The sequence below is a fragment of the Perca flavescens genome, chromosome 19, assembly GCF_004354835.1.
Source record: "Perca flavescens isolate YP-PL-M2 chromosome 19, PFLA_1.0, whole genome shotgun sequence".
NCBI classification, from domain to species: Eukaryota; Metazoa; Chordata; class Actinopteri; order Perciformes; family Percidae; genus Perca; species Perca flavescens.
Window position 1 is genome coordinate 16,545,873 of NC_041349.1, and position 71,929 is coordinate 16,617,801.

Below are 71,929 nucleotides of genomic sequence, written 5' to 3' on the forward strand. Positions count from 1 at the left end.
CTCTGTAGGCGAAGTACAGGGGTTCCAAGAGTGGTTCTGTGAGAGATTTGAGGTGAGACAGAACAAGGTGCTCAAAAGACTTCATAACCACAGAGGTCAGGGCGACAGGTCTGTAGTCATTCAGTCCTGTGATCCTTGCTTTCTTGGGGACAGGGATGATGAATGACTTGAAGCAGGCTGGTACATGGCATGTTTCCAGTGAGGTGTTAAAGATATCTGTGAACACTGGAGACAGCTGATCAGTGCCTTTGTTTTTGGAACAGCCTGTTAACTTGTCTCTCCTGGGTGGAGAGGGTTGTTGATGTGGAGGGGGGAGGGGGAGCTCTGGGGTGGCCAGCGATGAACAGGCCCTGGCTGGCCCCTGCTGAGGTGGGGCAGGAGGGCTGGAGCTGGTGAATGGAATCACGGGGGATGGTGTCAGGACTGCATGGTCTTTCAAAACGACAGTAGAAGTTGTTGAGGTTGTTTGCCAGGCGCAGCTCGTTGTTGGGGTTGGGGGGCTTTTGGTTTGTAGTTTGCGATCTGCATATAGAAAAATCTGTCCTATAGATGTAGAAAAAGATGTTCTATATCTGTGGTGATCTGTCTGAGGCCCTGCCAGACAGAAACAGTCATTAACTGAGAATTGTTGTTGGAGTTTCTCAGAGTAGTACAGAATAAAATGGTACTTTGGTAATCTACAGCACTTGATTAAATGTTCTCAGTTATACTTTTCACTACTAATTTAGACCATCAGAAGAAAACAGAACTACACAGTTAAATGATTAGTGAGTTTTTTCGTGTCTAGTCACACATATTCTTAAATGTTATATAATATAGTATTTCTTAAAATAACCCTGTTCTGTTTGTAGTGTTTTTTTCTTTTTTTTATTTACATGCAAAAAAAGAATGTCACGCTATAGTTATAAGCCTTATTAACCAAGGCTTAAGAACATGCGCGTTAGTGTCAGGTCTGCATGTTGAAAACATAAGTAGTAGGTCTCTGATACAGAGCCTGTTTATGCAGTGAGGTCAGTTCAGGTCTGTATGAAGTTAATTTTCTAGCTGCGAATTTACTGTTACATTGTTAAGTAATAAATGACTGACTGTGAATGACTTTGCATAATAGAGCTATTTAAACAACCACACACTTTTAATCCATAGTTTCAACTTCACCTCGGAGGCCGATTTAGGTCATTGTCAAGCTCTCCAGAATCATTTATATATTGGTCCATATCCGGTCATCATTTTCAAAATAAAAAACATATTTCAGTCTTTTTTTTTTTAAAGATTTAGGTCTTTACTTGTGACAGGACAGCTCAGACTTGAAAGGGGAGAGATAAGGGGAAAGACACGCAGCAAAGGGTCGCAGGCCAGAACCGAACTCGTGGCCGCCGCGTCGAGAACCGTGCCTCTGCACATGGGCGCGCGCTCCACCAGGCGAGCCACCCAGGCGACCATATTTCATAGTCTTTTTAAAGCATACAATTTTAGATTTAGTTTGAAGGTTTATTGTGGACCATGGAAATAGTAGGCTAGTATAACCAATAAATAAATAAACAAATAAATAATTGAAAATCTTAATTGAAGGCCTATACTTACTAGGGTTTTTCCGGGATCGTTCAAGCAATCTCATGGTCTTCATTAGCAGATCATCTCCATGACAAATTAACAAGTTCCATCCACTGATAGAGATTGTGAAATGTGCTTGAAAGCCCTGGAAAAAACAAAAACTACTATGTGGACGTTGAGTTAAGTTTTTTTTTTTTTAGCTCCAGTTTTTGTAAAAGTTCACTGTAAAATAGTGAAAATCCAAGTCCTTTTTTTCTTAATAATATAGAAAACAAATCAGCATTACAATCAATATGATATAGCTACAAAACAAAGTCAACTTAAATGTAAAATAGTAATACATACAAATGATACAATATGCAGGGACAAACAAATTTTTCGTTTTCCAAAAATGTTATAGATTGTATTTGAGATAAAGGTTTACTAACAATAAATACGTATAGGCGTTAAGCTTTATACGAAAAAAAGATGGCAAAACAACAATTTCCGGTTCTAGCCTCACTAACCTGTGCTAACTTGATATAGCAGGTATACTTTCAGCCGCTGTTTGCTAGGAGGACGTGTTCCGTGTTGACTGACAATCATCTTGCTAGAAGGAGTCGTCGTACTGGGCAACGGAATCGCCGTGACCACGGCCGAACTACCGCTGACCCTCCGTCCTCTCCCCGCGGTGGAAACATGGCACCACTGAGCCTTCTGGAAAAGGCTCAGGTATGGCTCTTCAAGGCGGTATTTGGAGTCCTCTTTGCGCTGTTTCGGCTCTTGTCCCCTCAGAGACCCGTTATGTCCGGGAAGAAGCTCCCGCCCATCAGCAACCCTCTGCTGTTCGTGTCAGCGACGCAGCTCGCCAAGAAGATCCGGAGAAAAGAGGTGTGTACACGGTCAAACCCCAAGACAATCGCTGCCTGAAAAAAACAGATTCAGCGTGACTTCACAGTTATAAATAGTAACTTCTTACTTACAAATGTAATCTGAAAATGTTTTTTGTTTAGACTCACAAAAGTTAAATTAGCAGTCAGCTATCTCAACATCTGGTTATCAGTAGATTATTCTCTTACATCCCAATAGCTTGTTTTTTAATAGGCTAAATAAAAAACCCAATTAAAGCCAAAGCCAGCTGCACCTCTGCTCCACTCTTTAAGAATCTTTCCCCAACGGTTTTATTTTCTTTCCAAGCCTAAAAGTCTTTATAATGAGAGAGTAGCACCTTTGCTTCTTATCATTATACACAATATAGAGTGGACGCAATAGAAGCAACTGTTCTGTATTGTCCCTGCAGCCTTTTATAATAATAACAACAACAACAACAACAACAACAACAACAACAACATTTATTTATATAGCTCCTTTCATGAAACCCAAGTATACTTAAATTAAATTAATTTTAAATTAAATTAAAATATATGAGGCATCTTAATTTATTGTGACAGTATCAGACAGGTATGGACTGGATTTTTTATTTGTCTGTTTGTGTGTTTGTCATTACATTGTAAGGCATCCACACTATACTGTAGAGGCACATTGAAACACCGTAATATCAATCCTACAACTTCGCAAATCTTGTATTCATTGTAAGGCTAGATTGCAGTATAGTGTGCAGGTTGTTTTTATGTATAGCTGAAACAATTGGTCAACTATTTTGATAATAGATTATTACCCCAATTCACCTTTGTTTCTTCAATATTATAAACTGAATGCTTAATAGGTGAATTGAGAAAACAACCAGCTTAGTAATGTATAATGAAAAATAACTGCAGCCCTACTGTATGTCCACGCCCATTATTATGTTAGAAGAGGAACATAAAAACTAAGAATGTTCATCTCCCTGTCCCCATTTATAGGACAAACCGGTTTCATATTTCAACTGGAAGAATACACTGCAATCATTTAATCTAAGTCTGGCAGTGTGACGTGTTTTTCTGTTCTGTGACTTACATGCACCTAACTAAAGTGTTTCTGCAGGTGTCAAGTGTAGAGGTGGTGAGGGCTTACATTGACAGGATCCAAGAAGTCAACCCTTTTGTGAACGCAGTTACAAAAGACAGGTAAGAAAGAATCCTTATCTGATACTTTTACCTTTTTATGTTCATTGTGCTTTAGACGCAACCCTTGTGGGTGTTTGGAGCTAAATTGTTAATTATTTATAATGCTGCCATTTTCTTGTTTTAACTTTACTCCAGTACAAAATGAACCAATGCTATCATCTGTCAAAATTGATTTCATCTTTTGACAAGCTGAAACTGAAAATCTGAAATATGTTACTGAAAAGTATATACTATAATGGTATACAGTTTCCACTATGATGTACATACGTTTAAAATCAAGACTTTTCAATCAGTAATTAAACAGAATTGGGTCAAATAATTGATTTATCTCTCCGTCCAGGTTCGATGCTGCCCTCCAGGAGGCGACCCAGGTCGACAAGCTGATTGAGGAGGAAACTGGAGGAGAAGAGGTGCTGGAGGACAGACTGCCTTTACTGGGAGTCCCACTCTCTGTCAAAGAGTCCTTCGCCCTCCAGGGTAACTACCAGAAGTCTAACCTCCTGTCAGCCACTTGAAACCAGCCACTTTACTTTGATTACATACATCTAATAACCAGTATTTGAGTCAACATTTGATACTGATAACATATATCCACCCACATACCACTACTTGGATAGTTCAAACATACAGGTAAATAGTTGTAATTATTAAATGTAAGATTTAGATTTTGATTCTTTAGTTTATTCCATGCTGCAGGTAAGCATTTTGAAACATTTCCCACCTGCAGGCATGCCCTACACTTCCGGTGTGGTCTCCAGGCGAGGAGTCGTGGCCACCGTGGACGCTCCTGTGGTGGCCCTACTGAAGAGAGCGGGGGCCATCCCGATCGGCGTCACCAACACCAGTGAGCTGTGTATGTGGTTTGAGTCCCACAACCATCTCCATGGCATCACCAACAACCCGTATGACCTGGAGAGGATACCAGGAGGGAGTTCAGGTTAGACACTGTTGGTTTAACTTTTGATAACCGAATGGTGAGTTGGAGAGCTGAAGGATCAACTTCTCTTTTTAGGGAAGGGAATCGTACACTGTTGTTGGCTTTAGGTTCAGAGTCAAGAAGCATCAGCTAATTGTCTCCAGGAATAGCCCTGGTGTTGCATGATAATCATATTACAGTACACTGCAGACACAAACACAAAGGCTCTGGCCCTGGTTCCTTAAAGGGGAACTGCACCATCAAAATCTGTTTAAAGCTATTGTGCGTAGTTTCTGTCTCCCCCATGAGGAATTCTAAGTGATGACAACAAAACTGTTGGCGCATCCACATGATACAAGCCTACCAATGTATCTCCTCTCTTTGTTTATGTCCTCTTCCCTCTGCCTGTCTCAGGTGGGGAAGGCAGCATACTGGGAGCAGCAGGCTCAGTCATCGGAGTGGGCTCCGACATCGGCGGCAGCATCCGTATGCCCTGTTTCTTTAATGGAATATTTGGCCATAAACCCACTCCTGGTAAGAGAAATGAAATGTAAAAAATGATATTAAAGGTTGAGTTGGTAACTGTTTAGCTATAAAATCAGAATGTTTGCTCAAATATGTTTCTGAAAACATTTGAGGCGAGAAATAGGCAATGTAGGATTGCCACTTTAACTAGCAGTTAAGAAATAAATTGTATAGCCTATTTTTCTTTTACCATGCAACAAATGTTTTAAATTACTTTTTTTTTTATGTTTAAACGGTTTACCTGAATAATCAGTCAAAATTCTTAATGTCAGTTAATGGTTAAACAGTTAATTATTAACACCCCTAGTTGGTGGAGACCAAAAACAGAGCTAAAAAGAGAGTACATTTGGACTAGACCCCCCTCCAAAGCGCGCTGGAGGAGAGTCTGACTACACATAGCATTCGGGGATGGAAGGACATGCTCCGGTTTATTGGCATTTCTTTGAACCAATCACAATCATCTTTGGCGGTGCTAAGCACCGGAGAAAAGCTGCGGTGCCTCTGCAAAATGGGCTTGGAAGGAATTTGTTTTGGTGGAATGCGTATGTTTATAGTTGTTTTAGTCATGAAACCGAAAACTCAGATTGGACAGATAGTCTAGTTAGCTGTCTGAATTTACCCTGCAGAGATCTGAGAAAAGGTTAACCATAGTCCTCATAAATCGACCAGAGTTTAAAATGGCAACACAAAGGAAGCCCAAGGCAACGGATATCCGGCATAAATTTGTGAAATCCGGTGGATTTTCCGGCGGCAACGGAGAAATCCTGGAAGTGGAACGTCAAGGATATAGACTACATTTGGACTAACATTCATCATGAGGACACAAACACAATTCCAAATGAATGATAATGCTGCGTCGTAACTGACGAGCCATATGAACTTAAAGTGCTCATATTATGCTTTTTTGGCTTTTTCCCCTTTCCTTTATTGCGTTATATATCTTTTTTGTGCATGTAATAGGTTTACAAAGTGAAAAAGCCCAAAGTCCACCCCAAAGGGACTTACCATCTCCAACAGAAAACACTGTTCACAAACTGCTCCAAACAGCTCTATTGTAGTCCAGCCTTTACTTCCGTGACGAACGTGCGTCACTTTGTAACACACGCCACGTTATAATGCTCGCCTAGCTGCTAGCATGGCACGCCCTCATACTCTCCTTCTGACTGGCTAGTAGTCCTTACCTAAGTACTGCGCATGTGCGACTATAGAATAGAAGTGAGGTGCCTCACTCTGTAGCTAAAACCGAGAGGTCAACACACAGGGTGAAAAGAGGAGCTGCAGCAATGTGCAGTACAATGTAAACCTATTCTGATATAACCTCACAATACAACTATGAACCTTAAATGAGCATAATATGAGCACTTTAAAAGGTGTTGATATGTCAATGTTGTGTTTACAGCTTGTTTCCACCCCCCCTAAATGGCTTAAATGATTATTGCAGGTTCAAAGAGCACATTTATATACCAGGCTTCACCGTGACTGATGTGTTTCTGTAGGTGTCGTGTCCTGGGAGAACCAGTACCCTCCCTGCACTGGCAGACATCAGGAGTACATCAGCAATGGTCCCATGTGCCGCTACGCTGAGGACCTGCTGCCCATGCTCGAGATCATGGCGGGACCCAAAGCTCACATGTAAGAGCTTAGATACATTTTTAGCTGACCCAGCACACACCGTAGGTTTCTATAAATAGTTCTCTTTGCCTGTGCATTATGCAGTTATGTTGCCAGACTTGCTATGAAAAGCTTACTTGCAGGCAGCCGGTAGAACAAAATGTCCTTTTAAGAGTAGATGTAGATTGTAATATTTCAAACAAATCATTAAGATGTGGCAATCATCAGGAGGCACACGCACATCCGTATCCCTACAATTGCCGTATAAAGCTGCCTGTTCCCATCCATTTGGAAAAGTTTTCTTCACAAAAATGTTACTAAATGCTCAAAAGAAGAAGTCCTGCTGTTTGAAATCATCAGATAATAAGATTAGCAGTGTATGTAGTCGTATTAGGAGACCTGACACAGCTTTCAACAACGTGACGGTGTGTCACCAAGAGCAGTGATGTACTGTGACAGACACGAGAGAATGGATTGAAATGAAGTTAGTGGGGAAAAAAATATTTCTAAAGCAAACCAGTCCACAATTCTCTCTTAAGAAGAATCTGTTTGTACAAGTTTTTCTTGCATGAGGCTCAGTATTTCCTTTACAAACACTCTTCCACAGGGAAATTAGATGCAAATATATCACTTAGAAATGTAAATAATGTCTTTATTCACACAAACCTTTATCAGATGAATGCATAGAACGTAAACCATAATCCAAAGTGCACCGGGCCAAGAGTCCAGCAGACACCCACGCCCTTACGTTATGTGTCAAGATCACACCCTTGAGATGCAATGGTTCAGCTTTAATGTTTGTCTAATTGGCTGTTTTTTCTTACACATGTACACAGGTTTTCCTTAGACACAAAGGTTGACCTGAAGAAGTTGCGGTTCTTCACCATCCCTCATGATGGCGGCTTTCCTCTGTCATACCCCATCAGCAAAGAGCTCATGGACATTCAGAGAAAGGTGCGTTGAACTTCAGCAGACCGCCTCTAGTCTGCAAAAAGTTGCAACATGAGTGCTGGAAAACCGGGTTTATCAGGAAGGTTTTTACGATTTAAAATCCTTCTGTGATGTTCTCCAGGTGGTGGAGCGTTTGGAGGCTGACCTCGGAGTGCAAGTCCAAGAAGTGTGTTTCCCAGAGCTCCGCTACAGCTTCCAGATCTGGAACACCTACATGGGTCTTACTGACAAAGAGGGAAAGGTAGTTCCACCTGATAATCTGGTCCAGAGCAGCGTGTCCCTGCATGTCTGTACAGAACATTGTGAATTATTAATTTTCCTCATAGTAAAATTAAGATAAACAGGAAAGACAGGAGGGTAACTGGCATTAGTTACAATGCTGTTGCCAAGACTCTCTATCTAATAAAGTGAAAGAAAGCAGGCCCAGTCTTGATCACAGGTCTTTGTAGTCTGCTGCCCAGAAATGGTTTGCTAATCTGTTTAGCTGCCAGGGCATAGCACGCACACACACACATAAAGATGCGCATGCATGCACGCTACGTGCAATGCTTCTTTATATTCTACTCCACTACATTTCAGAGGTGAATACGGTGCGTTTTACTTTTCTGCATTCATCTGACAGCTATATTTACTACTAGTTGCTTAAAAACATATGATAAGCTATCAAATATATAAAATACAATGCAGTGGTAAATATGAGTCTTGTGCTCAAACAGGAGGAAATAATATTATAATAAAAATGTACACTTCAGTTCAGTTCAGTTTATTCTTTGTCCCAGAAGGGCAATTTGTGTGCAGCAGGAAGACATCACATGGAAATATACACCACAACCGCACAACAATTAACTTACTAAAAACAGCAATACATACAGCAATAAGCAGCAATAGCAGAAATTATGTTGGGGACAATAAAAAGTAATAATCAATAATAATACATTTAAAAGAAATACAGGGATAACTAAGATGAACAAACAAACAAAAGCTATCACCTCCTCTTAGCTAAATTGAGTGCCTGAATGGAACGAGGAATAATAGTTTTTATATCTCTGTTGACGAGCTAATGGAGTGCTAAAACGTAAGCCAGAAGGTAATAGCAAGTATTCTCCGTACAGAGGGTGAGTGGAGTCCTTGCAAATAGACATGGCTTTTTTTAAAATTTGTTTGTTAAAAATGTCTGTAAGGCTACTGAACTTCACACCCACTATCTTGCTAGCCACATTCACAATTTTTAAAAGCGCATTTTTATCCTTGACGGTAAGGTTTCCATACCAGCAAATAATAGAAAATGACACAACAGACTCAATAAAAGCTTTGTAAAACAAATTCATCAATGTTTTATCCACCTGGAATTTAGCAAGTTTCCTGAGTGCAAAGAGTCTTTGTTGGCCTCTCTTGCACACTGAAACTGTTCAGTTGAAATTTTAGCTGATTGTCAATCAAGGTGCCCAGGTATTTATAGTATGGCACCATGTCTATGTCCTGGCCCTTGATGACACTACTACGTGGGGGATTGGGATGATGTCTGAAATCAATGGACATATCCTTAGTTTTTGTAATGTTTAGTCCAAAAAACCCTGTGAGGTTTAACAGAGGACAGATTTTAGTGACAATGATTATTCTGGCTGCCAGCTTTCCTTCTTTTAACGGATGTGGATTTTAAAAACAACATTTCAGGCATCAAATCTGTAATATTTAGTGTGTATTACTACGTTACTGATTTAAGGTACTTCATGACTAAAGCCACCTACAGATGATCCGCGGTAAAACTGCTCTGTGCTGGCCGTTCCATTGTTTTCCTATTGGGAAATCGGTGCTGCCCAACTAAATGGACTGTATTTATATAGCGCTTTTCTAGTCTTAACGACTACTCAAAGCACTTTTACATATTACAGGCACCATTCACACGGATCATGTGTAGTCGGCTTAATAAATCCCTTACTTGTTTTAAATGAAAGACTGGTGTTGACACGCTCACAGTACAATAAGGACAAAAACACAGGTTAGTTGTCGAAACAGAGAACAGCAACCACATGACTGACTGTCTGTTGTTGGTGAATGGTGAACAGCACAGCAGTGTGGCCACTGAAGTTTAACATACACACCTGGTGTGACCTTTAGAAAGACAAAAATAACTGTGATTAAAATGTTTCCTTCTCTTAGCCTCCTCAGTCATTTGCTGAGCTGATGGGGGAACCAGGTCGACCCGTGTGGCCTCTATGGGAGCTGCTGAAATGGATGATGGGAAAATCAGAGCATACCATGGCTGCTATTGGTAAGAGGGGGGAAAACATCATTTATACTAATCAATTTCAAACTAATCAAAGTTTTCCTTTAACTGTCTTTATTTCTTCATATTTGTCTGTTTTGATGAGTGCAATAACATGTTCATTGTATGCTGTGATACTATGGAAGAGTTCAATATTAAATAAAGAAAAAAACATACATTTCTTTATATATGAATACTTTTTGTGAAAATTATAAATGAATGAAATGAACAATTTGTGAAATTATTGAAGACATTATTAAAAATCAACTCATTGATTTAAAAAATGCCATTACAATATTAAAATAGACTTGAACAAAAATCTCTAATGTAATAGGTTTTAATAATTTCTAATTTTACAAATTGTTTAATTTATATATTTTGTTTATTCATGTAATTATCTATTTTATAATTACATATGTTTTTATAAAATATTGAACACTTACAATGCTGTGCAATATGACACACTACATAAAAACTATGTGAACTGTAAAACTAACTGTAATAAAACAAAATAAATGACTAGATAGATACTCATATTGACTGTCATAAAGTCTTAACTTATGTCATTAGATATGTTTTATAAAATCAATTTTGTACTTATTTGTAGCTGCTGAATTGTGTGTGTGTGTGTGTGTGTGTGTGTGTGTGTGTGTGTGTGTGTGTGTGTGTGTGTGTGTGTGTGTGTGTGTGTGTGTGTGTGTGTGTGTGTGTGTGTGTGTGTGTGTGTGTGTGTGTGTGTGTGTGTGTGTGTGTGTGTGTTGTTCAGGTCTTTCCCTGCTGGAGATGACCCATGTGTCCAAACCCTCGCCCTTCATCATCCAGCAGAAGGAGAAGCTGCAGAAGGAAGTGGACGAGCTGCTGGGGACTGACGGTGTTATTCTTTACCCCTCGCACCCCCGGGTGGCTCCCAAACACCACCACCCGCTCTTCAGACCTTTTGATTTCGCCTACACAGGTCAGTCCTCCTCATATTTCAACAGTCCTGTCTCAAGTGTTCAGTGCAAAAGTAATTCTTCGAACACTTTCTACAAGCTGCACCTTGATTTATTTGTAAGATTTTTGAATATTACAGTTCTCATTATTAAAGTTTAGACTAGCGAAAGCACTCTGCTCACGGTGTTCACACCACTTTTTTCTGGTAGGATTTGAGATGTAGAATGGCTCTTAAGTTGCAGCTGGAGGGGCCACAAAGAAGTGTTTACTTAAATAATAATTCCATACTTATTTCATGTATTGGCCCGATTACAAGACCTTTTTTCCAGAAACATGTCTTTGCAGAATAACCCTCTAAGAAAGGTCTCAAAAGCACAACATAATAAAAATTGTCAGCCTTCGTCTCGTTTGGGACAATAGTCGATAATATCTCTACAATTCATACTCTGATGATAATTAAGGCTTCTTATTCTACGTGAATGCTCCTCTAAATGTATCAAACACAATGCGTATCACTCCAGTTACAGGACACATCCCAAGCTCTAGTAAAGTTGTGAAAGAGAGAGTGCTGCACAATTAATCACAATTTTATCCAAATCGCAATATAGACTGTGCTGCAGAGATGTCCCGGCCTACAAATCATATCCTACAGACTAAAGAAAAAACCTTTGTTTGGTACAGATTCTCGCAAAAATTACACTTTTTATTTCAATGACAATGAGAATAATGATTGCTCAATTATGATTCCCTTCAATATTGTGAATCATATATCGCAATCGCAATATCAGTCAAAAATAATCGCAATTAGATATTTTCCTTATATTGTGCAGCCTTATTTTTATTTCCACATACTCACCCTTTCATCGTTCTTTACCTCCAGGTATAATCAACATCCTGGGGCTGCCGGTCACACAGTGCCCTCTGGGTCTGGGTGAGGAAGGTCTGCCTCTGGGTCTGCAGGTCGTTGCTGGCAAGCTGCAGGATCACCTAACCCTCGAGATGGCTCTCTACCTGGAGAAGACGTTCGGAGGCTGGCGGGACCCCGGGGCCAACTAAAACCACACGCTTACAAGCTGAAAGCGATTACCAAAACTCCAGACTAGAGCCGGTTGGACTGAAGATTGTGGTACTCTCTTATCTGCCTTGCTGCTCGCTGTAGTACACAAAGAGGCACAATCAGACCGTTGAATGTTCGAGTGGAAGTGATTTTTGCACTAATGAGTTGTTCCAATAAGTGTCATTCATGATTTTATAATTTACAGACTAGTACATCATGAGCACAAGCTTTAAAAAAAATTAAATAAATAAAGATAGATTTTTTTTTATATAAGTGATAATTGAATATTCATATTAACACATAAAACAAGGCTTTCATGTCTGGGTATCCAATGTTAACATTTTGATATGGTGCCAGTATGCAGAAACAGTCAGTCCTGTGTGTAGTGCAGATACCTACCTTTTATAGAACTTGAACAATTAGTTCTTCCTAGTTTTTTGCACTGACACCTGTACAGTTACATGTGCAGTAGACCTACTGTTACTGTGTTAATACTTTTATTGCATGTTAACTTGTAAAACATCAGTACGACAGCTCCAAGGTTTTAAACGCCCTGCACACCCACACAGATGTTTCTGTTGTTCTGACGAATTAGATTTCCGCTCAGGTTCATGCTTAGTGGAGCTAAGCTGAGAGTTTTGTTACCGGACTCCTAGTCTCGCTTTGCCAGACCTTCCTCCACCGCGGCACTGCAGAGGAAGGTCAGGCTGGTCCACATAGCATTCCGGGATGGAAGAAAAACGTGCTCTGGTTTATTGGCATTTCTTTAAACCAATCACAATCTTGGGTGGCGCTAAGCACCGTATGGAGCAACTGCACCTAGGCAAAATGGCCTCGGGAAGGAACTTGTTTTGGTGGAACATGTGTACGTTCAAAAGTAGTTTTAGTCATGCAACAGAAAACTCAGATTGGACAGATTAGTCTAGCTAGCTGTCTGGATTTACCCTGAAGAGATCTGAGGAGCAGTTAACCATAGTCCTCAGAAATCCACCGGAGTTTAAAATTCCAACACAAAGGAAGCCCAAGGCAACGGATATCCGGCTTAAATGAGTGAAATCCGGCGGAATTTCCGTCTGCAACATACCAATCCCGGAAGTGGAACGTTGAGGATATAGACTACCTGACTCCATATACATTGAAGAATCATAAAGGTGAAGTTTGTCCCACATGAACAGGTGCAACTAGTCTAGAAAGATGACAGTCAGGTGTGGTCAGGACATGCTCACACATCCCTGAGGTCAGAATAATGGAACCCCTGTATACGTGTAAAGGGCTTTAGAACTACAGTGATGCTGCGGACAGTAAAACACATTTTAACGCACTGACAAAACCTTTGTGTGGTAATGTGAATGTTACATATCAGCAGTTCATTAATTGTGTTGCCTTTTTTGCTGCAAATCATTTGTTTTATTTAATAATAAAAAAAAAAAGGTCTGAATCTTTTCTCTCATTTACAACTTCATTTTTATAACAAAACACTATTTTTGCAGCGGGTCAGATGCTTGTTCTTTAAATGTAAAGAATTAAACTGGCAGTTAAATGAACTTCAAAACAGTTTTGTCACTGAGTGCAAACCTGATATTACACATTTTCCTAGTTCAAAGGAATATTTAGACATTTTGGGAAACATGCTTATTCGCTTTCTTGCTTTGAGTTAAATGAGAAAATTATACATTAATAGAATAGGTCAGGCTGTGGTTATATGTGTGACCATTTCTTGGCTGAGCAATTCCTTTACACATACAAGGTAAACAAGAGTGAGTGCACTGTAGTTTCCTATTCTAGTTAAAATTGTGGAATTCAACTTCAAAGACAGTTGAGTACCATTAACATACATGTCAATTTAGCTGACACTTTTATCCAAAGTGTCTTACAATTGCTATATATCAGAGGTTGCACGCCTCCGGAGCCACTAGGGGTTAAGTGTCTTGCTCCGGGACGCATTGGTTGATGTAACGCAGTGGGAATCGAACCCAGATCTCCCACACCAAAGGCATGGGTCATATCCACTGCGCCATCACCACCCCACACCACATTTAGGCCAAAATGCTGCTGAATGACTGCTTAAATGTCTGGCTTCATGTTAGAATTTAAGTACAAACAAACAAAAAAAAACTCATTCCCAAAAGCTAAAAGTGAGTAAAAGATGAGAAACGCCCACCTGGAGTCTGTTGTCACTTTATTTTCTTCCCTTCTTTGGAAAAAGGATGAAAACATTTACCAGAAGGCTCCAAACAGAACTTGACAGCATTGAGAACTCATGTTTCTTTTTTTGGTCACCTCTTTGATGACTGTCCTTGTTTTTCACAAACCATGATTCTGTTCTGAAAGGTAGAAGATAAGCTGCAAATGTGACATTCATACAGGAAAATACAGACGGCTCGTCTTTTCTTCTTTCGAGACACGCGACATGCTTGTACTTCAGAGCACAAATGTTGAAAGGTGCCTGCCGTGAGAAGAATTCCTCTGCTCAGACTCCTATAACTCTCTCACCCCTCCTGACCTCAGCATCATTCAGGAATCGGAGAGGATTTAAAAACTGAAACAATAAAAGGCTAGGGGAAACAACTGAACAAAAAGTACAGAAATATTCTTCAAAGAGTCCTGCATTTTGGCGGTGCCGAAACAGGGAGGACCTTTCTCTCCTTGACGACCTCACACCCGCCCAGTGCTTGATTTGGCCCAAATGTGTATGCAAATACTTGTAAGTGTGTAAACATGTTTTTTTCGAAGTGGATAAGAAATTTTGGGTGTGTGATTTTGAGCAAGCTAAGCGCCTCAGGAGGTATTGGTGATGGGTTTGTATTTCTTGAGGCGGGTCCACTGTCCTGTGGAGTAGTTCATTTCGAAGACTGTGTCCACCAGCATGGTGGTGCTGCCGGTGCCGTCGGCTTTGGGCAGGACCTCTGTGTGTTCGCTCAGCTTGATCTGGATGATGTCCCCCTGCTCCGGGCACGGGTTTTCTGCAAGACAGACAGAAGGAAGCAGACTGGTTATTATTGGCCCTACCAGGTTTGTGCATTGTGTTTAGGAACCATCAGGGACACTTAATGTAAATACACTCACCTAAAAGGATTATTAGGAACACCCTACTAATACCGTGTTTGACCCCCTTTCGCCTTCAGAATTGCCTTAATTCTTCAAGGTGCTGGAAGCATTCTTTAGAAATGTTGGCCCATATTGATAGGATAGCATCCCCCACACCATTACACCACCACCACCAGCCTGCCCAGTGGTAACCAGGCATGACGGATCCATGTTCTCATTCTGTTTTCATCAGACCAGGCAACATTTTCCAGTCTTCAACTGTCCAATTTTGGTGAGCTTGTGCAAATTGTAGCCTCATTTTCCTATTTTTTGTGGAGATGAGTGGTACTCATCTCCACAATACTCAGACCAGCCCGTCTGGCACCAACCACCATGGCACGCTCAAAGTTGCTTAGATCACCTTTCTTTCCCATTCTGACATTCAGTTTGGAGTTCAGGAGATTGTCTAGACCTGGACCACATCCCTAAATGCATTGAAGCAGCTGCCATGTGATTGGTTTATTAGATAATTGCATTAACGAGAAATTTAACAGGTGTTCCTAATAATCCTTTAGGTGAGTGTATATGCCTGTGTAGTGCATTTATGCCACTGGTTTTCATTTAAATTCATTGAATGAACTCCTCGAAAAAGGCATTTAAAATGACCACTTAGACACATGGATTTGCAAACTTACCAGGTTGAATACCGGGAAATAAGATCAATGTATTACCTAGGAATAACTGCTAAAACTGGTCTCATTTCCAAGGTAAACTTGCTGGATCTCAGGATTTTTAGCAAGTGTTGGAACCCAGTCAGTCAGTCAGTCAGTCAGTCAGTCAGTCAGTCAGTCAGTCAGTCAGTCAGTCAGTCAGTCAGTCAATGAAGAAAATCATAAAGACACCTTCACCAAACGTCACGAACGCTTCCATGCAACTGTCGTAGATATAGTCCGATCTTAAAATGCAGTTGTTTCACCAAATTACTTTTTTATCGTAAGATGGCAGCGAAAAAAGCCGATTGCAAAATATGTATAAAAAAAAAAATTTCGCAACAATTCGCTTAATCAGATCTGAAGACCAGAAGTGTTGTGATGACAAAGCTCATTTGCAAAAGACTACACATCAAAAAGGGGTAAGGAAGGAAACACCAGTCATAGTGACAAATACATTTGTTGGGCTTGCACCATTTTAACAATGTGAATCAGTCCCTCAGATATATATATATGTTTTTTTTACACTAATTAGAAAAAGTTTTTGGATGGAAAAAAAATGATTTTGGATGCTTTTTGATGAAGCAGCTAGTAAGATTCCTCCTGTACCTCTGGATCCAGCCATGAAGCCCAGGATCAGGGCCTTCTCTGGTCTGGTGACCTTGTTGGCCGTCTTGAACATCTCCTGGGCAGCGTACATCTGGTCTCTCTGAGGAGCACAAACAGCATGCAGCAGAGAATTTAGCTGACTGAGGAGAACACAGAGCTTAAATACATAAAACAAATTCAATTACTGAAGAGTCCATCTCCCCCTTACCGTGAGTGACAGATTCTTTTTGGGCTGGGGCTGTGGTGGCATAGGGGTTGGTGTCGGGGTGGGGATCTGAGGTGTGCTGGGAGGCTGGGTGGGGGTCTCCGGCTGGCTGGCTGTAGCAGCTGCCGGGGGCCCGTTGCTGGCAGGGGTGGAGACCGGCGTGCTGGGGGACGTGGGGGTTGCAGGATTGGCCGTGTTGCTCGCGTTGTACATAGGCGTCCTCTGTTTGTACTGGCCTGGTAAAGTGGCGGTGGCGCCAGCGCCCACTGTTGCAGACTCCTCCGGTTGGCGAGCCGACTGCAGCGTGTCCCATCCCGAACCACCAGCATTCGCTTTAGAGGAGGTTGGTGAAGAAAAGACAATGTGAGATTGACATGACGCGTTTTCTCAGTTTTCTCTGTGAACTAGTAAGTATATAAAAGCACTGAGCCCTGGATGCAAAAGAAACTTATGTTTGACCCAACACTACAATGCTTTGTGGTCTTGTCTAACCTGGCTGGGCCTCAGAGCTGGGAATGTAAGAGGAGGAGGGAACCATGCTGGGTGTGGCCGGTAGGTAGCTGGTTGACGGCAGAGGATTCTCGTTTAAGGCCCCCAGTTTCTGAAAAACCAAACAGCATTTGTTACGATAGAGCCAGAGTAAACAGGAGAAATCCAGAATGTTTGAGTGATGTGAACACGTGGAGTCACGTACCTGTGCAGAGACGAGGCCTGCAGCGTAGTCGGGTGTGGTGTTTTCCACCACTGCTTCTTCTTTGGCTGCTTTCTCTCCGGCCTCCGTTTCTGAGGCAGAAGAAAACATTAATACGGACTAATACAAACTTGGGCTAATGGAGGGCTGGAAACATAATTACCCAAAGTCTTTCTTCTCCTCTTAGCTTCTCTTCCAGCTCCGACCATATCCAGCTCGGAAATATCTAACAGCTGAAAAAGGAGGGGAGAAAAAAAACAGCCAATTGTGAGAAAAAAATGTAACCTTAAACTTACAAATTAAGCAAAAACAAGACAATAAAACAGCTGCAAAGAGGTAATTGTGAGGGAAATTACACGTTACAGACATGATGCATAAGATTAAGCAGGATTCAGTTTTCTGGTAGCATTTTGGAAATATGACAATACCTTGACCCCCCTCTCCTTACGCAGGGGCGTCCGTGCAGGTGCAATAGGCGTGCGGTTACTGGGAGGGCTGAACATACTGGGGGCAGTGGGACTGCGGAATGGGGCCTTGGGAATCCCCTTGAGAGGAGCTGCAATGCAAATATTGACACATGTATCACAAACAGAAGGCAGAAAAAACGTTTCTTGGCTATCATTTGGAATAAGTCACATAATTAATGTACGACTTTTTGACTGATAGAAATGAACGTTATGATGGTAATTTTTTTAAAGTATTGAAAGAGCAGATGTGTGGGTGCATTTATTAATCTTCAACTCACTAGTAGTGTCAATCTTTTTGACCAATCCTCTCCCTTTGGCGTGAAAAGGCACTCCGGCTGTCTTTTTTAGCTGTTGGGCTGTTTCTGTGGCTAGAATAGAATAGAATACAACAGAAATAAAATAATGCACAATTCCAGCTACCTCTTTGGGACAGTTAAACTGTGAACAAACAGAAATAAATAATCAACAAATTCACAATATTTGATCTTGTACACAACGTAATATACAAATATGCCAAAAGCCACAGATACACCGATACGTCAAAATAAAAAAGCAGTGTGTATTAGTTGAAGTAACTTACATTTTTGTAGAAGTTCTGCTCTGAGGGTTGCACTCTTGGGCTTCCTCTTCAGCTGGAAATGTTTGACGGGGGGTGTAAGGGGTCCCACCAGAGTGGTTAACGCACTCTTGTTCAGGTACTGGCACTCCAGAGGAAGCATGGCAGACGCCTCGCACTCACTCACTGGAAAGGAGAGGAGGGAAAGGGATTAATCATCAGTTTACCGCTGGATAGAAACTTAAAGATCTCTGTCTGTGGCTGCTTTAAGCGTCACTTTGCAGCCTGACTTGCCCATGTTCAGTGATGTTCAATGTTAGGTAAATCCAAACTAGTTTGCAAAATTACAAATATACATTTTTAAATTATAATCAGTCAATGTGGCCAGCTGGTAAAAATGTGTATCCATTTGCTCTGGAAAGGACAAAAGCAACACATTGTTGTGGATATTAGGGAGGATAATTAAATGTACAACAAGGTCTCAAATGTTGTTGAACTATCTGTCCTCATGTGTGCATCACAGCTGGTTGCTGTGTCATCTGAGTGAAACCACTACATGATGTGACCCTGAAAGGCCTAAATAATCTCAAGCAAAGAGATATTTGAATTCTGTGTAATTAACACATACCTCAGTTCAAAGCCAACCACAGTAAGCAGAGGGTCAGCATAAACATTTGAGATATTAATCTTCTCTATACCCTCAGTTTTCTTAGCGTTCACTCAGCTCAACTTCCTGTACACTGTAAGTGAGTTAAGCGTATAAAGTGTAATAACCAGTGCTAGTTATCAAGAAAAGGAAATTCCTACACTCATCAGCCAGAGTATGCCATGTTTGTCTACATTATGAGCCACTTTGGTGGTTAACCACCATCATTTGAAAGTGTTTTTACAAAAACACTGCTCACCTGATCTACAAATCTCCACCTTATATAAAATATTGAAGGCCAGTTGCTCCTGCCATTTAAAAGTTTAATTAAACTGCAGGGAACAAGCTGACTGACATGATAAAAGTTCTTACCATCTACTTTTCCAAACAGTACCAGCACATTATGTGGATATCTTAACTTATGCAATCAAGGAACCGTTCTAATTTGATAAATTCAACCATAATATGTAGACAATTCTGCTGTAAGCATATATTATTCCTTTTCAGAGCAATAGGCTGAGTAACAGATCATTATTGGTGTGTTGTTCCGGTTACATTTTTTTTTTATCCATGGTTTTAATGTGCCAGTCAGTCTGGGGCAACCACAGCTAAATGAATGTAAAAGACACAGTCACACATCCCCTACCTTTCTCCCTGAGCTCTCCAAGAATATCCTGCACATTTGGATTCTGCTCCTCCAAGTCCAGATTGAGAGAGCCAGTCTCTGGGAAGGACTTGAGGATGTCTGCAACCATCAACACCCAGGGCTCTGAATCCACCGTAGCCAGCTGGATTATCTCCGACAGGGCCTCCTTCATCTGGCGAGAGAGGAAGACTGTTAGTGAAACCACTTGAAGATCACAGATTAATTTTTAACAAACTAATGTTTTTTTTTTTTTTTTTTTGCAGATTAATCTTTCCAGTTTTTTAATAAATAATTTAAACTGTAATAATGACAACTGCCCATTAGAAGCCCAGAGTGCGGTCTTCAATTTGCTTATTTTGTCTGTCTAAAAGCCAGAAAATCTTAAATGCATTTAACTAAACGTAATTGACGTTTAATGCCTTTTTTTTCGTTTTCTCTTGATCAACTGTTCACTTAGATCTTGTTACTGTTGCTGAGTACTTATAGCTAGACCTCTATTAGCAGACAACTGACCTAGATTTAATCAGTGATTGATCACCAAGATTTTATTCTGCAACTTGTTGTGAGATGATGTAACAGGATTTGTGAAGCATCTGTCAACTTTGTATTTCATGTATGCAGCTTGTTTACATTTACACTGATCACATGTAGCCAACAGCATAGCTCGACAACCTACAATATTTCTCAGTGTCACACCATCTGCTAAAAGGAATGTAGACATATGGCAGCAATCAAATCATCTCTCAGATCATTTAGTGCAAGAGGTACAAGTGGGATTAGTCACATTTCAGCGGATTTTCTTGATGTGTCCTGATGTGTAAAAGTACATCAGAGCCACCTGCTGACTGTACACAAAATACTTTCCTCACTTTACAAAATACAGCAGCAGTACACAAACAAAGAATAGCGCAGGGAATAAATTAAATATCAAAATTTAAACCAATCAAATATAAACACAAGTACTAATAATATAAGAGATAAAACAGAGTAAAATAGTAAACAAAATATGTCACCTTGGGCTCTGTGGTGGACATTATATATGTAATCGTTAGTTGCAGTCGTTACGTCAAGTAGTTCAAATTAGCTCCAATTTAAGCAGCTACAACACATTCATCGGTCAGTAATAAGGCAAGGAAAAGTCAACTGATCTGTCAAGTTCTTTTATTTGGTATACATTTTGCTCCAACGTTACTACTTTGTGGACCTTTTACTTTTTTTTTTACATTGGAGATGCTATTGCTTTTACATAAGTTTCCCCCCCAAATCCACTGACTGAATACGATTGTATACATGTACTCCTGTTGTTTTATTATTTGTATGCAATTGTCCCTAATATTCTTACTTTATGTTCATCATTTTATTATGTATAAATTATTATGTGTGCTAATGTTGTTTACCTGTATCTTTGTATATGCATTTTGACAACAAAAAAAGTGATCTATGTCGGACTAGATGCTGGTAGCTCTCCAGCTCAGTGTGCTCTCTTGTCCCCATCCCACCATAATGTCTGTACGAGGGAACCGCTCTAATGTTTCCCGTCGTCTGCTAAACCACTGCTGGAAAAAACGCAATTATGTGTTAACGTCAAAGTTACGGCCGTGTTATGGTTGTCGTCAGCTACCTAAGGTTAACGTCAATTCGTATAGATGTTGTTCTCTAGGAATTAAGGCAAAAAAACTTCAGGATCAGTCGCAGGAATAACATCAGCTTTCTGTTTCTTACGTTAGCTACGTCGCTAAAGGGTTTTCACATCGCATCACATCGGTAACTCGCCGCCTCCAGTCATTTCATTGAGGGGAAGGCGGCAGAGGAAAGCGGTTTTGATCACGGCGGTGACCGGCCGCGCACCTAGAGTTCACAGTGCTGAACTTAGACGTTTCGCTAGCAGTCTGGAACAGGAACAGGAACAGCAATGGTTAGACGTAGAACAATTTCCCGGAGATTGATCCAATCTCTTAGCTGTGTATTTAAGTTAATAGCTTACTTTACCTGTCAGGCTAACAGTTAGCTAACGCACAGCAACCCACCTCGTCAACGGTCCGCCTGGGAAGATGCAGCATCCCGAGCAAGAGTTTAAGCTTCACTGGCGGCGATAAGCTCGAAAAACACAGTCGTATGTTGTCAATTACTGACACGGTGAGGAGAGAAGCGATGCTCGGAGGCGTCCAGAGCTCGTCCGTGGATCCCAATTTGTTGTGAAGCCAGAGGCCGGTGTCGCTGTCCTTCATCGACGCCATCTTGGAAAAAGAAGTGTTTTGAGTTCGGGCATTTTAATGGGCTACCTAAGAAAACAGTCAGGACCCCGCCCACACTGGGCTCGAGTATTTTTTTCTCTAGGATGGCGAAGGCATGTCCCGCCCTACTCTGCAATTATCTGCCTCTGATTGGCTTACCTTGGCATTCTTACCCTAACCCTAACAAATCCCACTCATTTTGCCTACACTTAACCAACCCAACTAAAGCAGACTACAAGTACTGGCTAATCAGAGGGAGAGTAGGGCGGGTCATGCCTTCGCCATCCTAGCAAACAAAATTGGGGGCATTTGACAACATTGAACCATAAAATAAAAAAGCAGGTATTTCACCTTTAATACTATGGCCATATATCTGGGTTGAACGGTTTTGTTTGTCCCTATATTGTATGCTTTGTTAATAAACTAAAAAAGGTTATATTTCGCCTTTCAAATGGAACTGTGTATGGGTATAACTATAGTATAGGCAAATTGACAGAAAGGTGCATATCATTTTTTTCCTCACTTAATTCTTTTAAATTAAATTCTTTGAGTCATATTTATTCTTTTCATTCTACAGTACCAATTTAACCACAATCCCTTATAATACAATGCTCCATGACATTGCCTAAGTAACAACGAAAAATAAAATAAAGGAAAAGAACATTAAATGTGGCTTCTTTTTTAATTTAGTTTGAAATAATTCAGTGAAGTTTTTTTGACGTCTCAAACCATTTCTTACAAAAAGTGAAAATTACCATTATATCTTATATATATTATATCTGCAATAATACATACGTACACTGTATATACACAATGCAGTATTGTGTTATATATTATGATAATCAAAAGAAGTACCTAGATCTTCTATACAAGTAAAAGTATCAGTACTGCATTGTAAAACCAAAACCAAAATACTAACTACTATGTATTAGCATGTAAGCAAGATTTTAACGTGGTAGCTGATTGGGATGGAGCAAAGGTTTACTACTTTATACGTCGGTTACTTTAATCTACAGTATACTCTATGTTAAATCTAAAATAAAAGCTGTAAAATACATGTGGTGAAGTTAATATTTCCCTGTTGTGGAGTGGCAAAAAGTGGAAAGTTACAAGCAAAGTCCAAAATACAGCATTTGATTAAATGTAGGCTACTTATATACTTCCCACCATCGATGATTATGATTATGATGATGATGAAATATATATATATGATTATATATATATGATTATATATATATATATATATTATATATTATTATGGTGGGAAGTATATAAGTACAGCATTTGATTAAATGTAGGCTACTTATATACTTCCCACCATCGATGATTAAGGCCTTTATTTTGAATGTTTTACCGGAAGTCTTGATTCGGGTTCTCAAAGCAGATTTTAGATGAGCCACACGCATGCGCACTCCCTTAACCTACATTAAACAATTCTAGGTGGGCATCTTGCGCTGGTGTTCGGCAAAATATCGACTGATTCACGGTAGGATAACGTGCAGTTTATTAAATAAACAGTAATTCTTCTCTGCTTATTGTATTTTAAATACATATATATACATTTACCGATGAAAACTGGACTGTTTTCTAAACAAAGCCTTTAAGATGTTATTTCATTAACTGACGGCCGTGTAGGACATTTTCCGTTGTTGTATTTAACTACTTGCACATTGTTATTTTTAATTCCAAAAAGTAGGCTAATTGATCACATCATCACCATGGCGTCCAGTGGATATGTGCAGGTAGCGGTGCTGCTTCTGGCGGTGCAGCTCCTCTGTCTCCGTGCAGCTGATGCGGATCAGGAGACTGGAACTGTCATTCCTGCCGAAAGTAGGTGGACTAAAAATATGAGATTTGGATTTATTTTTCTGCCTGTTAAGTGCAGGTTTTAAAATGTTTATTAGGCGGAAATCTGTCAGCCATAGTGCTGTTTTTCATAGTCTAATGATAGCAGGTTCCCACAAAGGTTTCTTAGTGGGAATTGTAGGTCATCCTCAGTGTGTATTTATCACAACATGAAAATCGGCCCGCACTGCTACATTAAGACCCATTTTATCATCTCTACTAGGTTCAAACAATGTATAATAATAATAAAGTAGCGGCTTAAAGGCGAATACCTAGGATTTTGTATTGCAGCCACCATTGGTGATAATTGGAAATTTGACCCTTTTGTCATGAAAAAAAGCCCTGAGGTCTAGCCTTCTCCACTGTTATATTTACTATTGTCAAGATGGAAATCTGCAACATTTACACCAATATGTAAAAGTAGACCTCCCCAGTGAATGCCAGAAGAATAAAATCAACATAAATAGCTCTTCAAATCTACATTTTCTAAAGCAAAAATAACACAACCTTCCCTTTTACAGATGAAAGTTGAATTCAAAAGCAATAAAAGACACCCCTTGCTCAATTCAATATCAATACACTCAAAGGTGTTGCTACTACGGTCCTTGACCACTTGCTTATGGTGGCTAATATTAGCAGTTGTTAGCAAACCTTAGGTAAATATCGCTCTGTAGCTAACTAACATCTCTGAGTCAGGTCACTGTTTTAATGTGAATCTCTTTATTTCTATATTCTTTCCTCTTATTTCCAGGCCGCCCATGTGTGGACTGTCATGCATTTGAGTTTATGCAGCGGGCACTGCAAGATCTAAAGAAGACCGCGTTTAACCTTGATGCCAGGGTAGGTGAAGTTGTCTTGTCAGAAGCTGAGGCCCTGTATTATTGCCTTTTATATGATTTTGTTTGACAAATGTTTCATCTCCCATGGCAAAGTGTTAAATGCTGGTGATTCACCAGTTGATAAGTCTTCCACATAACAACTGGTGTATGATAATAGAGACTTTGTCTTTGAATATTGATTATGGGGTTGGATGATGATGGCTGGATATTGGAGGTTTTAAGATGCGCTGTCATTTAACATACATTGTATTTAATGTGATCTTATATGGTAGGTTTCATGATGAAGTCAAGTTCTTAAAAAAAAAGTATATGCAAGTAATATAATTGTTATTGTCTTTATTTATGTAAATGTATATGATCTAGCAAATAATAAATTATGGTTAAATTGGTTATCATGCTTTCCATAATGTTAGTACACCAAAAAAAGCATACATACATTTCTGAATTATAATGCAGAAACCCAATAATCATAATCATAATAATAATAAATCAACACTTTTCTTGATACAGACCTACCTGACATTTTGGATTAATGTTTGGATTAATGATGTTGGATAAAAATGTTTGACAAAAATACTATTTAGTCAACAATTCACCTTTTGATTCAATTAATGTTTTATTTCTATATTTACTACAAAGTTCACTGTATTTCACAGCATTATCTTTGATTGATGATCAGTTCTAGCATCTTCAGAAGAATTTAAAAAGTTTAAAAAAATTTGCAGTGTCTGCAGTGATCCTCACGAGCTGCATATAGCCCTAACAAGCAGCTTGTATGTTGCCAGAGAGGCAAAATCTGGGAAAAAAGAAGTCCACAATTTAACCTTTTGATGAACTTAGAGCTTCTCCCATCTGGATTTTAGCAGTTGAACAGTAAAAGGACATGGTTTCTTGTTTTTAGTAAATTAGTCAAATGTAACCTGTAAAAGTGAAGGGGGCACAAAATAGGATTTTGAAAAGGAGCAATTATACCCTTAAGTTGACTTGTTGTTTTGTCCCTTGCAGACCGAGACGCTGGTGCTGAGGGCAGAGCGGAGGGCTCTGTGTGACTGTATGCCCACCAACTCACTGCGCTGAGTCACACCCCGACACACTGACAACAACCCTGTTCTAAACCTCTACTCCTGCACAGCGATTTTCATCTTAACTTATTCAGACAATAGGCACTTTATTTTATTTTCTATCATATCACTGTTGAGTGAAGCTTTGATTTGACATCATGCATCAGAAGGCATGTTATTGTTTTTGCCTTATTCGGGACGACTTTTATACCACTGATGTTTTACATCGTGAAACACATGCCTTCGGAGTTTGTTTTCATCGTCATAGGATTTGGGTCAGTTCTCATCTGTCTCCAATGAAGCAGCTATTTTTTTGTACTTTTTAGTATTTGACTGTATAATGTAGATACAGTAGAATGCATCGATACATTTCCTTGTTGAATGTGTTGTATGAGATTAATGTTTACGACGATTATACACATCAAACTGTAGCATCACGTGGAATTTATTTAACTGCTCAAAAATATTTCAATAACAGTTTAAAATAATTAAACTAGCTTTAGGAATCAGGCAAATTTCACTGATTTAAAGGAATTGATTTGCAGCCTGGCTTCTTTTGCAAAAAGGTTGGGTAACTTGTTTTTCTTTGTTATAACCATGAAGATTTTTTTTTGAAAAGGAATTAGCAGAAAGAAATATTACCAGATGTTCAAACAATATTTTCAGACTTTCTTTTTTAGGCAGAAAAAGCGTACTACTTGTAGGTCTTAATTTAGCGCCGCACTGTAGCATGAAATTACAGCACTTTTTGTTAACCTACTGTTAATGTAGATTGTATGTATAGATGCTGTATATGTACACGGGTCTTCTCTGTCTGACAAAGGTGTATGCAAGAATAGTGATGAACAATATAGTATCGTAAGGGAACGCAATGTCGACAGGGGAAGGGAGGACAGATAGAGGAAGCTGGCTACAGCAGGAGACATAGAGATAGAAATAATAATTGTCTTATTGTTGCTTGTTCATGAACAGTGTACTTTGTTAACATTATGTCACAAGACACACTATTTATTGTCTTAATGTTATACCTATAAATAAAAACAATGAATAATTTTTTTACTGCTTTTATCATTTTTTCCGGCTGGGACTTTTATCACAGATCATCAGTGTGTGGGTTTCTGCTGGCATTAATATGAACACAAATGCATTCATTCATTCATTCATTCATTCATTCATTGTGGTCTCTGCTAGGTCTCACAGCTCAGTTGTAGGTGTAGCACTGAGATGACTATGTGCAACAAATGTGTAAAAAGTACTTCCACTTCTACTGTGGGCCTTTAGGGCTTCAACTAACACTCATTTTCATTACAGATGAATCTACCTATTACTTTCTTTTAAAAGATTTTTTTGGGCATTTCGGCCTTTAATGGAAAGAACAGCTATATATGAAAGGGGAGAGAGAGGGAGAGGGGGATGACATGCAGGAAATCAACTCAGGTCGGACTCCAACCCTGGACCTTCTGCGTCGAGGCATACAACTCCATATATGTGCGCCTACTCTACCAACTGAGCTAACCCGGCCACAGCTATTAATTTCTTGATCATCCATTAATTGTTTGTTTCATGAAATTTTTGTTTTGTCTGACCAAGTTTTTGCTTGAAAAAAAAACTATTTATTAATTTCTCAATAGTTGCTGCTTAATTTTCAGTTGTTTGCCTAATTGAATACTAGCTACAGCTCTACTTCTTTCATTTACTGCTATGAATGTTATTTTCTCAATTGTTATCAACCATTTACGCCTGCATTACATGTAGGTTAACATTTATTAGTGTGCGAGTTGTAAAAGCAAGCTAAGCATTTTTGTTACTCCACTTACTCTACACACACACACACAAACACACACACCTGTTTATTGATTTACAAGAGGGATTACAGCATGGAAAAAGAAACCCTGCTATAACCCTATCGAGACCAGCAGGAGGAGCCCGAAGTAAAAGCATGGCGCTAGCTGTGTCGCAGCAATGCAGCACTCTCCACATCTCTGCTTCCCCCATGGCTATAAATGCAGATGGGGTGAAATAATGTAAATAGATACAAAAAAGAGGAAACCGAGGCAGACATTGGCCACTGAAGCGCCTGTAGTGACCTGGCAGGAATCTCAGCCCAGAGGCATCACCGTGTACTGCCACTGTTGAGGCAAATCCCCTTATACTGCACCACAGCACACAAGCAACCGTATTAAAACAGAAGCGATACTCCAGACAGTTCCATTGCTGAGACAGCTTTAACCTACCAAACTTTTATTGGAATGAGTGACTGAGAGGGTTCAGGACACCAACTATATGCTGAATCACTCTGAAACATCCTTGTTGTCAAGCAGCATCCTCTTTCTCTTCTCTCCGTCTCCCACTCACTCACTGGCTCCTTCTCTCTACAGAAGCCTTTCAACTTTTCTTTCATCTGCTTCTGGAAAAGCTGACTGAATCTTCCAGCTGTTTGAAATTCTCTGGAGGGGGCAAGCAAGCAAAATCCTCAATACTTTCTTCCCCTTTTATCTTACTTTGGCATTGCTTTGACCTTGCCACAAAAGTTTGCTCTCCTCAGCCAACTGTGGGACTTATTCAGCATACCAGAGGGTAACCCCAGCCAGGATGAATCTGAAGCAGCCATGCACTGTGCTTTATATGGGAAGACAGAGTGGAAAGGCCAGAGGTCAGTTATAGCACAAAACTGCATATGTAGATATTCAATTATCAAGAAAACGTAGAGAGGCGGTTCCCAATCTTTTTTGTCCATAACCCCACAGGCCTGTCAGATCAGCTCAAGTAGGCTACCCCTTTATCGATACCATCACGTCTCAAAGGTGTTCTTTTGATTTGGTTTTAAACTAGATGTGCTATAAACCTATTGATTACTGCTACCACTAAGGGTGGAAAGATCCTTCCAACCATTTATCCAATATTGACCCTTGGCACGTGACGTCACGCTCTACTCGCGCAAATTATGAACGCCATGACGGACAGCCAAGAGGGCAAAAGAGCATCCAGAACTCCCTAACCCACGACAACTTGTTGTTCAATAGAAGAAGCCATAAAGAAGAAGATGGTATTATTATTACAGTTCATTTTGTGTTATTTTTTTTCTTTTTTAAGATCAATTTTGAGCCAGTGCTGAGCTATCATTTTCTTGGTCGCGGTTGAGCCGGCTAGCCAAATTTTCTTCTGTCTAGTGTTATTTATTTTAAACTGATTGAAACTAACGAAACTTTCTGCTCGTCTACACTGTTTAGCTTGTGCTTCCGGTGATTCTGCCGTCCGTCATGGCGTCGTCACGTGGTCGTGGTCACGTGTTTGCAAAGGGTGAATATGTTTAGCTATTTCTAACTATTTGAACTGATTATTCATTACATATAGCTATTTGAACTTTTAACCAACTATTTAGACTGTTTATTGATGATCTTAAGCTAAATATTTGAACTGTTTATTAATTTTAGCTAATTGTTAAAACTGCTTATCCACTACTTTTAGCTATGCACCTCACCTATTTAGCCATTAGGTGACTGTTTAGACTGCATGTTCTCAGTCAAGATATTTACATTTTGCTTAAGCGGACTATGTTTTTTTGGAGCTGCTGATTCACCGACAGTCAGCAAATTGTAGCAGAGATCAGTGTTAACACGGTGGTGATCACAAAATGATCAAAGACCAACAGCTGGTGTGAAATTAAACATTTTGTTCACCAGCTGGTAATGCCTCTAACTGAAGAAGAAAAAACAACAGAGTGAACAACACAAACCATTCGCCACAAAATTAAACCCCATATGATTCAGAGTCACCACTGGGTTGATGAGAAAATCACCGTGACATCCCTCAGCCTACAAACACTCTTTCATTAGGTTATTATGCACTTACCGATATATGATTCAGAACTTGTCAAAACAGTACTGTTACAGTAATACCATGTCACGGTTTCTTTGTGAGTTATGCAGTTTCAAAGTTTGAGGAACTTTTAAGCTGTGTATGTGAAGATTCTCCGTCATCATGGTATATTTATTAACACTTAGATATTCTGAGTTATGTTTTGAAAACTTCACATGGATTAAACAAACACATCTGGAGCCACAGTAAATAAAGATATAAGATATTTGCCCTGGTTTTAAATGTGTCTAGATAATCTCGGTGATCTCTAATCTGAAATTTGAGAGTGAGAGTAGTAGCAGCTCCATGCTGCTCTGTTTAGTAGGAGGCCACAGCAACAACAGAAGGCTGGACAATTTGCCAATGTTAGCAGGGTACCATGAATAAGTGATATGCATGATAATGCTTTAACTATTCATATGTATATTTTTGCTGATCCACCATAAATTACTCATTACATGCCGAGTCATAATGAATCCCATTACATTTCTTGGCAAGGCTTCAGTATATTTCAGTACATGATAATAACAAAGCCAGTATTCATGACATTTAACATCATCATGACATGGAAATTAAACTAAACTATTTTCAAAGTAAATTATCCTTAGTTATTATTTATTATAAGTTTAACAACCCTCAGCTAATTGGATTGATCAGGACTGTGTGGGTGTGTTTCAATCAGATTTGATTGACAGTCAAAGGCAATATAAGCAACAATCCCACAACCGTCGTCAGATTCTGATTCAAAGGCTACTAAATCCTAATTGGTGCAAACAAGTGTTTGACATCACCTTTTTCCAATTTAGCCCCGCCCACAGCAAACCAGCGAGAAGACGACCAACACAAAAATCTCTCATGTTAAACAACCAAAAGTGTCCTGACTTTGGCAGATAATAGCGTGTTCACGTTGGATCCCATCGCTCATATGAAGCTTATGTAGAAAATGTTTTTTAGGGCCTTTAACAAATGAAAGGTCACATTTTATCCTTACTTTAATTCTTTTTAAAACTTGAATCTTATTCTGACAAGTCCCATTACAGGGACGAAGCAATCCTTTGGTAAAAATTGCAGTCTGCCAAGCCACTGCTCTGCCAAACCATAAGTCTAGTTTTTAATAAGATAACCCAGACGGTTGACTCAGTATGTTTGCTCACTGTGAGGCCTGGGAGAAATTCATTCTCTTGACCAAAGACTGAAGAAGAAACACTGATTTAGAAATTTAAACATAAGTACCTGAATAGCATCACTTGTCAAACTTAAACAGTACCATGGGTGTACAGATATACATATACAGAGAATGATTTAAATTGATTCTGTATTATCAAATTTCTTAAGTATATAACTTACATTTTACCAGACACTTTACAGTACACTTTGGATTAATTTCAGCATTTTGGGAATCAGAAAATGCTAATTGGTAGGGTTTTGAAATATATGAAATATTTGGGGAACAATCACAATGATTAAAAAGCACAACAAAATGCCAATATTAAACATTTTATTTCATGTTGTCAAAGGCTTTTACTTGATCCCATCACTATGAGACAATGAAAAGACTGAAATGCTATTTATTGTAAATAGTTGATGACCATGACGATACCTGTGGTGCTGAAGTTATGAAGAAAAGTATACATGTGACATACAGACAGGGTGTTCTGAGGGATTTGTTTATTTGTTTATTTGTTTATTTATTGAGGATCCCATTAGCTGAAAGTCTGTGCAATCAGCTAGTCTCCCTGGGGTCCATTCTAAAAAAATTACATTACCTTACAACAACAATATACACATTTCAATCATAACAAAATCGCATATACACATTTCATATCTATACATACATACACAAACACATACATACATACAATCTAATTTCCATTCATAGTAGGACTAAATGTTAATACAATATTAATATAATTACTTTAATCAAAATATATAAAAACCTACATCAACACAAAACATCTAAGATTTCTTTTAAATGACTGCTTATTACAAAGCTGACGCACTTTAATAGGAATGTTATTCCAGATGACAATAGCTCTATACAAGACAGTTTTCTTCATAGTCCCTGTCATGTTCTAAGGCAGAAGAATATAGTACTTGGGCGGAGTGATATGCTCGCAGCAAGCCTGTCTGAGAATATAGTTCCCGGTTTGTTTACTGTTAGAAGATGGCTGTGTCTCATATTACGTTGTTTTTTGTACACGCTGTGACTACACAAATCACAACATGTAAATAGGAACATGTTGGCGTTATTTTGTCACTTTTGTCACAATTTGGAGCAGTAGGCTAGTTGGAACCAGTTACCTGCAGGATCTGTGCTGGGCTAAGCTAATGCTGGAACCGTCAGACAGCGTTACAGCACGCACTGAGATGAGAAGGGTATGTATGGACTTGTCTTACTCTGGGGGTTACAGTGAATAACCTAAATTCCCAATAAGTCGGCGTGTTCCTTTAAGGAGTAAAATAACGGTAGGCTACTGGACTCACCTTCAGTTTGCAGTAGAAACTCAAAAAAAATCAATCAACTTCAACTCGAAACAAGAGTATTCTGACTTTCTGACTGATGCACTTCAAATATATATACTTTTGAGCGATTTGTTCTGTTTGTACTGTGACTAAAGCATCCAATGACAAGTGTTTACAGTTTGCTAGACAAACAATGCTCTAGGGTAAACTGTAGCTAGCTAGCCAAATAAGCAAACCCCATGACGGTCACAGGCTAACTTTTTAATTTTTTATTATCATTTGTATGACTCCTTTTAAGACCCGAACCCTGTCAAAAGGGGTTTACAATTTTAGGGTGAGAACTCACTGATGTGTTTGGCAAATGTGACGCTATAGAGGCTAACGTTGCGGTTACTTGATGGTAGACTCTCCCAAATCCAACAAAGAGCCAGACAGAGCCACTAACATTACACTTTTTCTTTTTAAACAAAAGCTTCAAAATAACTTTAAAAACTAATGCAGGTTAGTGAGTTAATGATGTGCTCTTTGGCCTTAGAATGCTAGGTTGTCTCTGTCAGTAGTAAGCATAGCAGGACAAGCAGATAGACATATTGTTTAATTCATTCCTTACACTTTTACTTTTGTGTTTTTGGTTTCGGTATGGCTAAAAACTTGACTCTTCAAACTCTTTATAGTGTATACCAACATGCATTGCCTAGTAAAGTTATGATTGCTACCAGGGGACCCCACTCAACTGAAAATCTAAACTTTCCTTTGGTTCCTCTTGTTATATTTGGATACAATTTACACTTCCTGATTTTACTATGATACTTTACTTTAGTTTTCCAAATGACATCATAATTGCAAAACTGGAGTATCTTAAAGTTATAACATCCTGTGTTTATCTACTTTTTTAATGACAATAAAAGTGTACCAAACGGGTACACTTTTTATTCAGCACAGTAGGGCTGACACAAAACATCCAATGCTATTTCCCAGAGATAGTTCCTACTCCTGCTTCTACAATAATAACATCTCTCTTGCTCCAGTATGCACATGGTTACAGGCTACAGGGAAATAAATAAATACTTTGATGTGAAATGTAAAAATGACCCCCAATATTTAACTTTCCAAGTTGCAGAAGGGGAAGAAATTAAACAGAAACCATTCAAATGACAGCTGACTTTTATAACAAAGCCCAAGTCTCCATCTGTTTTCAAAATAATTTTGTCAACAGTTCCTAGCAGGAACAAATATTAACTCAATATAATATAATATTTACTATTTACTAACATGCAACGTTTACTGTGTTTGTACTGGGACATAACGTGTTCTGCAAGTCAGTTTACCAATGCTCCAAGGCATCTTACGCAATGTATAGTCACATAGAGTAGACACTGTGTGGATGGCCATGGGTTAAATATATCATCTCAGTTAAAGTCAAAAGTATCTGACTATTGCAGTAATAGTTGTATAGGCTATGAAAATCTTGTCAGTGGAAAAAGTGTTAGAAACTGGCATAGCAAGTTAGAACATATTTAAATTAATTGTTTTTCTCATCCATAAACAATTAGTCACCAGTTTATTGCAGTATGTACATCTTCAGATCTAAAAAATTCCAGTACAATAAATCCTATTATAGTGAAGTTTACAATGCTCAGTAGGTGTTAATTTACTTTGAGTCCTTTTTATTTAGCTGTGGTGTTGTATTGGCTTGAATTAGTATTGAAATGTAATACTAATTTTATAGACTTAGTTTGGGGATAAGTACATTTTGGGAAAAGGCCATAGACTGTATAAAACTAGGCTCATGATGTAATATAACAAAAAAACAAATTTTAACAAAGTGTCATAAAAAGTAAAATGTTGTAAACTTTAAAAATAGGATTAATTAAGGGCCAATGTATTGGATTGTATTAAATGGTACAGGTGGACCTATGTAATACTCTAATAACTAAAGTGTAGAAATACAATTTTATGAGTAAAGCAGTAAAATGAGTCCATGAGTAAATCCACAGCAGTCTTCCCACAACAGTCAGGGTGGAAGGGGTTAACTGTGTGAGTGGTCTCTTTTGGTCTTCTGCTGACTAATATACCCATAACTACTACTAATGATGCTTTTGCTGCTACTTCTTTTATTGCACCCATAGCCAGTTGTAAACAGCTGTTCACAAAGCAGTTAACTTGTTGGATTGCTTTGTGAATACAGTAGCTGTAAATTTTAGTATATTCAACTTTAAGGGGATTAAAGTACTTTTCAAGGAGCTTTAGAAATGTTTGCCTCTGTTGCTCTACTTGTAACCACAAGAGGGAGACAGGCCTCTGGTAGTAAGTTAAACCCCCCCCCCCCACACACACACACACACACACACACACACACACACACACACACACACACACACACACACACACACAATCACGCACGCACGCACACACACACACACACACACACACACACACACACACACACACACACACACACACACACACACACACACACCTGTGCCTAAACATTTAATTTTCAATTATTTAATCTGCCTCAAGAAAACCAGCAGTAGATGTGTCCGAATGACTGTATTTTCATGTTTGAATGTACAGTATGTTGTGCTGAAGCTTATTTTCCCAATTTTTCTTTTGTTTTGTTATTGACAATCCACAGCAGATTATTAAACAAATAAAATCTCATTAATTGTAGGAAAAAAGTAGCGTCTACATGTCCTGTGTGAAGGAGATGATGTTCTGTTTTTTTTACATTGTTTAGTTTGGCCAACCTGTGCCTTAACATTTCATTTTCAATTATTTAATTAAACTTAATTTAGTTAAAGATACAATTATTTTTTCTTTTATTAACATACTTGCCAGTTTCTTTCAGAAAGAAGTGGTTTGTGCCTCAAGCTAGCCTTACTACTGTTGACAAAGACACGTTCTTTAAAGAGTATTTCTGCATTTTAGTGTTGGAATGTAACTACGTATGTAAGTACTTAAGTATATTTCTGAGGTACTTGTACTTGCCATACTTGAGTAATATTTGACATACAAAATATACTGTATGATTAGTTCTATTAGTTCTAGACTAAACTACACAACAGTGTAAAAAAGTAGTTCAATTTAGCTCCACTCTGACCAGCTGCCCAAGTATCCTAGAATAAATAAAATACATTAAATGAAATCATATTATCCTATATATATTTTCAGTATCAGAACTAAAAATATATCATGTAGGGGGACACACATAAAACAACACATCTATAGGAATCAAATAAAACAATAAGGAAATTTCCAATGTTTTTGAACAAGGAGTCACTGCAACTACATTAGAAGCAGTTCAAGGATTTATTTCTTTACTTTAAAAAAGATTCCATAAATTGTTAGTGGTCAACCTAGATTTATTTACTATTTTAATCTCTTTATATCCTGCAATAAAGACCGTATATTTTTGCTCAATACTAGTACAAACAAATATAAGCAAAAGAACAAAACAAACACATTTAAATAGAACAATCCAAAATTCTCATTGAAATTCAGAAATATTAATTTTTAATAATTGCTATTTGAAATTTTCCAATTTTAGACAAATCTAGTTATTTTTTCCTAACATTGCAGCTCATTGCTACACTAAACCCACATTAAAATTAGACACAATATATTTGCCTTTGCTTTGAATTTATTGGAATACTTTGAGTTGCCTTGTTATTGAAAAGTGCTATACAAATAAACTTGCCTTATATGGCTGCACTAAACAGAGGAGAGGAGAAAAACCAAACTGCTGTACCCTGCACAATGGGAAACACGTTGAAGCCTTAAACTTCTGAGGAGCAGAGACGCCCAGTCGCTGAAAAGGTCAAGAGGTCGGGGCAGGAGCAGAGGCAGGAGAGTCAGAAATGGTATGATGTGGGGGGAGGGGTGTCCACAATCAAGATTATTAGAACATTATGTGGGGCTCTGTTTTCAACGACTCTGCTAATGTGGCAAATGACTGAGAAGCACATTTGCGGACATAGTTTGTAGTTTATTCATGTATAACCACGCTGGAAACGGTGGCTCTAAGAGGGTAATGTCAGTCCAACGCTTTGATCCAGAGTGAAATCTCTTGGCAGGTTATTGATGGATTGCCATAAAATTGAGTCCAAGCATTCAACTGTTTAAGATAAATGTTCGCAAAGAATGCTATGCGTATTAGTACTTATTTATAGTATTAGTATATAGTGTGGGTTTGACATAGCTTTAGTGGTGAATAAATATTGAGCCACGTTTGACTATGTACCCATGTTACATTTCCTGTATGAATAGCAGAGTTGTCCATCCAACAATCGTGTTTTCTGGTGTGCACTGAGCACCTATAGTTTATGAATGACTATTAAATCCTCACTGAGTTGCTAATGTGGCTAGGAAACAAGGCTTCTAAACTAATTTATGCTAAATTCTGTGTAATTGTTTTCTTTAAAAAAGAAAGAACATAACTGTGAATTATGGACGTTGACTTCCAATTTACAGCACACACTGTTGAAAATGCATCCCTGCATCCCACATCTGTAAACCACACAAACAGCCTGATGTTTAAAGGTGTTTATCAGTCACATGGTTTGACATTTCACCAGCATTCAGCTTTCTGTTGTGCTTGACTTCTTGTTACAGGCTGCTTCTATTTTTTTTTAAGAATGTTTGCTGTCCCTTTGAGGAAAACACTGTATTTGTACTGCTGCCATATCCAGCGTATGCACCCATAACTTGTACTGTTGCCTGTAGGCTATAAACAAGAGAAGGGAAGCCTGAGCTTACTTCAATACCTTAGTGACATACACTTTGAGTCTGTCAAAATTACAACATACTTCCAAAACAAATACCTGCTGCTCTCATTACATGTCTGAAAACACAACATAGTTTGAACATGCAAGGCCCAGCCAGGGATTGCTTTACATTTTCACAGATACACCCATACATTGCATCAACCACACTATTTCGTTATGCTTTGTTATATATAGTACAATCAAATTTTTCATTGAATTGAGATTGTTGCGTTTGTTTATTTTTGATGTAAAGATGCATGTCAAGAAAATGGATATACGATTATGGGGCATAAGAATGTTTTGGTGGATGTATTATTTCCAAAGTGGGGGCACAGACAGTGGCAAAATATGGCATTTTGGAGATGCTCGAAAATTAGATGTTTTTACAACTTTGCCGTTTGTGTTCGCTTATTTAATGGTTGCGACATTACCGACAACACTTGAAGGCTGCACTACCGGGAGTCAATCAAAAAGGAACACTGCGCATGCTCAGAGCATCTTCCAACCGGTCGGCATGGTGAGATTCGCTGCAGAGCAGATGCTGATGCGTAGAAAAATCATCTTTCGACGCATTTTTGTAGAGCAAATGTCCGCTCTGAGCAGAGTAGGCCTATGTGAAGAATGCAGGTATCAGCCTGCCCTCCTCCTCCCCCGTCAGCTCCATGGTGGGAGGATGAGGAGGAGGATACAGTAGGAGGAGGGAGTGCGGATGGATGCAGCCTTATCAATAGCAGTTTGCTTCTGATCCGGTTCAAACTAGTTCTGATTTACATATGCGACTGTGGCTCTACAAGGCTGCACACTTTCACAAAGAGCTAACAGCCAAAATGTGTTTTCATATGTTCTCCGGACTTGAACACATTAAGTCTTGATTACGGTGCCAAGGAAACCGTTATTGCATAATATTCATTAACCATGTGGCAGTGATGCGCAATAACGGTGCTGCAGACTTTATTGGAACATTTTGTTTTTTACTAATATGGACTTGTAGGCTATTGTTTTACAGCTGTATCCAACTGTAAAGCACCTTTATATTCCTCATCCCCTAATCATAATATTGAATCCCCTTTAAAAAATAAAAGCACACGCAAATAATGGCAGCACTTTTGTTCATGAAAGCTTGACTGTATAATAACAGTCACGGTTAATTACAGGGAGTGTCGGGGGACAACAAAGGGCCGGATCGAGCATCATCATCATCATCACCACCACCACCACCACCACCGCCGCCACCGCCACAGTCGTGCGTAAAACCGGGTTTGTCGTCGCTGGTGCTTAAAGTGTACGATGCAAGTCGCCGACAGATGGGCTAATGGGATGTTCCAGATGCGCAGTAAGACGAGATATAATCTCCATGTTAAGCTGATGTATGACAGGAGCAGGGTGTCTAAGCGAAGGGAAGCCGTGGAGGAATCACTGCAGTGCAGCAGAGCTGTCAGTCAACAGGCAGAGGAGGCTGCACACAGCCCACTGGTGTGCCCAGACATTAGGGCGACTAGCAGCTGAAATTAAAGCTGTATAGTGTCCTCTTAATGTCGATTCATATCAGGATATGTCTTACATCAGGATCGTTTCCACCCACTCATTGTCACTGTAGCCTTTTTATCTGTGCAACAACGGAGATGTCCACCGTTGTGATGCATCTCTGACAGAGTCCAAGGCAAAATCGAACTATTTCACCTCAAATTTATTGTAAACCTGCATTATAAATTGTTAAAAGCTACAATTAAAAAAATATAAACAAATTATTAACAACAAGAGCATTTCCTAAGCTGCTGTCGCCTTGTTACTATTGCGCCTTTGTGCTGCGTATCGCAGTGTGGGGATCCTCCTCATTGAAACACATTATAAAGACAAGGCTGTTCAGAAACAACCTCTCTACGCAATCTCGCCATCACACCCACTTCTCATGGGCCCACATCCTCAAAATAGGCTACACACGCCGCCGGCACACATAAGCCTGTTCAGATGCAGAGAGAGCGACTGTGTCTGTCTCTCCCTCCTCCCTCGTCCATCAGCATATAACGGCGCAACGTGTCCACCAATCTGTGCAGCGAGAGGACCACCCCAACCCCTGAACCTGAATCTACCCGCCCTGCCTGCTTATAAATACTGCTTGAATAACACCGGCAAGTCGTCAGAAACGCTCAGGGTTGCAGCAGAACACCCCCCTTCGTCTTATCCCCTTCATCGTTTCTCTGTTTTTTAAGAAAATCTCACACATCATCCATTTCACTCTCATTCTTTCCCCTTTTTCCGAACTGTAGTTGTTGTTGCGGCCAGTTGCATGCATTTTTCGTCTCCCAAAATGGTTTGCGAGACTAAAATTGTTGCGGATGAACACGATGCTATACCTGGGACCAAAAAAGAGTCGATCATGTGGAGCTCACCTCCGTCCAGCGCGGCTCTGAACCCCTCCGAGGCAACGGATGTGAGAAAAGATGCGGTTTTTATCCGCGAGTTCGAGTGCGGGGATCAAGAGGAGGTGCGGCGCATCTTTTATGAGGGCATTATGGAGAGGATACCCAATACGGCGTTTAGGGGGCTCAGGCAGCAGCCCAAGACTCAGTTTTTATATGCTCTTCTGACAGGTAAGTACCCCCATTACCTTGCAATATGCACTCTACACCGGTTTATTTATTCCCATGTCAGCTTTCAGACCCAATTTTCTAACGCTATAGAAAATTCAACATATTACTTCACATTAATTATGTAGCCTATATATGAGTTATTTCTTAGCTCACATCACATTGGGTAACATAGCTGTTGCGCCTTCGTTGGATGTTTGCATCCTAATGTGATTTATTTGAGGAAGGTGTCTTACTGTACATCCCACACATAGCCTATCTAACGTCCAGTAACGTCCAGTTAAGTTGAAATCTGTTACAGCACCACAGTGTGCCAACGCGGCTCTTTCCGCCGGCACACACCGGCATGTTGCTCATCATGCAACAAAAGGCATGGCCAGGCGCATGGTGCACGTGTATAACCGGTGGGCCTGCTGATGATGTGATGACATTCCGGTGCCGTGAATGAATGAGTGAATGAAATTGAGGATTGGCCCGTAGGGTGCGCGCACGTACCCAAAAAGCACTCCCCCCACGCACCCCAACACACACATTAATATCCCCCGCGGCTCGCACACGCTCCGCCTCTGCACAGCAGCCTCTGCGCCAGTCATGCTCTGATGTCGTTTGGCTTTTGTTGATGTTGCCGGTGCACAAAGCCTCATGTATCGTGACCGGTGGCGTTACGCACGTAAATAACACATTGTTAAATACTCAAAATCTTTTGACATGAACAAAACACTTGCTGTGTTAGTTTGTCGTTAATTAGACTGCACGGGACAAACATGATGGTCCTGCCTGTAAAATCCCACAAACTAATTATATTTCAGTACGGTCTCAATGAGTCATTGTTAGCTAAAATTCTCCATCAAGTCACTACCCTATATATATTTCCGCGCTGATGTTTGACACCACGCCGGGGTGCAGTGGAGTAAACTAACTACTTATTGCATGCCACGCAGCACCATGCTATGCAGCATCCAGCCTGCTTGTTTGTTTCACTGTGCGCCCCCCAGCGTCACATCCGACTAATTACTTCAGTATGGACTGAACTGGTTTGATGAATTCAATACTAACATGTACTCTCTACTCTAAGTTTTATCCTGTCAGATTTTGTGCTTCTACAGCTATGCTGATGTGCCTTACTTCACAGTTTGATGAAAGTTACTGTGTGGAACTAATCCTAATCTCTCTTTATGAAAATGTTCATGTTGTATCATTATAACAGAATTTGATGCAACTGTTTCACTTTATTGATGTTAACGAATGTCATATTGCCTCTGTTTGCCTCTTTTATGTTTGTGTCTGTGTGGGGTCAAATTCCGCCAAAATCAAACATGTGATTCTCTTTTCTGACAGGTTTCGTTTATTTTTCTTCCATTTCTCCATAGTAATGTGCTATTTCGTGACCAATTCCGTCACGCTGACCTGCTGTGCGCCCCTCATTCTCATGGGTGCGCGCTACTACTACAGCAGGAAAGTTATCCACGGTTATCTGGACTGTGCTCTGCACACGGACATGGCTGACATAGAGGCTTATTACATGAAACCCACAGGTAAGACGAGGGAGAAATGTCACTGTCCTCATTGTAGTGTGACTAATGAAATACATACACGTTGTCTGGTTTGTCAGTCGACAATGCTCCACCACCAGTGTTGATTTAAAAAAAAGAAGAAATAGGATAAAGATAAGGTATTAAAAAAACAACCTACTTTAAAAAGTTAGGGCCTGTAACTTTGCTGCAACTGGAAGGATGAAAGACAAAACAATTCCATGAAAGGCAGTGAACCTACACATGGAATTAGGGCAGTGGAAGAAGCAAGCTTGTGACCGGGAGGTCGTCGGTTCAATCCCCGACCGACAGGATAGAAATCTGTGTGGGGAAAGAGCTCAACATGTGAAAGACAGGGAAAGAGTAGCGCTTATGAATGTGTAACTATATGAATGTGATCAGGGCATGCATAAGAGAGGTTGCCTCTTAGTGAACCTCCCCTGAATAAATAAAGGTTAATAAAAATAAATAAATAAATTGTTAAACTAGCTCGATCTAGAGAGTCTTAATGCAATCCAGAGGCAACTCATCAAATATGCAGCTCCTCTCTCTGCTTTCCTTCTCCTCCACCCCTCCTCCCCGTCTCTTTCTCCACTCCTTCCCCCACTTGCTTCCTCTCTGAGCTCCACTTGGTCACGGCAGGGAGGAGAGGTTACATTACAGCGCTATTGATCACACTGAGGAAACTGCTGATACACTTTCTGCAGTATGCTCAGTGTTGGCAAGGCCCATTTCCTCCACTAAAGCTTCTAATTTGAAAAATCAATCATCTCAAACTATTCATTCTCTCCAGGAGTCAAGTTTTGGGTGTGAGCGATAGCCAGCCACAAACATGACACACTGCCCTGTAACTTCTTGGTCACTTTTATTCCCTGTTAACCCAAACCACGTGGCCAATATAAAAAGCAGGTGTTGGTTAAGCCGGTCAATTGCCCCCCATTGTCACTTTCTCTCCGACATTGTGCCCTCTGGCCTGGTAATCCACTGCATACACAATTGCAATTTAGCATTCCCATTATTGGTGCAGGGCCGAGATGGTTTAGAGGGGGTCAGGCACCACTGCTCTTGGACAATGCTAATGATTATATCCATGCAAACTGAATGGGCCCAGGGGGATGAACACCTGGGCACCAACGTGCAGTGCTGATGGCGAGGCACCTCTCACGTCACTGTCATTTGGTGTGCGTTATTATTCGTGAAGTGTGTGGCACGTAACACGTAGAAGTCTGTGATTATCTACAGAATGCAACTCTGAAAGGCCCTGAAAACATATTTTCTTGAACACACTTTTATTTATTTTTTACTAAAATTGGAAGTGTGCTTATTTTATATTTGAGATTAAAAAATTTTTCTCTGTGGTCTTCTCGCTAGTTTAAGGTGGGCGGGGCTCAGTTGGAAAGAGGTGATGTCACCATGCACCAATCAGAATGTAGCAACATTTTAATCAAAATCTGATGACTGGTTGGTAACTAAATCAATCAAGCCAGACTTAGCTGAGTTTTTTACCCCCCCCCCTCCTAATCTAGAAAGAAAAACATTTAAAACCAAGCTTTCAGGGTCTTTAAGCTTGTAATTTGGAGGTCTTTCTAAAATGAACCAGGAAAAGAAAAAGACAGATTTAAAGAAAATGTCTATCACTAATATACCTGAGCGAGGGGATGAAAATCAGTCTCATAAGTTGATTCATTGATTGATATTGTACTTGCTAAGATCAGATATTAAGGGCTACTTGACAACCAAAAAACTGCTGAACACTGTGATTTGGCTCTGCAAACTAGCTTCCATTACTTCACGGAGCTAGGGTTAGAACTGAATCTTCCAAACTGCACTGAAACAGTATATGCTAGATTGTGTTTGCTCATCTGTCAGGCAACAGCTCAGCTTCCAGCATCCACAATGAACACTGGGTAGGCGTACTGTAGGAACGAGTGAAACAAGTTGGAAATTATCTCTTCAATTCTAGACATATTGAGGACAAAATGTTTTTTCAGTAAATACGGATAACAGTGACAGTTTGTGTATGAAAAAGGTTTTTGCAGGAAGGCAAGATAAAGATGGCCCATAAGATGTTTATATGAATGTGTTTGTGTTGGGTGCATGAAAACTTGTTGGGTGTTTAATAACAGAGACGTCTTGGTGTGGTGGATGATAAATCGGAGCATCACAGAATATGAATGATGTATTGCTGAAGCCAGGGTTAAAAATAAGCACCATCCACCAGCCAAATTCTGGTAAAATATGCAAGTGGCTGGTAGATTTGCTTCACTCACCAGCCAATAAAACAATGGTAATCTATTGTGTGGCTGGTAAAAGTTGAACATTCACTAGCCATTTGGCTGGTGGACAAAAAAGTTAATTTTGAACCCTGGCAGTAACCTAACAGTTAATCAACCTAAAGGAGAAACTGTATTGAAATGCAGAGAGATTTAATGACAGGGGGAAAGAGGGGATACTTGTAGCGATTAAGAGAAATGCGAATTAAATAAACTCTAATAAGTGGACACTGACCACAGACTGCTTGGGTAATAGAGGAAGACTAACTGATCTGACTGGAACCATGTATTCCTGTACACATTGAATGACTACACCAATCAATAAGCTTATCTCCTATGTGTGTGTGTTGTGATCACTCACTCTGCTGCCAGCTGTCACCTCTTTAAGATGCCACATCAAATGTGTGAGTGTGTGTGTGTGTGTGTGTGTGTGTGTGTGTGGGCAGAGAGGCTGTAAAGCAAATTGAAGTAACAATGGCTAGGAGTATAAATGTATATAGCTGCACAAAAAAAGATAAAAGCGTGTTTCCTTAACAAAAAGGAGGCGCTGATATGGTTATATACACATATTCAACTGAATTATCAAAGATTGGGTTTGATGTAAAAGCTGGAGCTTAAGTTTGAAATAAAATAGATACATTTGAAACTGAGATTTGGTACAACTCTTAATCACTTAAAGTCCATTATTCAGATTCAACAGTTCAATAAGAGTTTGACAAATTGAAACTGATGCTGCCACAAACTTTTTTGTACACTGACTCCTCCTTCCATCCATCTTTCTCTGTCCTTCCTTGGACGCAATAAACCAATAATGACTCAATCTGGCAGTCAATATGTGTTAACAACTACAGGGCATTTGCTGAAAGAAACTGTAAACGAAGATAAAATACTTTTCAACTGAAAGTATTTTTCTCACAGAAAACGAAAGCAAAACGTCATTGGACTTATTTATCTCTACGCCTTTATCCCTGATTTCTTGTACTACTTTCAGATAATCTCTTTGCACTTCTTCAGAACAAGACTTGCAAGTCCCCATGAACAAGAAAATCAGACATTTTTACATCAAGGGCTACAAAGCTAACATTATTTTTTTTAGCCTTCCAAAACTTTAGTAAGCAGCTAAAATATTTAATTCTACAACTGGTAATGACACTTTTCAGGCAAGAGAAACAAACACCATCTTTGTTAATGTGATTGCTTATGGCACCTTATGCACCAGTGTCTCTCACTGCATCACAGGACTGGTTCATGTCAGTTCACCTATCTCCTCAAATTGTGTCCACGCGTTTTTTTTGTACCTCTCATAGGAAATGAATGTTGGAGTTACAGCTATCATTACTATGACTTTGCATTACTTAATCCCATAAGGGTAGGACACCAAAAGTGGGCATATTTTAAATAGCTTTTGGGAAAAGGGAAACCAACTGTAAATACAGAAAGAAAGAGGTTTCCCCTCATGTTCAAGCAGTAGGCAGACAAGATACCCCCTCCCTTGCACTATTGCCTTGCTTAATCACTACAGGTTACTCTGAAGCAGCTTAAAAAGTGAATGTAATATAATGAGGGCGACACTAGACACTGATCCAAATCCTCCCTGGCTGAAAGTCTTACCCACTCAGTAATACTGGCTGTTTAATGAGGCGTCATGACCACTGCACATGCCAGTCAGTCTTATTATGGCTCTACAGTATGTGTGTGTGTGTGTGTGTGTGTGTGTTGAGCTTCCTCCACCGGTACCTGCTGTGCTTATTTTAGCTCTGAACGACACAGAGAGAAAGAGAGTGAAAGAGAGAGGAAAAATGTGTAAGGTGGGAAAGACATGAGCGCTAGATAGAAAATAGGAGCATTGGGGGGAGGTGTTAGTTCCTCAACTATATGATATATTTAGTGTGTGTGAGAAAAAAAGATAAATAAACAGTTTGCTGGTAAGCACACAGACAAAGAGATCTTTTGGGTACATTTCAGACTCCTCAGCTCCTTTTGATTAATGAGGCATCTTCTTTCTATCCTCTCCTCTCTTATCCATCCCTCTTGTTGCAGTTCAGCCTTTCTGTCTCCCACCTGTATCGCACCTCTTCCTCCTTTTCCTCTGTAGTTCTCATCTACGCTGAAAGTGCAGAGGAGGTGCTGCAGTGGCCAACTGGGTTATCCATCATCCTGGCACAGAGGAAGTGATGTTTCCTCCCAGCCATTAGTCTCTTTCAAAAACTGAAAGAAAAAAAAAAAATACAGAAAAATGTAATTTACTATTCATTCGTTCATTCATCAGTGGCAGCGGACAATTACGTTACTGCAACACTACTGATTATTACGCTGTAGTTACAAAAGTTGAATTAACTCAGATAATATTGTACACATTCACAAACAGTTACATTCACAAAAACATAGAATTAAGTGCTGAAACAATCAGTCAAAGAAAATCAATCATTTAAAGTGCTCATATTATGCTTTTTGGCTTTTCCCCTTTTCTTTATTGTGTTATATATCTTTTTGTGCATGTTATAGGTTTACAAAGTGAAAAAACACAAAGTCCACCCCAAAGGGACTTACAATCTCCAACAGAAAACACTGTTCACAAACTATTCCAAACAGCTCTATTATAGTCCAGCCTTTACTTCCGTGACGAACGTGCGTCACTTTGTAACACACGTTATAATGCTCGCCTAGCTGCTAGTGTGGCACTCCCTCATACCCTGCAACTGACTAGCTAGCAGTACTTACTGAGCATGTGCGACTCCCAACAAAGATGGTACAGAAGTGAGATGCCTCACTCTGTAGCTAAAACAGAGAGCTCAACAGACAGGGTGAAAAGAGGAGCTGCAGCGCTGTGCAGTACAACAAAAATATGGTGTTTTCTGAAAATAAACCACATAAACCTATTCTGGTACAACCTCTAAATACAATTATGAACCTGGAAATGGGCATAATATGAGCACTTTAAGAATTTTTCCAGAAAAAAAACCCAAAAAATTACAATTAATCATAAAACAATCAACATTGACAATAAGTTGCAGCCCTAGTAAAATGACAATATGAGAGAAATTCTTTGACAATATGAGAGAAATTCTTTTTCTACATTTTGGGAAGTATGCTTTTCTTTTTTGGATGTAGAGTTAAATGAGAAGCTGGATCCCACTGTTATGTTTGCACGCTAAATATTGAGCTAAAGCCAGCAGCCTGGTTAGCTTAGCATTAAGACTGGAAACGGGGAAACAGCTAGCCTGACTCTCTCTAACTAAGAATAAAATGTACCATCCAGAGAACCATCAATTCCCTGATAGTTGATTTACATCTAAATCACATAATTATTTTTAAATCATTTTTGTAGCCTGTCACAATGTTAGCCATGTTGTTACGTCACTGGCCGACTCTGCTGTTCCCATCCTTGACATACTAAGAAACTGGAGAACTCATCAGTCCATTACTTTATATGCTGCAAGTACATGAACACGTGTATCTGTCGTCTATTCAGTGTTTTGAAATAGTGGAGCCAATCATTAATAATGCATTGCAGTCTCACTACCCTCTGCCTTTGTTTCACATTCTGCTTAAATCAATACTGAACAAAGACACTCATTGGAATGAGTAGATGACGTTTCAACAGCAGCTTCATTAATTGCAGCATTTTGGATTTTCTCACTACCTTGACTCTCTGGTGACCAATCACAACGCTTGATCGCTACTGATAAGCAATTGAAAGCCTGTTATCAATACGTGTGTGTGATTACCTGTATGCTCTATAGATTAAAAGTGATTTGTTCAGTTTGGTCTTGATTTACACAGAACCAGTGAAAGTTGGTATGTAATAGATTAGACTCACATGTTGCATGTTGGTGTGAAGCTCAGCCTGATGGCCTGAAGGGAGAGAGAGGGGCTTCTTAGGCTGTAGCAGCCATATGAACAATGCCATGTATACAGCAAAGTGTAGCATGTGTGTAAAATGTGTACCTGCATGCTTGGATACAAACAACAGACTGATCTCATAAAGTGGCGTATGTATGATACGCCAATTCGTATGCCATTTTGGCGTGTTATCAAGATGCATAATCGCTTTTTAGTGTGTTTATCAACGCCGTTCGGCCGCCATTGACCTACATTATGTGTGAATTTTTGCCGTAGCGAGTAGTATGAAAGGACGTAAATCCACAGAGGTTGGTTAGGGTGGTGGATGGGTAAAACACAAGACTTTCACCCAGGAGAGCCGGGATTGCTTCCTGCATGTGGTGTTTTTCAGCTGTTTTTTTTTTTTTTTTTAAGCCTTCCCCAATGTTTCTTTCCTAAACCCAAACGTTTGTTTTCCTAAGCGTGTGATGTTGGTCACCGTCGTGTTTTTGTGTTATTAAATCCTTTCCCAATGTTCTTTTCCTAAACCCAACTTTTTATTTATTTTTTTACACGCAACGTGGCGAGGCCACGTGGTGTGTATGTTTACATCCGCTGTATAGAGCGTAGACATACACGTGGATAGCTCAAAATGCGTACAGATAACACAGCATTTGGCTTTAGGAAAGTGGCGTGTATGTTTACGCAAAGTCATGATGCCATGTTGCAAACAAACATGCATAGATGTGTTGATGGGCAGGAATGCAATAAAACCAACAGTAAAGGGCCAGACAATGAGTTCCTCTGAGCTAATGGAAAGGTACACGCTGTATGAGTTTAGTGTGACAGCACACAGATCAATGCAACACTCTCCTATGCACATTGGATTTAGCTTAAAGGTGACGTAGGCAGGATTGCGAAGATCCAGGACTTCCAAAATTTGAACATCAACAACTTCTCAGTCCCTCCTCCCTTTCCGCTAAAGCCCAAAACGGTCTCCTAAGCCCCTTTCCCCAAAAGGGAGAATGAATGCGTGTGCATGAGCAGTAATTGACATGCAGTTAGACACCCCCCCTGGCCCTGATTGGTGCATCTGAACAGGGAGCCGGGGATTTTTGCAAATCACACTACAGGCAGTAGGTGGTGCCAGAGGAGCCAGATTTTTTTTTTTAATTACCAGCTTCATGTAGTTCTACGGGAACATAGGGTCAGTTTCAGCAAATATGATATATATGAAATATGAGTTTTCTACCTACTTACCTACTGCACCTTTAAAGGCCAAGTTGTTGGTAAATACTTCTTCTACTGTAAATACAGGCTGCAATACACAATAACGCATTTTGTTTGTGTGTACACATCTGGAAAGTGTGTCCTGCGTCTGACGGTCACTTCTTATCTTCATTTGTCCGTGACGGAGGACTGCTGACTAGTGGGTTACACATGACAAGCTAATCCATACTCTGACCAGAGGAGGAGGGTGTGTCCATGTGTGTGTTTGTGCGTGTGTTTGTATGGAAGGACATGAGGCATGAGGCAGGGTGTGTGTGTGTTGTATAGGACCATAGAACACACTTTCAAAAGCATCTTAAGCATTTCTTCTTAAAATGGAAAGTTGTACATTAAAATAAGAAGATGAAGATATACAGTACAGTACCAAGACACAAAAAATGTTGTCAAAATTGATTGTTAGGATAGAAAATTATACTTTAACATAGTCTGATATTGCACCACATGTATACAAGATAGAAATATTAAAACTAGCAACAATGCCTACTCGCCATTTAACACCTGGCAGGGTCAGATAAATCATGCAGTGATGCAACCATTTCGATTCAGAGCCAGTACTGAAAATCTTCAGCGTGGCCTCCAACAATGACAAATATGCGGAAACATAATAACGCATAAAAATAACACACATTCACTGATTAATTATTAGAACACAAAGCAAATAGACACAAAACACAGGATAGAGTCAAGCCACTTATGAGCTTTTGTCAGGGCTTACACCCACAGTGCTCAGACAAGTGAACAGCATAGTAAGGCTGCGTCTAGACTGAACGCTTATCGAATGAATTATCCCTCCCTTCCTGAAGGAAAAGAGAATAATCTTGTTAGACACCATAACAACTATTCCTGTGTGTGTGCAGGTGTGATTTTTTGGTTTTTATACATGGTTCATATCACATCAGCCAGTACTTAACACTCCCACACACATGCACGGAGGCATATTAATATACTTGTGAAGTGGTTAAAGAAATTAGATCTGTCACATTAAGAATATAGTAATCAGATTTTTGCTTGTGTGAGAATCGTTATGAATGATTTCCAGAGCTCTTTCTCTTGCCTTCACTCTCGGCCTGTCTTGAGATCATCTGTATTCTTCAGGTCCCCTCCCCCTTCTGTAATAATGGTAGATTTGATCTCCTCCCTCCCCCCCGTTGTGTTTGTATGGCCAAGCAGCAATAATGGATCCTTTCAGGCTCATCGCTATTACTGTTAACATGGATGCCGCGCCTTCCTCCTCCTCTGCTCACTCACTCTCTTTCTTTTTCTTTATTGTCCCTCTTTCCTCTGTTTTTCTACTTCTTTATCTGATTGAGAAAGCTTTTACAGACCAATACATGAGTGACACATTGTATTAATACTATATTAAGCTCTACTCTAGCAATGCGCTGCTGTGTTGGAGCAATAGAGGGCTTATTCTCTGTCCCGAGCGTTAAAAAAACAATTGGCAAAAGAGCTTTTAAGTTTAATCTATCTCTGGAAATAAGATCAATTTCTTTACTTGGTTTGTTTAAACATGCTCGCTTTAAGATAAACTGCCTCTGTTATTAAAAATGCTTGCAATCCTTATATCTATTGTCCATACCTAATGTTTATATTTGACTGTAGTTAGAAATTCACTCATACTCTACTGTTTACTTGTTTACTTTTTATTGGCCATTTTGGCCTTTTGGTGGTTGTAATGTGTTGATGAATATATGCAAGTGTTGGTTTGTTTTTGTTTTTTGTTGATTTTATACTTCTCTGTTGTTATGTAATTACTGTGTTATATGCTGGGACCCCCTCGAAAACGAGATGATACATCTCAAGGGGTTTATCCTAATAAAGAAATTTGAATAGAGGGCTTATTGACTTGCTCAAAAGGACACAACAGGAAAAGGTTGAGGCCTTTTTTGGAAAAGTGTCTTATTCATTCCCTCTTTCCAATCAATCTTGTGGCAACATGACAGACTAAACAGCTGCTCCTTCATGACTTGTAGGAGGAGTACTAGGAAGGAGATGGGGGTAGATAGGAAGAAAGATATAAAGAAGAGAGAGTGGCTTGATCCAAATATATCAACCGTTCCACAACCTTACAGTAGATTTACAACTTTAAGCGAGGACGGAGTTTTTTATTTTTTATACTTTTTTCCTCAATATTCCCTTCGATGTCTAACTCTTGGCAACTCTCCTATTTCCCTTAACAAGAGAGAGACACAATGTTTGGTAATTTGGTCATAAACCAAAGTATTGGACAAGCAGAAATTTTGGATTGACAAGGACTATTTGGAAAGTTATTATTGAGATATTGCTGCAAGCATGGCTAAAAACCTTAAATTAATGCATTTCACATTCCAGAAAATCACACACAGCTTCAACCCATGCAGTTAGGAGCTAGTGTCTTGCCCAAGACTTTACAATGGTTGTTGAGGGAAACAGGAGTGTCACTCCTTCACTTTCCTCACATTTTCCAAGTAAGTCTTGGGATACCAAATGGCGACCTAATACGCAGCATATGCAACAGTATGCCTCAAAGCACCCATTTTTTTGGATCAAACATGACATTTCAGTTGCAGATCTGCAGACTTGATGAGAGTCCGGAGCATCTTAATCTCATATAAAATGCCTTTTGGAGCATAACGTTATGCCTCCTCCTCCAATGCCGTGTTTTCCCGTATGATACTGCTCTGCTCGACTTGACTCGCTTTTTTGGTACCAGGTCCTTTTCTCTTTTCGTTTTCCCCTCAGTGTAGGTGGGATTCTATGTTGTGACATCATCTCCAATGCAAATTCTTTCATCGACAACCAAACAGAGGACCGTTTACACTTTGTCAATTGTACAGCGGGCTGCCATTAAAAAAAAGAAAAGAAATCTGGCTTGAGTAAATACAAAATTTTTATGTACGACGGTACTGTTGTTTCTGACAGTACTGTGGCTATTAAAAAATGGCGGGTTTGTGCAGGATTTCCTGTCGCGCTAGTGACCATTCTCTCTGACAATCAGTGGTCTGCAGTGTTTAAACTCCACCTGTTAGTATCCACTCAGCTCACTTGGAACCTCGACCGAGGTGGTACCAAGAAAAGTGTACTATCTACAACGTTTGCTAATGGGAAACGTGAGAATAACGGTTCTAATGTGAAATGAACTGAACTGGACTGCTTGGTGGAAATGCACCATAACTTTCTCTCTCTCGCTTTTCTTTTTGTCTGTCTCTATCTTCCTATCTCCACAAAGTGCAGTTCCCAGCAGAAATAATAGCTCGCTAAATCCATGCAGTTTAATAGCATCAGTGTCAGATTCAGCAGATGTGATGCTCCTTGAGCAGTAATGTCAGAGGTCAATATATCCTGCTTAGCTTTCACAAAAAAGCAGAGTCAGAGGGGGGAAGAGGGGCTAATAGTGTTAAGTAATACACAGTCTGATAGGCAGAAAGGCACATGGGCGGTTGGTGCGCGTGTTTTCCTGTGCTGTCCTCATTCCTGGCATAGGCTCAGTTCAGACAGATGGTCAGGAGGGCTTTATGGAAGCATATTCCCCCTCCTATGCCAACACCCACCCATCCACACACACACGATCGTAATAATGCCGGCAGAGTGCCGCAGGAGTTGACACTGCAGATTTATATAATGAAACATCATTCCATAGTATTAGTGAAGGCCACAAGACACTTAACTACCCAGAACTTTGTAAATCTGAGTCGTATAGACAATCTCTTAAACAGTCATCCATCAAAGCTCCACATACAGTAATTACCTTCACACTTTGTCGGCCCCCAAGTGGCAGCAAGAAATGACGGATGCTTTTTGTTTTTAAAGGGTGAAGGACTTTTATTACACAGGAATGTAATGTCAGTTACTGCAGAGTGATCTGACATTTCTTCGGAGACAGTGAACGAGACAAAATTCTGGATCGGTTAAGTTTCCTCAGCAGTGTCTCCATACCTGACATCAAAATTTGATTTGGCCAGACAGGGTGAATCTATAAAGTCTCAACTGGGGTAACAAGATGCTCGTATGTGCTGTTTATGGTTATTCAGGATGTTTCCCCTATGAGATTATAGGCTAGTGAGAAGACACTGAAAATCTTAAAATAGCCCTACCAGAGGTAGAACAAAGCACAACAATGTTTTTCATATTCTCTTAGGTTTCGCACATACTGTATGAATTGGTTTCTTCTGAACCACCTGAACTCAAGTGATTTCATAATGCGAGCTCTGATAGATCCCAAATGTGGTGCGACAGTGGATAGGGAGTTAACATTAGCATATTGGTCCTGCCTCTAGCCTATTAGTGAAACACCGGTTACAGACAGTCTCCCAGTGATGCCATACCCCTGTCTAGCTATCAGGGTGGGGAGTACTCAGGTTTTCCTGTTGCCGCGGCAACCTACATGACAGTTGTTTGATTCAGTATCGGAAGCCTCCGGATCAGCTTAACACAGGGCTGCAGGGGCATCAAACCCCTCCTAACACACGGGACTCCAGCAGAAGCATGATGTTAATGTCATCGCCTGTTTGAGTGTGTGTGTGTTCTTTACGTCATGTGTGTGTACGAGTGAGGGATTCAACAGGATAAAAGAAAGAGGGGGTTATGTGTAAAGGCAAGGTAAGACAGAGTAAAGACACACAGAGAGAAATAGGTTTCAGAGCTCATGGACAGAGGGACACAGATTTTGACTGTCTGCAGATCAGTCAGAATAGTCAGATTTACTGTATCTATAACAAACATATGGCATTTTAGTACAGAACTATGTAACCTCTGCAAACACGTGTACATACTGCTGACATTGATAGAGAGGCGGTGTAAACATGGTTACGTAATAAAAAGCAGAATGTTAAGAGGGTAATTTTCCTTGAAAGATTACAATCGTTAAAGGAAAATAAGCAAGGGCATGCACCTATGCACTATGTTCGTCTTTTTAAAGTGCCTGATTAAGATTCAAAGGGGAATGATTTCAAAACACGTCAGTTATTTAACACCCTGTGAACTAGTTATTCTTCCAGGGTAATGTGGGCACTATTAATAACAGAGGGATTTCAAAATGTGCTTACATTTTCAAGCTCTGGAGCTAAACATAAAAGCTCAGTTCACATTGTTTTTATTATTATAAAAGCTTATTATTATAAGCACTGAACATGGCATTCAAAGGTATAAAAAAGGATAATTTATAAACATAATCACGCTGTGTCAAAGTGAACATCTTAGAAACTGCAGCACAAATATAGATATTAAATTAGATAGAAAAATCGGGTTATATTCAAGCTTGAAGTAGTACTCTGGTGAAGGAGCATTGTCTGCTGATGTTTCTATCTGCATCGGTCTAACCTTTGTTTGTCTGTATGAGCGTTATTCGTCTTTTTATACATCCGTCACCAGTGTCTGTTTGAGTGTCTGATATATCAACTCTGGGATACAGCAAGTTCTTATACAGTGTGAGCTTTCCTGTCTATGCAGCTTTTACATGACAATACAGGGTTTGTAAAATAAGATTCAATTCCTGCAACACGATCAAGTAAACTTCACCCAAAACGTGTCTGTCTCTGTCCTGTGAGATCAGTGCATCTGCTCCAGTAAACTGTGAGCCCTACGTTTACTCCCTGCATCCCTTCTTCTATTCTCTCTCCTCTCAGAGCAATGAAGCCATTACGACATGATGCAACATGCTGCTAATGGAAACTCAGGATGTTCATTTTGATTTTGGTTCTAAACACTCATTTTACCACCGTTGTCCTTCCAGTTATTCCTTTCACCCATCCATCACAATGCATATTATGTTAAATAAGCCCTGTGTGATTGTGTGCAAACGTTACACTATAGAAAGTATTTGGATTCAAAATATCTGTCAGAGATTTGGAATGTGGTCTTGAGCTTCACAGTACATTGGTGCAGCTGAGCGTGAGGGTCTCTACCCTTTATTACCTCTACAGAAAACATATTTTATTCTGAAGCTTTAGGCCCTGGCCTTTACCTTTATTTATTAAAGGCATAGTTTGACATTTTGGGAAATATGATAATTTGCTTTCTTGCTGAGAGTTAGATGAGGAGATTGATACCACTGTTAATCTTGTCATTTAACTCTCTGCAACATTACCCAAAATGTTGAACCATGCCTTTAAGTGTTTAATTTTAAATCTAGCTTTAGCAGCAGCCTGCTCATACAAACATAATTTAATCAAACGTATTGTATCTTGTTTCTGTCAGGCTCCTGTTTCTGGGTGGCAGTGCTCGACGGACGTGTGGTGGGGATCGTGGCGGCGAAAGGCCGCGAGGATGACAACCGGGTGGAGCTGCGGCGCATGTCGGTGGACTCTCGTTACCGCGGCAAAGGCATCGCAAAGGCACTAGGTCGTCGTGTTCTGGAGTTCGCCGTGCGCAACAACTATGCTGCTGTGGTCCTGGGCACGACGGCTGTCAAGTTGGCTGCTCACAAGCTGTACGAGTCGCTGGGCTTCCGCCGAACGGGCCAGAGCGAGGACTACAGGCTCCCCGGGATGAACCGCTCACCACTGGAGAGGCTCTTCTTCCAGATCCGCTATAGCCGCTACCGCCTGCAGCTCCGTGAGGAGTGAGAGGTGACAGGGAGAGGGAGAGAGAGATGGAGAGGGGGAGATGGAGATGGAGAAAGAGAGGGACAGAGAGAGAGAGAGAGAGAGAGAGAGAGCAACGACCCTCCTTCACCCGAGAGCCCCGACCGCATCCTCTCCTCTGACAGCTTTTATTTATTTTGTGTCATTAGAGATAACTTTGAGTACTTAACACTTCTACTATTTCATCTTTAAAGTCACTAACTTTTTCATTACTTTTATGCTTTTGTTGCTGTTGTTTTTGTATTATACTTTTACATTTTAAATAAGTTTCCTCTATTTTATTAAGCTATTTTTTGTACCTTTACTCCTCCCTTTTCATTTTGGGAGAAAAAAAGGCTTTTATAGAAGACATCTAACTGGCACCCCAACTAGGCACCCTCCCCTGCCCCTTTGGTTTTAAGATGATGTGACTCTGATCAATACTCCCATTCATTACTACTCCACAACACCCTCTTTACCCCTCCCCCATTACCTCAAGCCCTCCCTTCCCTCCCACATTCTCCTTATTTCCCCACAGCAAAATTCGGGTGTAGATGCAGGAGAGTGCAATGAGACATTAACATTCTGTGTCATTGGGGGTGGACAGAACAATGGATGGGTTGGGAGGGGCATATATGGCTTCCTCAAGAGCAAAACACACAAAAAGTGCTTGTGGTACACACTCTTTTTTAGCTCTTCAATGCAATGTGTGTGCATTGTGGACATGCATGCTCACACAAAACAAGTAATTGGGCTTTTAGCCAGTCTCTCTCAAGACACCATATTGAAGCACAGCAAGAGTGTGTTACCGACCCCCATAGTGAGAGAGAAGGATGACAGGATGGTTACCGGAATATGCACTGTGTATCATGCGTCCTAGACGGACATGGATATACACAGTACATCTTCCTCACACGCCCTCCTCTTTATTCCTCTTACTGATTCTTTTTTTTTGGATCTTTCCTTCCTTCCTATTGTTTTATTAATCATTGCTTTTCTCAATGGAGCTGTGGAGAGGGTCTCTGATTGGTTGAGGTGACAGGAGGATGGAGCTTTCTCGCTAACAGATCCTAAGATACAATATAGCTGCATGTCAGAGCTTGTGTGTGTGTAAGTGTGATTGTTGATTATGTGACTGTGTGTGATTTTGATGAGGCTATGGTCATTACACCGTGCCTCAACAGTGTATGACGAACAATTTACCTATTTTTATTTTTGCGTGAAGAGACACGCACCTTTCTTGCTATGAGTCCAGTATTATCTAAGTAAACAACTACTTTCTTTGTGTACTTAACATACATAAATTGTTTACTGAGTGAAGAAAGATACATTCTAACATTTTGAATATGTTTAGTATTTGATTGATAATTAGTAATTTTATAACTTTAAACACATATTACCACATTGTAATATGCAAATTTTACTGTCAAAACTACGACAATTACAAAGTAGCTGCAGCCTTCACTCCACATATTAATCCAGGTTATTGGGAAACAACTTGGGTAAGACATGATTACTAGCAATACTTGCAAACCTACAGTACATGACTGAGCACAAACAACAAATAATGATTTAAACCAACATATTGGCATGAGTATTCCCCCTTCTCCATGTATTTATATTGTGTAAACAGTTGAAAACTCATGTAGTGAACAAAACATAGTAGTATTTCCCATAACACCTCTCTCCATCTCCATCCTCTGACCATACAACCAGCAGTAGATTCAGCCATCCACGACTCTGAGCCTAAGTTATGTCATCATACCATTTGTAAAAAGTAAAATATAAATCAAAATACAACAAAAAAATCACATAAGATGAAAAAAAAGAAAAAAATTGAATACAAATGTAATCATCATGAAGTTAATGACCCTCCTTGCCTTGCTGCCAGCCCCCCCAAAAAAAAACCTCTCCCTACCACCCATTCATGAATCTGTCTGCAACCCTGGGCTAGACCCCACCACACCTTCCATCTGAACCCTCCACTGACTTTCCCTATGCCAGGCCCCACCCAATTCCCGCCCATCTCTGCATGCGCCACAGAGCCTTGCTGCACTGCTTTTATTATTCCATTAGAAGCTTGGTGGACGAAGCCTAGACCCTGCGCCCCTACTCTGATGTCATCTAGGCAGTGTGACGCTCTGGGACAGGCTGGTGCCAGGTTGCAAGGGTGATGTATGGTTGGACGAGTATGGGTGTGATTCAGAAGACACAGAAAGTTAGAGAGAAAATGTGTGTGTGTGTGAGTGTGTTCAGTGTTGGTGCAGAGTCACTCACCAACTGCAGCACCGTCTGGATGACATCATGCCTGCCAGCCAACCAACTGTAGAATGCAAAAAGCAATGCAAAGTGTGGCATGCCTCTGTATCCGGTGTGTGTATGGTGCCTGCCCTGGAAAAGTTTAGAAGTAAAAAATTAACTAATTTATATACGATATATATATATATAGAAAAGAAAATAAGCTTCTTTTTAAAAATGAAAATATAAAAGAAATGTGTGTTACTTTGTATGAAAAAAGAAAAGAAAATTGTATTATTTGCATGAAATGTGTCTTTGAATGCAACACTTTTAAGGGAGAAACTCCTAGCACATGGCATACAGTGGAACCATAGATGTGTCTTTTTTTATAATGGTTTATTTTATTTGAAATGATTAAAATAATTCTCTAGGAGTGAAATTAATACCAGCCACAAGCCAGTGCTCATAAATCTTTCGGAGATATCAGTTTCTTAAAGCCTTGCTAAATTTGAAAGTGGCTATTGATATTCAGATTTATCCGTCACTGGCTGGAGGACAAAATAGTTAGTTTCCTTCCTTGATCGCAGTGGGAGTGAGGGCATATGACTGAAAGCATCATAGCTCTTCTTCTATTAAACCAGCTTGTGGTAAAGGTCACAAACACTTTGCAGAACTAAGAATGATGCAAGAGATAAACATGTTTTCCCATGCAGTGCACAATATTTCATCCACTAAGTCATTTGCCAAGTTTATCATATGCAGATAAAGGAAATGCAGGCTGCAGGATAGTGTAATGGTTTTCAGTGACGGTCAAATGTTTAGACTCTGCTCCAGCTGACACAGGCAATAGCTGCTTCTTGTTAAAAGTGTCCTCAAACGCCACACTGACCTTCTATCTGTGTCAGCTAAATGCCTAAAATATACAATAAATACCTGATTGATTTTGCATCTAACTTTGGATTAAACTTTCCACAATATAATTTTTTATAATTAGGTATGTACATACATACAGTCGCCTTTAGCTATTTAAAGCCGTTGAGATGCTTATGTATGTCAGGTCCCCCTCCCATCCTTTGTTTAAGCCATGTCTAGAGGAGGTTTAGCTACTGACAAGTTCTTTGTCTTTTAATTAGAGCCAACCAAAGTTTTCTCTATGAAATTCTACAAAGTAAAAGCAAGGCACACATGCACTGAAAACATCAACCAGTATTGTTTTAAAAAAACACATCAGATGTTTTCATAGAGGAACATGTGGAGGATGCCTCACACCACCTTGATGCATCCGCTTTGAACTTGGTTGTTGCTGGAGAGTCAATAGAGGACCAGACTGTATTTTGTGACACATTTGGAGCAACAGCTACCACTGGCCTTCACATTGCATTTACAAACTTCCTACGAAGCTAAGGAGGAAATTAGGATACAACAGCCAAACTAGTATGAACACAAAATATGATATCACAGTTGTGAAATTTAAGTGCCAGTGGTGCTGAGGCTTTAGATAGAAACAACACAGCAGACACATTTGGAGTGTCAAATAACTTATGTTAGTTATCGCTGCCGGTGTGTTTAGGTCCTTACTAAATGACTCAACCCATTCTTTATAAGACTTGGGTGAGGTCGTAGGTTAAGAGTGAGAGGTGGGCTTTGCTGAGGTGGATTGTAAAAAACAAAACTGTGGATCTTGTGGAAGAATGTGAAGTCTGTCAATTCTGAGCCAATTCTGCTGCTGCCAATCTCAGTTTTTGCCTGCTGAAATGCAAAATACTCCATGTATGTTTTTGGGAGAAACTATTATCCATACTGGTACATTTTCTGAACAAAGGTAATATCATTCAAAAAGCCTTTGTCAAGGCCTTATACACCGGAATCAAACACTGGAGTTCAAATATCTTGTGGACTGCATGGCTTTAGTTATTTAAGGGGTGACTTTGAATTGTAAAGATGAAGTGCACTGACTATAATGCATTTATTTCAAGTCTGAGCAATGTCTGTTTTCTACTTAATGTGAATAATATGCCATCTAAAGTCTCACCTCCCATTTAAACCTGGTAATGCATACTTAATGTTAGAATGTAGTAATTAAACTGTATGCAACTTTTACCCGAGTGTACATTTAGTTACAAACCATTCCTCTGAAATGTTCTGCTGATGTACAATCCAAAAACATCCTCACACATTTTTTATTTGGTTTTCTGTGGTTTGTTTGAGTGCGAGTGTGCTGTCCTATTGGTTGAGGTTTGAGATAGTATGCTGCATAAAGGCCTCTCCTGCTGGTGAAGGCTCTTTTAGTTTTGAGTGCTTTAGATCCCAAAAATGATCATCTGATGCTCTCTGATGGCAGACACAGAGGCACATGCTGAGGTTAATGAAGCCAAAGCTTCAACTTCAACAGTTTAAAAAAAAGAAAAATATCAGTATTTGTCACGATCAATATTTAATTCGGTTTATCTACTGGTGAAGGAGCATAGAATTCAAAACTGCACAAATGTACAGATCCTGTGGGTGTGTTGTGTTGATGGTGTGTGTCCATGCTTGACAGCCTTGGGGCCGAACACTCACAGGCATGAATGTAAACTGCCAACATTTAAGGTCTTAGAACATTTTTTGTTTTAAATCTTTCGTGGTTGCTTTTTTACTTTATGAATGAGAAGGATACGAGAAAAAAAGTTGAAAAGCAGCTATTGTTTATTTTATTAAGTGATTAAACCACTACATTAGATTTTAGACATTTAGTGTGATTGTAAATAGCCGTATTTCTGCTTGTTGTTAATGTATTATTTACTGCAACCTGTCATCTTTGCCGGTTTTAACCAATCCTGATGGAGTTCATTTTTGTCTCAGAAGATGGCTGTCGCATGGAATGTTCCACCTACCGAGGAGGGCGAGGGGTGAGGGAGGAATATGCCACATTGGCAGTTAAATAGGGGTGTGTGGTGGGACTGCGGGAGGAGGTCTGCAGCAACAGAGCTCCATAGCATGGACTCCCTCTCTCTCTCTCTACCTCTGGTGAGGACTTTTGCTCCACTGTGGCGATTACAGAAGGACTTACTCTAGACTGAGGCCACGGGTGCCAAGAACACATAAGCACTTGTAGCACAACTGTGTCTTGTTTTGCTATTAAAGTACAGATAGTTTTGATTTTTTACATTTCCTATGAAGAATATGGATAAAGTTTCTCTTTCTCCTGTATCGACTGTATGTATCATAAGCATATATACAAGACATGATACCATAATGTATAATTTGCATTACGACCCATGGCTAATTTTTGAGGTGGAAATTTGCCAAAGGTGACAGTAATTTCTGCATTTTGTTCCTTATGCGGCTATATATTGTTCTACACAATCCTGTACTTACTTCTTATTATTTGGAGAGAAAAAAACCTGCCCACGTGCCATCTAACCAAGCAATAAATACAAACAGAAAACCACAAAATAATGCTTAATATGCATATTATCAACAATGATTTTATTAAAAACATGAAATGCTGCATTGATGTGATATCCCTTATACTGTACCAATTAGTGGCAGTGATGCCATCACATTATTGGCATTGCAACATTACCACTCATTACATCGAAGCCTGAAGGGGTGTTTGATTGTAAAATGTTTCTGTTTTTTGTATTTTTTCTTTACAAGGAGGTGTCAAAGATGTTTTTTTTAAAACCCAAGTTGAAGTACACATGTGTACCTCTGAAAATTTCTACAGATGTCAATAGGAAATGACAAGAGGGGGATAATGGATGCTAAAGAATGAGCAGTTCAAGCAGACAGGAAAAAAGATGGTGCAGCCCCATTCTGAAAGTGCAATCTGCTGTAAGTCTCTTAGCTGAGCTTTTATTTAACCACAAAGACTTTCGACTTAACTTGTACCACTGAGACATGCACTGCAACTTCACTACCACAACTCTGTCAGTACAAATTGAAAAATAATCAATTAAAAATCAACAGCAAGAATCACAAATCATAAAATGTTTCTCACAAGTGGGATTCAAAGTCTTTTTTTTATCGGCAAATTAGCTACTGTAAAGTTGTAAAGTATATTTTACTGTAAATAGCATCTGGGGGTCATTTTTACTCCTTTTGTAAAAGAAACTGTGGATTCAAAATATTTAAAATATATATTTTAAAGATATTTACAGCACTAATAAAGAGCTTATACAGTAGTACAGGTGTCTTCATCTGTATTACCTCAAAACAATCCCATACTGACTCTATCCCAGGCTGATGGGTTCAGACATAGCCTCCCTTGTCCTGCCTGTCTGCTTGAACTCTCAAGTCACCAGAGAGAGCCAAGAACACTGCAACAGCAGCAGTTCTGTTAGCTACTAGCACACACCAGCCAGGGCCATGAATATCAGTGGCTCTGGACTGAGCTATCTAGCTATAGCACACTGCTGCAATGCAAGGGGCTCTCACTGCCCTGGAGCCCTGTCATGGCTGTTGTCTGTTGCCAGGAAACCGACCCACACAAAGCACAGCAAGGGATTGATATGCAGCCACACTGTGGGGAGGCAGTCAGGTCAACAATCTATCTATCTAAAGCAATCTATGATAGAGAAATGGAAGGAGGGATTGATACATAACTGGATGAGATGGATGGACTTGGGGGGGAAGGGAGTTAAATGGTCTCTGAGGGAACTTTGAAAACCTGGGGTTAGGACAGGGGTGCTTTGGCTACGGTGAGGAATTTGAGAGAAGAGGCCCCATGTAAACTAGAGCAGTGAGAAAATAGTGCCAGGGGCCCATAGGGTTAGAGAGGTTACAGGAAGAGAAAGAGAGGAAAAGCAGGGTCAAAATGACAGACAGATATGGTGTGGGAGAAGATTTTCATGTAATACAGTAATAAGGTTAAGTATGATGTGATGATTTAGCAGATTTAGTGATTCCCAGGGAGACATTGCTTAAGATGAAGAGGCATGTTTGTAGGTTCAACCAGTCTGCCCGACCTCAGTGAGACTGCAGTGACAATCTGGTCTTTATTGGGGTCTATTAGCTTTCAGTTCCCTTTCTGCCATTCCTTTGGAAGACTCCTGTATTACCACACCAGTATTACTATTATTATTGTGATTATTAACCTTTTCTTTTATACTGACAAACACTTGGAACACTGTATAGATGTAAAGATGGGATTTCCTGCATTATGACGATTGAAACATGGATGTACATATATTGTATCAATTAAAAATGATGATGCATTAAGCTTTTATATGTTGCAACAGTAGACTGATTTTTTTCATACTTGCCAAGAGAGCAGAGAAAAGGAGGTTAAATGATAGAGAATAATTTGAGATAAATATTAGATTTGAAGTGATATAAGTATCAGCAATCACAGCCGTGAGGATACGTGCTGCAGGGTCTACTTACAAATCTGACGGGTCGCCATGGCAGCCAGGGAGACTCATGCTGTTGCCCTTGACAACTGGAGTCTTCAGAGGGACCCTTGGGCCTTGGCTGTTGTTAATGGCACAGGTCATTAAAGTGAAGGCATTGTTTCTTCAAATGTACATAATCATAAGGTCATTCATATCATTAAAGCGAAATGTTTAAGAAATAGAATAGAGGCCAACATACGATGGATCTCCATCATGCATTTTTCTGTTTTTTATTTATAAAAGTAGAAGATAACAGGCATAATGTAATAATTATTCATCTCCCTAATATGCCTTGCTGCCAGATTATTTTAACTGGTGAAATAAACAAAAATGTTCCAATTGACTATATATAGAATACAACTAAACAGTTTTTTTTAAATTAGTTTTGTTTTACCTCCATAACTACTTTGAACACCACTACTCCAAATTTCACTGTGCCTTCTAGAGATTGCACATACCAGTCTCACGCTCCCCTCTGAAAGGGTGGTGGTGGTGGGGGGGGATGGCCGTGAACCCTAAAACCACAGAACAATGAGAGAATAGAGGACAGATTTCCATAACACTGTCCCTTGCTCTGGTTTTGAAGTGCTCAAACTGACCTGGTGAGAAAAGCTTCTCTCACAACAGCACATGGAGAACACATTCCTGTCAGTGGGTTCAACAGGCAAAGTGAAGGGCTTTTGCACTGAAAAAGAAAGGAAACTTGAGGAATATAAATACATGACAAGACAGAACTGTTGGCAGATCTGCTGGGTATCCCACATGCCACCTTTGTACCAACCTAAAAAGTGACAACTCCTATAATTAGCAGCCAACGTGAGGTGACATTTTAAATAGGTAATGGGGGTTAGGCTTTTTTTTTTAAATGTCACAATGGTGTATGGTTCTGCCTAGACCCATTTTGTAGGCTTAAAGGGTCTTAATTGGAAGGGCCAAAAGAGCCTTGCTGTGGCTGCCAGAGACAAGGAAAGTCAGTCAGCGTGCCTGGAAGCCGGTGATTGTATGTGAGTGCTTTCATGGTGGCTGCGTAGATTGAAAAAAAGAGTAGGGGCGTGTTTCTTAAGTGTGTGTATGCTTGTGTACGAGCATTCGTGGAATGTGTCTTCTGTGACAGAGGCACCAACAGGACAAAGGGGAGAGTGGGCTAGCGCCAAGCGAGTGGATCAATGATGAGCTGGAGAGAGCAAAGCGCTGGATGCACATGGCTGAGCAAAATTAGATCATCTTTGAATCAGCTGAATGCAACCAACAAAAAGGTGATTTATTGGAGAAATCGTCCTTGAAAATATCCTGACTTTATGGCATTAAAATATTAGAATATCTGCTGAATACAACTGACCTTTTTTGACTCTCCATTGCTCTTTGCCCCCCCACCCCCTAGAATCATCGTCAATTAAGGGTGAAAAGAATATTGTCAGGGAACTATGATTTAAAACTCATTTGTAACATTAATTAGCTTGAATTTTTAAATTCAAGCTAATTATGCTTGTTCAAATATTCTACGCTTCAGTTAATAAGAGCATCAGCTCTAAAAATGCTCTAAAATGTAATGTGCAAATTAGCTTGAAGAATTCATTAAGGATTAATGCCTAGTGTACAAAGAATAAAACCTGCATGAGAAAATGAAACCGGGTGAGAAAAGTCATTGGGTTTATCAAGTGGGAACCTCAAAGCAAGAATTATTCTGCACAAAGCGTCAAAACAATAAATACAAGCATGTTTTCTATAGAATACAGTACACCAAATTGCAGGTACACAGTAGGTCAACGCTATGCCTTTTTACAAAAAAATCATACAACACATTTTATGAACCAATAAATATCAAGCACTCTCTCAAATGTGGAGATTCACCTTGGCAACACGGCAGAGAAAACAGCATTGGTCTTAATAAGAGTGTGAAAACAGAGGAGAGGAGGAAGGAAAAGAAGAGCGATCCAATCTGTGGCTCCTGCCATTGCCCCCGCATACGGATGGAGTGAAAGCAAGAACTGGGAGCTGGAAGGAGCTGCAGCTGCCTGGTTTCCATAGCAATGTGGATGCAGGACACGTGAAGAGAGCGGGAGAGACAGACTTAGTGAAACAGAAAGACTACAAGAGAAAGAAATGTAACAAGAAATGGAAAAAAAGGAAGAGGCAGAAAGATGAGAACACACCAAGAGGGATAGGGAGCAGAGCAAGAAAATATTGTAAAATGTATTTGATACAGAGGCGTAGTGGTAGAAGAAGCAACAGAGGTGGTGAAAGGGGGAGAAAGATAGAAAGCGCAAAAAGAGGAAGGACTTAAAGAGAAGGAGAGGGAGACATTGGAGGGATGTTAAGCTCAGACATGGATCCCCAAGACTTGCCACTGGAGACTGCCACCTTCAGGGGGACCTGGAAAACACACACACACACACACACACACACACACACACACACACACACACACACACACACACACACACACACACACACACACACACACACACACACACACACACACACACACACACACACACACACACACACACACACACACACACACAGTAAAAGAGAAAGGTGTCAGTGTGTCAGCACACCTGTGTAGATGTCATGCCCTGTGGCTTGCATTTCAATAGTCAGTAGTCCACTGAGTAAATATTTGTTTTAGTGAAAAAGCAGTAAAGATGATTTCTGTGTCTTAAAATTAAAAAGTGTGGGTTGATGGGTAAAATATCGGCATAATATCATGCACTGTACTTAAGAAGTATGAGTTTCAACCACAACACGTGCAAGTAAAAGCAAAGACTTTGAATGTGCCTATTTCTTGGACCATGTTGTTATTGTGTACATCTCCATTTGCCTGGGTCCCATGGCAAAAAAACTATTTATGCATCCACAATTGAACAAAGGTTGAACACGACAACTGACACTATTATATCACTGGATGATTTTAATTACAGGATCCATTTACTCACCTTAAGATGGACTCCTAGATGGTCAATGTGCTGAAGGGACTCCATGGTGCTCCTCACCAGATCTGCACCAAAGTACATGCACAAACATGTAGAGTCATTGCATTGTAGGTAATGTATGTGCAGGTTTTGACAAGGAAGAAGAATGTGGGTGAAAAAAATCTGCTGCATTGATTTTGATCATTTAAAAAATAAAACTGGCCATCGTGAGTCGGACATTGTTTGATGCAATGCTAAATCTGTGGAGTTCTCTTTTAATTGTAACATTGTCACGAATTGTCATGAATTTACCAAAACAAGCCTTAATGTCTAAAACACATTTCAAGCATTTATACTACTTTACATACAGTATTCTTCACTCTACAAATACTTGGCATCACAGGTCATGTGTCTTTGATACAAGGGAAATATTTGATATTGGAAGTTGTAAATTCACCTGCAAACTGTTCCACCTGGGAGTCCTCCACTTCGTACAGAAGCTCATCGTGGAGCTGTGCTATCAGCCTACAGTTACAAACACATTCAAAAATGTATAAACACACCAACTACTGCTAGACTATAACTTCAATTTAGGGCTGTACCAAATGTCTTTTTTTTCCATTCGAAACTTGGATTGAGCTTTTCGAATCAAGCTTTAAATATCTGTTGTCATATTTTAGGACGTCATCACCCAAAAAATAAAATAAAAAATAAAAATAACTCCTTGAACAAAATTCTCAATTTGAATGATGTGACTGATCAGATTAAATGAGTTAGTCTTGTTTTATTAAATCAACTTTCTTTAATGAATATTCTTTCTCAGTTTCGTCAACATAAATACATGTAGGCAGCAGGCTAATCCAATAAGGGTATAAAATAATGATGACATAATAATTGCACCCTTAGCCTTATAGCAACATTATGCTATGACAGAAACAATGCTCTGGAGTTATCGGAAATGTTTGGAGCACACAAGTCAGAAACAATCCTACGCAGCCACCACTGGAATCTAATACTACAAATAGTATTATACTAATAATATTCGTATAGCCTAATCTTTTGTGCTGAACTGTGCAGAAATACCAGTTATAATTAATAAACATGAAAAAAAAGAGCTGGTCAGCAATCGAATGTTGATTTAGAATTCCAATGTCAACGTTATGAATGAAGCTTTGAAGCCTCAAACTATTCCGTACAGGCCTAGTTCAACTACTACTAATATTGCGGCATCTTCATCAACATGCCACCATGCAGGCTTCAAGTAAGTCCTCCCTGTACTTTGCATCCTGCTCACCCAACATACTCATTTAATTCTAGTATACTTTTGTAACAGCAGCAATCATTTGAGAGAACTCTATTGCTGTATGATGGGAGAGAGTGAAGGACATATTGTTACATTAGGAAAAATGGCTCATAATATGAGTGTCTTCAGTCACTAGCCCCATGTTGAATGGTTGTACCTGACAGAGCGTGAGCTGGAAGAGGAGACCAGCTTGAAGATTCTTATCATGGCCATCTTACAGAGATCAGCAGCAGAACCTGCACACACATACACAAACAAAGTCCCACACAGTTGCAAAGGGGTACTCAAGAGGATGAATAGATTTAGCCAGCAAAAGGCCTGTAGGCCAGGCAGTGGTTAGAAAGCTAAACTGAAGAAGCTGACTAATGATTAAATGAGCTGTAAGGTAAGATATTAAAGGTATTAAATAGTGTTATAGTGATTTCTTTTCCCACAAACAGCTAGTTTCAAACAACTGCCACTTCCTGATCATTAGAAGTAAAACAATAAGATTACAGACCAGCAAACAAGCCTACGCTATCGCACAGACATGTCTGTCATCCTACCTTGGACCACAAAGTTGACTGCCTGCCTCTCAGCCTGCATGCGGATACCCCAATCGGGGGCGTTGATGTTAGGGAGGGTGCGTCGACGACCCATGATGGAGAGCACATACCCTAAACAAAAGCAAAAACACAATATATTTAATAATTAACAGTTATAATTCTGAAGAATGTATGCGAGGTGCGATCATGCCTTCAGTCTAGTTTGAGCAAATCTGTCTTTGAGGGCTGAGAGATAGATTTATTTTGTTTTTACTGAATATTTGAAGGCAAACGGTTTACATTTTGCTGACATATAAAACTGTATATTTTATATTATATTTATTTTACTATTCATAACACTTATTTTGTTGCAATTGTATGTTCTTGAAATTAATAATTAATATAGTTAAAAATATAATTATTGCAGATATACCCTGAAATATTGTGATACTGTTTTAGGGCTATATCGCTAATCCCTAATGCAAGGAATAAAAGACTTAAAATTGTGTGCAAACAATCAGAATAAAAATATAATGTGACCTTCAGTTACTTATCTACCTCCCTCTCCCCCATGTTGAATGGTCATGTTTATTAAATGAGAAACAGAGTTATACTGAAATGATATTTGGGAACTTGCTTGTGTAGATGTTGCATCTTGCTGAAATGCAAATTATTGTTATACATATAAAGCATTTCTTGTATAATATAATGCAAAATATTATAACATAGAATCTGGTATAACTGTTATATCTTTTTTTTAAGACATTCTTCTGATATTTGCTTGTCTAAACAGACAGAAACAGACAGGTATAAAATTGGTGGAGTTCCACCTTTTAAAACATACAAGGGGAATATGCTCATCCAAAGTCTTTATTAAGTTTTGGCCTATAACTCATCAGTCTGTGGATGAAAACACTCTACCATTTCTGAACTCCTTTCAGGCAAGTGACTCATGCATAATGACACGCTGAGCAGAACTAAAGCTACAGATTTGAAGAGAACAGTTTCATGAAAAGTAATTTGTTGAAAAAGCATTATAGATGATTATGGTAACAGTGGGTTTACAATGACACATGCACGCACACACACACACACACACACACACACACACACACACACAACACACACACAAACACACATGATTCAAATACAAAAGCAAAGAGAAACACAGTCACATTCCCAGTACAGTCACACAAACACACATTAGAAGGCAACACAAGAATGTGCAGTGACGTGATGCACACATTATACCCAAACACACACATCATGAAATGCAGGTATGCAACACACACACACACACACACACACACACACACACACACACACACACACACACACACACACACACACACACACACACACACACAGGACCAGTACATTCCACCAGCTGGACAATAGAGCAGGCTTTACAGCTAAATCCCTTTAGTATCCCTTACTATGAGGAAAGCCAACCAGGGTATGGAACCTGAATGACCCTCTTCCCAGAAGACACACATACAATCACGGACACAAGCATAAATGTGTAGGAAATGAGCGCACAACAGACAGTAACAAACACAAAAACCTTTACTCCCTGTGAATTAACCCATGACACATGCGTGTGACCTTTTCACCAGGAATGTGACCTTTGCTCTGGGGCCCAAGGACAGGGATGTGAGGTCTACTTTGTGACACACAAATGTTGTTTCCAACCATGGACAGTTGTGTGAATCACACTGGAATGTGTGTGTTTTTCATACCCAATTGGCAGTTAAGTCAGTGACACAGTGCTGTTCAAGTTCAGGCTGTTAGTGTGGAGAAAGCAGAAGTACGTTTGATGGGCAGCATAACTGGAAACTAGGACAGGAAACAATTCAATAGCATCATTTCTAAACTTTTGGTGGTATTGTACTGATGATATAGTTTCATTGTTTATCAAAATTAAAAACTTATAACCAAATTAGTTATTAAAGGCACTGACAACCTATTCTCAATCAGCTTTTTTACTGAGTGATCTGGCCTTATACAGCCAAGTTAGTCTTGCACTTCCATGCACCATTTGGGATTTAGCAATATTTAAATCAAAATCTCATCAAATCACACTCACACAGTTTTTATGAAGCAGATTAGTTTTTAAGGGTTAAACACACTTAAGAATGTTAATGTTTTTCATCACCTTTTAAGTTGTTATGGTGAACTTATTAGTGTTAATAAAAGTTGCTTATTTACACATCCAGCTGTTACAGAGCAACATTATCATTGATTTGGAGCTTAATATTCACTATCTTTTAGCTCTGTTTTTGGTCACCACCAACTCCTGAGGGAATAATCTGACTCTTTAGCTGCTAAATGCTCTAATATGGTCACCAGCTAATTGCTACTTTTGTCGGTGTGCTATGTGGTTCTGAGCGGGTAGTGCACAGTGGGGTTTTAGAGCTTTTTAGCTGAAACAGCTGTCTGCTTTGACCAGAAATGGCGCTATGAGAGCAGTGAGGGTGAACGAAAACAGTAAAGTTGCAACCAGACAGCCAAAAGATGAGCAGAAACTCACTATAAAGCTCCGTAACGCTGATGGGAGCTGAAGATTCAGGTGATAATTGTATGTTCATTGCTAAGAGTGATCCCTTTTACATTGTCATTTGATACATTGTCATTATAAAAAATATTATTTACAGCCACTTCATTTCTTAAGATTTGAAACCAAGGGGCTTAAAGGTCTATGTTTGGTCTGATGCAATGGACAACAGCAGAACATAGTTCATTACACTGAACATCAATTTGGTTAGTTTCTATGTAGTTTTGTATACATGAGCCATATTGTAATATATATAGACATTGAAAAAACATTTTTATTGTTATTGTCAAATTAATTTTGCGAAATTGCCTAGCATACTGGAAAGTAAGACTGGTAAGAAAATTATTTTTTTTTTGTATCTCAGCACCCATAATGACAAATTAGTAATATTCACTGGCAAATATATGTCTTAATTATAACAATGATGTTGGTAAAGTAACATTTCAGAGAACAAAAGTTGACTTTTCTCATCATCAGTGTGTGTGGTGTTTGAACTGAAGCTGCCCACATAACTCAGTGTTGCTGCCATTTGTGCGGACCATTATCCATGACAGAGCATAAAAGGCTGAAGCAACAGCTAAACTGCAAATCCCTTCATTATTAATGACAAGCCTTTGCCAGCTCCACTGTGTGCAAGAATCTGCAGTTGAAATATCTGCATGAGTATGGGCATGAACAATTTTTGTGTTTGCACAGCAGGGTCTATGCAGATCTAGGCTTCCCTGTGTCTGCTGTGGCCTTCAGAAGAGTTGGCTGGTTTTTTGTCTTTTTATCTCAGGCAGTCTTTACAAGTCATTCACTTGTTACAGCATTCATCCCAAAACCTTTGATATAAAAAAAACAACAGGACAGGCTTACCCAGTGTGGTGGCTTTATCTCATTTTAATATCAAGGACAGCGAGCATGGACCATTCAGAAAAGCGCAGTCATGGTAGATATGGCTATAAAGTAATTAATTGTAGTGTATATAATAAAAAGAAACTATCAAAATATTCATATTTTAGTCCTCATCTTTGGCCCATTTCTTCTGGGTTATTACATTTATGTTATTCTTCCCCCATTACATCCAAAGCCTTTTTCCTCTCTTCTCCTCTCTCTGCTATTACACCCACATTGTGATACTGACCTCACATTCATGTTGCCCTGTCCAATACATTTTCAACAAATATGACAGTAGCTGAACCTGCACTGTTCACCTCATCTCTGCTCAGCCTGCCAGCATCCAAAAGTTCTGAACAAAATATTGCTGTATCATACCAATCAACTATAAACTCAGGGATGTGCAGAGTGGACGAGTAGCCCAGACATGAATTAATCTCTGCTGCCTGAGTCACAGCACAGCTAAAACAGCCATCTAGTGTGATACCTTATATCCCCTAAGCCAGCACAAGTTACAGAGGACTATTTTATCAATCAGCTACTGTAAATTTCTGATGTGAAATGAGGGAAGAGACAAATGGAAAAGAGATATAAAAACAGTGATTGGATGAGGAAGAGTAAAAGGAAGAGAGACAGATAGGCAGGACCATGGAAAAAAAGGAGGAGACACAGAAAAGAAACATAAACAGACTGAAGGACAGCAAGACAAAGTGTGAGGCGAGTGGGGAAAATAAATTCCGGCACTGTCTCCGATGGGACGATAACCATGGTGATGAGCTGAATTAAAGGCGACTGTGTGACGCAACATCACATACACGGTGATCTGTGCGCAGCATTTTGGAAGAATGAGTCCATTAGGCTTCAATTAGGAAACGGAAAAAAGGGAAAGCAATGAGCGGGTAGTGTCACCGGTGATATGTTGCTGTGGGGTGATGGCTGATCACCTTTCTGTGTGGGGTCAGTGTTTGTGACAAAGGTATACACCATCTCAGCTGACAATGTTTACTACAAAACAAGGTTAATTTATACAATAAGTGTTATCCAAGATAAAATGAAGAAGGATCCAGTTTTCAATACAAAAAAGCCTGAGAGTAAGTGGCATTTGTTAGTACTGATACAATTGGCTCTTTCTCACAGAGACTACTATTTGATTGGGGTGTAACTGGCTTATAATTTAACTGCTGACTTTTTACATGCTTTTACTAGATAGGGAAAAGCTGATACAGCAAATATAAGATAAAGTTAAGATGGGATTGGATACCAAACCTGAGGCTGAGGTTTTAACCCAAACATAGGCCTCAGTGTTAAAGGTTGGAGGATCTGTTTTGGCGCAGACTGACCTCATCCCTCTGCCTGTCGACACTGGGCTCATGTACTGTCTGCAATGAGGTCTCAGGTGTGCAGTGTTGGCAGTTCAGTCCGAATATAAATTGAGTGTCCCTTCTGAACCATCAGCCCCTTCTAACCCCCCCCCACCATCCACCTCGTCCCCCTTACGCATTGACCCATGGCAGTTTGTCTCATTACTGCCAATGCAAGCACATCTTCTTCTTCCTCAGCCAAACACACAAAAATCCAAAGAGAGTGTGGGTGAACACCTAAGAAATTCAAACTACATAGTG

At 39.7% G+C, this 71,929-nt stretch overlaps 5 protein-coding genes across 6 annotated transcripts in view; 3 read left to right on the forward strand and 2 right to left on the reverse strand.

The window, feature by feature from the left end:
- The first annotated feature begins 974 nt into the window (after positions 1–974).
- faah2b (fatty acid amide hydrolase 2b) lies at positions 975–11,881 on the forward strand. The gene is made up of 12 exons (XM_028564105.1): positions 975–1,020; positions 2,080–2,421; positions 3,514–3,596; positions 3,937–4,073; positions 4,324–4,533; positions 4,927–5,046; positions 6,534–6,669; positions 7,485–7,602; positions 7,721–7,840; positions 9,760–9,871; positions 10,632–10,820; positions 11,679–11,881. The coding sequence occupies exons 2-12, from the start codon at positions 2,230–2,232 to the stop codon at positions 11,852–11,854; spliced, it is 1,593 nt and encodes a 530-aa protein (XP_028419906.1). The 5' UTR covers positions 975–1,020; positions 2,080–2,229; the 3' UTR covers positions 11,855–11,881.
- A 2,136-nt stretch (positions 11,882–14,017) lies between these two features.
- Positions 14,018–21,690, reverse strand: nelfa (negative elongation factor complex member A). The gene is made up of 11 exons (XM_028564117.1): positions 21,440–21,690; positions 19,413–19,584; positions 18,145–18,306; positions 17,843–17,932; positions 17,526–17,653; positions 17,261–17,330; positions 17,101–17,189; positions 16,899–17,007; positions 16,410–16,738; positions 16,202–16,301; positions 14,018–14,818 (listed from the first exon to the last, which is right to left on the reverse strand). The coding sequence occupies exons 1-11, from the start codon at positions 21,647–21,649 to the stop codon at positions 14,634–14,636; spliced, it is 1,644 nt and encodes a 547-aa protein (XP_028419918.1). The 5' UTR covers positions 21,650–21,690; the 3' UTR covers positions 14,018–14,633.
- A 1,357-nt stretch (positions 21,691–23,047) lies between these two features.
- On the forward strand, positions 23,048–26,447 carry nicol1 (NELL2 interacting cell ontogeny regulator 1). 2 transcript variants are annotated; one of them, XM_028564530.1, is made up of 4 exons: positions 23,048–23,132; positions 23,340–23,476; positions 24,243–24,331; positions 25,336–26,447. In XM_028564530.1, exons 2-4 carry the CDS (start codon positions 23,365–23,367, stop codon positions 25,405–25,407), a joined length of 273 nt encoding a protein of 90 aa, XP_028420331.1. In that variant the 5' UTR covers positions 23,048–23,132; positions 23,340–23,364; the 3' UTR covers positions 25,408–26,447. The 2 variants fall into 2 exon arrangements, with proteins under 2 accessions (XP_028420331.1, XP_028420333.1); XM_028564532.1 differs by having other exon boundaries at positions 23,080–23,132; positions 23,343–23,476.
- Positions 26,448–38,630: 12,183 nt separating this feature from the next.
- On the forward strand, positions 38,631–54,633 carry nat8l (N-acetyltransferase 8-like). The gene is made up of 3 exons (XM_028564590.1): positions 38,631–39,069; positions 40,437–40,601; positions 54,158–54,633. Exons 1-3 carry the CDS (start codon positions 38,766–38,768, stop codon positions 54,523–54,525), a joined length of 837 nt encoding a protein of 278 aa, XP_028420391.1. The 5' UTR covers positions 38,631–38,765; the 3' UTR covers positions 54,526–54,633.
- Positions 54,634–63,763: 9,130 nt separating this feature from the next.
- The window catches only part of poln (polymerase (DNA directed) nu), a 45,513-nt gene continuing 37,347 nt past the window's right edge, over positions 63,764–71,929 (reverse strand). The window contains exons 18-22 of the mRNA XM_028563664.1: positions 66,896–67,006; positions 66,508–66,586; positions 65,505–65,572; positions 65,072–65,133; positions 63,764–64,508 (exon numbers count right to left, since the gene is read on the reverse strand). Coding sequence (XP_028419465.1) covers positions 64,416–64,508; positions 65,072–65,133; positions 65,505–65,572; positions 66,508–66,586; positions 66,896–67,006 — 413 coding nt within the window. The 3' untranslated portion in view covers positions 63,764–64,415. The remainder of the gene's footprint in view (positions 64,509–65,071; positions 65,134–65,504; positions 65,573–66,507; positions 66,587–66,895; positions 67,007–71,929) is intronic.

Coding starts and splice junctions, on each gene's coding strand:
- nelfa (XM_028564117.1), bottom strand. CDS start 21,649: ATGGCGTCGATGAAGGACAGCGACACCGGCCTCTGGCTTCACAACAAA. Junction 17,933..18,144: donor AGCAGAACTTCTACAAAAAT/GTAAGTTACTTC, acceptor ATTCTATTCTAG/CCACAGAAACAGCCCAACAG. Junction 17,190..17,260: donor GAGGAGAAGAAAGACTTTGG/GTAATTATGTTT, acceptor CTTCTGCCTCAG/AAACGGAGGCCGGAGAGAAA.
- nat8l (XM_028564590.1), top strand. CDS start 38,766: ATGCATTTTTCGTCTCCCAAAATGGTTTGCGAGACTAAAATTGTTGCG. Junction 39,070..40,436: donor TTTATATGCTCTTCTGACAG/GTAAGTACCCCC, acceptor ATTTCTCCATAG/TAATGTGCTATTTCGTGACC. Junction 40,602..54,157: donor TTATTACATGAAACCCACAG/GTAAGACGAGGG, acceptor TGTTTCTGTCAG/GCTCCTGTTTCTGGGTGGCA.
- nicol1 (XM_028564530.1), top strand. CDS start 23,365: ATGGCGTCCAGTGGATATGTGCAGGTAGCGGTGCTGCTTCTGGCGGTG. Junction 23,477..24,242: donor AACTGTCATTCCTGCCGAAA/GTAGGTGGACTA, acceptor TCTTATTTCCAG/GCCGCCCATGTGTGGACTGT. Junction 24,332..25,335: donor CGTTTAACCTTGATGCCAGG/GTAGGTGAAGTT, acceptor TGTCCCTTGCAG/ACCGAGACGCTGGTGCTGAG.
- faah2b (XM_028564105.1), top strand. CDS start 2,230: ATGGCACCACTGAGCCTTCTGGAAAAGGCTCAGGTATGGCTCTTCAAG. Junction 2,422..3,513: donor AGAAGATCCGGAGAAAAGAG/GTGTGTACACGG, acceptor GTGTTTCTGCAG/GTGTCAAGTGTAGAGGTGGT. Junction 10,821..11,678: donor TTTTGATTTCGCCTACACAG/GTCAGTCCTCCT, acceptor CTTTACCTCCAG/GTATAATCAACATCCTGGGG.